We start from the raw sequence: 72089 nt of genomic DNA, 5'->3' as shown, positions 1-72089 counted from the left end.
TGAACACTAATGACCTTTAAAGAAAGTTTAAAATAGTTCACAATAAAGGACACTTGTAATAAGACCACAATGGACAGATCTGGCTATCAGGGGATTTTATATTTGGGAGCTACATGTGGGTAATTGAAACCCTGAACCCTAGAGGTCAGACCTGGACCCTAAGTATTTAAGGCCCCGATGAAGAAATGTTTGTGTTACCAAACCAGAGGCCCAGCAGGCTGGGCGGTGGGGCCATGATGTGGAGGTTGCCATCCAGGATGGTTATTGAAGGTTGTGGCCCCTTGAAGTCTCAGGAAAGGCTAAAGGCCTTCCAGCCTCCTACCCCACCCAGGCTCAGCTCTGGCCAGGTGGCCGCCTTAGGGCCACACTGTGTGACTTCAGAGTCCAATACCTCCTTTACCAGGTTGTCATGGTGCGGTGCCAAGGACACAGGGAGGCCCCCAAAGGAAATCCGGTGCTACCATGAAGCTGTGCAACTTTGCACAAATCCCTTAAGCTCTCTGGGCTTTGCTCTCCTTGCCTATAAAATGAAGATGTTAATACCTTCCTCAATGGGGTTTTGAAAATCAGAGGTGATGGGAGGCAAAAGGCCTGATGTGTAGAAAGAGCTCCTGAGCCTCAGCCTTTGTGACGATGGTGGGAATCGCACCGCCAGGGTCCCATCTCGCCATGCACTGTCCAAGGGCCAGAACGTGGGTTTCCACGGTTGTCACTTTCAGCAGCCTCAATGCGAGTGAGCCGACATTCCAAGCCGTTCCCACAAGCAGGTTTTCATAGCCAAGAAAGTCAGAGACGGATCAGTTGGGCTCCGGGGAGGAGAGGAGGGAGCATCATGGAAAGAGGGGGCCCTGAAGGACGGCTTGGCTGAGTGGATGTTCTGCCCGGGACAGAATGGTGGCGGCCTTAAGAAAACGCGTCTAGGGTTGCAGTTTCCCAGGGTTTGCTGACAAGCTCAAGACAGCCAGGGGGAAGCTGGTGGGTTTAGCCAGAAATAACCTCTGCCTCTCTCTGGACCCTCAACAGTCCCTCAGCAAATCTCAACAGTGTTAAACTTAAAACCAGTTCCTTTTTTTCCTGTGCTTTGTTTTACTCCAGTGCACAGCACCATTAAAAGTTTTTTAAATGAATGAAATAGTTGTTAAGTACTGAGAAGGCAATGTAGCCACTATTTGCCATGAGATGGTCAACAAAGAATTAGCATGTTTCATACAACATACATTATCTATGTTAATACGTAATATGTTTCATATGCATTTTTTTAACGTGGAAGAATGGGTAGATACATCCCAAATTTCCAACTGTGATTCCCCTCCAGAAATGGGATTAAAGATGCTACTTTCTTCTGTTCTTTATACACTTCCAAGTTGCTGATTTTTTTTACATGTAGGAATTTTATAATTAAAAAGATTAATTACAGCTGTCGAGAGTGCTGGTCTTTTTTGTTTCATCACAGAACCAGAGATTGTTAGAGTTGGAAGAGACCCTGGTGATTGCGGTCCATCGGCCTTTGTCATTTCCCCCCTCTACTCGCTGGAAGGGGCCTCTTCTCCCTGTGGGGGTGGCCTGGCTTCCCCTGGGTGCAGGAACAGGACGGCCCTGTCCCGGGAAAGATCTCTTACAGTGGGAGATGTCATGTCTGAGGGTCACATATCCCAGGTTAAGAATCTTGGGTGCTCTGTCTTGGGGTACCTGCAGACTAAAGTGCCCTCTGTCTGTGTGTCCCTCTTCATTCAAACCATAGGGGGCATTGCTCTGACCCCACTGGAGGGCGCCCCTTCCCATGCTGCCTGAACCCCTCCGTTTTAGTTGCCACTTGGGCTTGCTTGTGGATAAAGGACAGTTGGAAAGTCCCAACTGTGGGGAGACTGGTCAGCCTGCATTTCAAATAGCAGTCTCCGGTGTGATGGGGTGAGGGCGGCAGGCTGGGCCAGGACAAGCCTGTGACGAGAGTGACCCACTATCCCTTCAGGCCGTCCCAGCTTTGAGCTCAGTCCTCCCCTGCCCCCCTGCTCCTCTGACTTACCCGTGGGTCCTGCTGCCCTTTTCTTCCCCAAGCTTCTGTCTGTCTGCTTGTCCCCATTTCCCACTCCCTCACTCTGTACCCCCACTCCCCATAGGGCTTTTCTCTCCCTTCCCCAAACTCCCTGCTAACCAAAATGTGGAATGAAGACACCCGTTGTGGCATATTGGATTAGCAATAATCCTTGAAATTTTTTAACTTATTAAGATTATTTTTCCTAGACGTTATAAGTGATCTTTTTAAAAAATGTCCTAATGGTCCTTGATGGATTTTTTTTAAGTATATCTCCATTGATTTCAGAGAGAGGAAGGGAGAGCAGAGAGACAGAAGCATCAATGATGAGAGAGTCATCGATCGGCCGCCTCCCGCACGCCACTGACTGGGCACCGAGCCCGCAACCCGGGCATGTGCCCTGACCGGGAATCGAACCCCAGTTGCCTGGATCCCAGGTCTACGCTCAACCACTGAGCCACGCCCGGCCGGGCCTTGATGGATTTTAACTGTTGTGATTTGATTGTTCATTTCATTTGTCTCTTTATTTGTAACCCACCTTGTTCCAAAATCTTCAGCAGGTGGTTTTTGAGAATTGTTATTTATGCATTTCAAAAACAGTGCTCCTCACTAGAGGCTTATGGGTTTAGCAGAGCACTGCTGTGTGGCCCCTTTCGCTGGAAATAAGATTAAGAAAGGGGACCTGGAGGCTCCCAAAGCCCAGTCCCACCACACAGGAGTCTTTCCATCTATAGCTCACCTACTTCTAACACCCTGGTTAGCATCCTGTTTCCCCATTTCTCAGGCTGGGGCCCCAGGGAAGATTCACAGTCACCTTGGGGGGCCTTTGAACCCTGTTCCACTTCCTAGATATCAAATTAAGGGAAGGGCACTGGAGACCCTCTAGAACTGGTACAAGCTACTGAGATCACCTTGGAGAAAACACAACCCGTAAAACACCAGAAAAGGCTCAAGATTGTTATAATGATTCTCATCTGAGCATAGCGTCATTGAAGACATGCAACATAGTGTAGGACCAAGACCAGGTCAAATGGGTTGGACCCTATGAAGGATCCATTGAAACTGGACTGAAGCCGACCAAGGACCACCAATTGGAACCTACACCACCAGCAGCAGCCCAGAGCAGAAGGGAGGTGTCTCTGCTGTACTTAGAGTCCTTTTGGGCAACTGTGCCACACAAATGTTAGAGTGAAGAATCGGGTTTACGGAGGGGACCTTAGCATGAACCCAGACACAGAGGTGTGTACCTTGGTGGCACGCAGAAGCACATCTGGAGTGGTCTTCCTCATTTCATCACAGAACCGGAGATTGCGAGAGTTGGAAGAGACCACGTGACTGCAGTGAGTCACTGGCAGAAATAGGAATGAAGAGATGATGCTGAGCCCTAGCCAGTTTGCTCAGTGGTTAGAGCCTTGGCCTACAGACTGAAGGGTCCCGGGTTCAATTCCGACCAAGGGCATGCACCTCAGTTGCAGGCTCGATCCCCAGCCCCTCTTGGGATACATGCAGGAGGCAACCAATTGATGTGTCTCTCTCACATCGATGTTTCTCTCTCTCTCTGTCCCTCCACTCTCTCTGAAAAGCAATGGAAAAAATATCCTCAAGTAGGATTAACAAAAAGAGAGAGAGAATGCAGGGCCCTCATGTCCCAATGTCACTGCACTTGCTGATGGCAGGCTCCTCGCCTGTCCGGTATGGTTGTCAGCCCACCTGACCGACCAGGGCCAGTGTAGCAACCGCGGACCACGGCTCCTCAACAGAGCTGCTTCTATTATTTCTAGTTCTCGGGGATTGGTAGGTGTCAGAGTCACTGACCAGAGGAAATGAATCACTTCCTGTGGTCATTCCTCTGCCCACAGTTTTGCTATTTTTAACCATCTGTATAAAAATCACAACTCCAACCCTGGGTGTGTGTATTATTTGTTTAACAAGTGCCCAAAATTGAGGTGGAGGTGGAAGCAAAATGGGCAGCGTTGAGCCAGTGGGAGGAGACGGCTGAAAGACTCCCCTGGACAAAGACAATCTTTTTGTAACTTCTTGTGGAAAACCTGTCCCCAGAACAAGGCTCATCTTTTTGGAGTAATTTTCCACTGCCCATGGAGGAGGCTAGTGCCGAGCGCGAAGCGGCTGCTCGCCTTTCGGGTGCCCGTGGTAAACGACTCTGAATAGTCCAGCGACCCGCCGGGTGACGCGTGAAAATCCTTCTGTCCTTTATCACTGCCGTTCTCCCGGGTCAAATATGGGGTCATCGTTTATGCAAAGCCTGTGAGTAATCAGACCAGGAATGTGAAACGAGGCCGTGAAACGAGGCCGGAAGACGCGTTTGCCTGCTCAGCACCGTTTCGCTCCACCTTTGCCGGAGGTGGCGCATCGGTGTCGCGGCTGGCTTAGCAAAGGCCCACAGACTGGGCGGCTTGAAACAATGGAGACTTGTTTTCTCTCACAGTCCGGAGCCCAGAAGGCCGAGGTGGAGGCGTGGGCAGAGTTGGTTCCTCCTGAGGCTGGAGGGAGACTGTTCCAGGCCTCTGTCCTTAGTTTGTAGACGGTCATCTTCTCCCTGTGTCCTCAATGGTCCTGTGTGTCTGTGTCCTCATCACCTCTTTCAATAAGGACACCAATTCTATTGGGTCCGAGCTACCCAGTGACCTCATTTTAACTTACCTCTGTAAAGACCCACCTCCAAATAAGGTCAAGTTCTGAGTGGCTGGAGGTCAGGGCTTCGACATATGAATTGGGGGGACACAATTCAGCCCATAACATGTAGAAAGTCAAGTAAGAGCTAAATGTCTCTGTGATGTTGTCATTTCATCACATCATTAACTATCTCTCCAACGCCTCCAGGCTGTCTTCTTCCAGGTTCACGCCCCATGTGGATGGAGCCCACCCAGCGAGGGGGAGCCTGACACAGACTTCAAGGGGCTGCTGCTCTCTGGTCCTGCCCACTGTGGGCACCACTATTCAGTGACCCCCGATCAGTGCTTCCTGATAATACTGCAGAGGTCCTAACACTGGACTATGGAAAGATCGCAGACCACACCCTGAGGACTGTTTATCACTTAATATCCACAACGTACTCCAAAAGCACTGGACTAGGGGTGTCCGCTGCTCTCTTCTGGGACGTCCTGGAACAGGAGTCAGCAAACTTCTGCAAAGGGACAGAGAGGAGGTATTTTAGGCTCTGTGGGCCATTTGGTCTCTTCCCAGCTTTGGTGTGAAAACAGCCATAAGTACATGAATGGGTGGGCCGTGTTTCAGTAAAACATTTTTTGTAAGCACTGAAATTTGACTTTTACATATTTTGCACTTGTCACAAAATATTCTTCATCTGACTCTTTTGCAGCCATTTAACAATATGAAATTATTCTTAGCTCATAGACCATTCAAAACGCAGTGAGTCCAATGCGGCCAACAGTCCCAGTGGGCTGACCCCAGCCCCTCTTGCTCCTGGAACCATAGTCATCTTCACCCCATGTTCATTACTTCCTTTACGGTCCTGATCTGTCCCTCTTAGTCCCTATTGACCAGCTTGTCACAGCACAGCCCTGAGTCCTTTCCATGTTGAGTGCCCAGGTACTAAGCTTGACCTCATCTAAGGGAAGGGCGTTGACCCTGAGGTTCCAGCCCTGATACCACGGCCCTCTGCCCGACGCATCAGCTCTACTGTTAGGAGAGGAGTTTCTCATGGTTTACTGATCAAATGAACTGAATTATCTGACTATTCTCACTGTGGGCTAACCAGCCACCTGATCAGGGCCAAGGTTAACTGACTCTGGAGCCCACATTCCAGCTGAATACCAGGCTATGTACTAGTCTGTTGAGGCTGCCATAGCAAAATTCCATAGACGGGGTGGCTTAGACAACAGAAATATACTTTCTCACAGTTCTGAAGACTGGCAAGTCCTAGATCAAAGCTCGGGCAGGGTTGGGAACCTGGTGAGGGCTCTCTTCCTGGCTTGCAGACAGTCGCCTTCTTGCTGTGTCCCCACATGGTCTCTCCCCAATGTTTGCCCAGGGAGAGACAGGGAGCCAGCTCTCTGATGTCTCTTCTTACAAGGTCACTCACCCTATCATATCACGGCCCACCCTTTTGACCTCATTTAACCTTAATTACTTCTTTCAAGGACCCATTGCCCAGTATATTAAAAAAAGGACTTTTTTAGCCACTTTTACTCTTCATTCGTTCCTGTCACTTATTTGATACCTGTTCACTGATGTTTCCATGCCCCAGGTGCTGGGTTCACAGTGGGGAGCAAGAAGCTGCCTCCCAGGGAGCTGCCCTCCTGGGGGAGGGCTCAGACCAATAAACCTTAAAGAAACAACAAAACATCATGTGATACGTCCCACAATGAAAATATGTGACTTTTCATTTGTGCCCACTTTATACTGCGTTGTGTGTTTTTTTAATCTGGATTATTGTCTCTGATAGAAAGCCTATCCCTACCCTTTATTTAAACTTTGCCAAACAGGACAAATACCTTTCAATTTTTGGAAAAGTGATGTCAAAATTTTTAGACTACACGTGTGTCCTCTGCAGAATTTAAACGGTATCCTTGCTGCTCTTTGTTGTTCGCAGTAAGTCCTAACAGCCACGGCCACAAGAGCTGGAACTGAGCAAAAGGAGGGGGTGGTTTTAAAATAACAGAGGATGAAAGTAGTTTCTTCTCTGAGGAAGTGTGAAGTAGCACAAAGAGGCCATTGTTTCTTCCTTTGCTAATATCATTTTAATATGTGATCTCTACTTTTCTCCCCAGATTTGTTGCTTGGGGCACGGGGGGAGTGCCCTGAGGAGGAAGAGCCACGGGTGGGTGTAGTCATTACAAACCTGGCATTTCTAAGCTGGGCCTGACAGTGGAACTTTGAAAATATTTATCTATCAGAAAATAGTTGCAGCCGTGGGCAATTTGGTGAAAAGGTTGAGTTGATGGAAAAACCATAACTCAGTGTGACTGGCTTTCATGTAAGATGTTCTTGAAGGCCACAGGATCACCAGCTTTTCCAACAACCTGGAAAATTTAGACCAGCTTGGAAAAATAACAGGGGTTCGGGGTGGTAGCCAGAGTGCTGCGCAGGATCCGATAAATTTATGTGCTTTAGAGATTTGGGTTTAATATTAGATTATAAACGAATGCAACTCCAGGGCTAAGTGTTTCAGCAGATCTCTCTGCCTATGCCTGATCCTCCCTCCCCTCCAAGAGATCGGGACAGGTTTCCAAAATAAGGTGTCTACTGCGTCTATGTGTAATGCTTTCCCATTTGCATTTCTGGACAAAGCTGTGTATTTCTGTGTCTCCTTTATGTAGTTAAGAAGAACGCTTGTCGTGGAAGTGCTGGCTGTGTCTTGGTATTTTTGTGTGGCTTCCAGGCCAAGATAATGACTTGCCGTCCTAGTGATTCTCGGAGCTTCAGCCACCTGCCCCGGTGGCCCCGCTGCTCCGGCAGCTGCCCCGAGAGGCAGCACTGCCCGCCCGAGGCCCCCGCCCGCCCGGCTGCGCTGCTGCTCGGCCGCCGCACACGCAATGGCTGGGTCGCTTGAAGCTCTGAGGCCATTTCTCCTGCCTTTTCACCTGCAACTGCCCTGACCCAGCTCTCTGCTTCTTTTTTTTTTAACAAATATACTTTTAAAAATATGTCTTTATTTCAGAGAGAGGAAGGGAGAGATTGAAGGAGGGAGAGGGAAACATAGTAATGAAAGAGTCATTGACCGGCTGCCTCCTGCAGGCCCCCTGCTGGGGATCGAGCCGGCAACCCGGGCATGTGCCCTGACCGGGAATCGAACTGCGATCTCCCGGATCCTAGGTCGATGCTCAACCGCTGAGCCACACCGGCCGGGCCAGCTCTCTTCCTGAACTAACTGTCTTATGAGCACAATCAGATTTCCTTTGCCTTTTTTTTTTTTTTTTGCTTTCACACCAAAATTAAAGGAAGCAACTCTCCCAAGACCAAACAATCGGCGGAACAAAGGAAAAGCAACCCAGGCCTCCATCCCACTGGTCCCCCCGGCACACCTCTTGTCGCTCCTTCCGTCCCCCAAGCCGTGTGCAGAGTGGTGTTAACCAGGCCTCAGTGTTGAGCCCTCCTCGCTGTTGCCCTTGGAACAGTTTCCAAAAGCACAGCCTGGTTCACAAGCCCCGACTCATCTTCATCTTCACGGCCTCTGAGCTCCCCACGCCCCCAGTACGCTCCCCATTTCCACCCTAGCCAAGCACTGCTGTTCCCCTCTGCCACCCCAGGCCTTGGGACACTCTACAACTGCATGTTGTTCTCACACCTCCTGTTCCCCGTTCCGCTGGCCAACAACTGCCACTCACTCTGCCAGGGTCACCACTCCCCCTAACGGTCACCCAGCACTGGCTTCAGCGCCCACCTGGCGCCTGGGCACCCTGTCACAGTGCTGTCTTGCCTCTCCCCTGGCAGCCTTGGGGGGCAAGGCAGTGTCGTAATCCCCGTGTGTCTCCACAGACTAGCGCTGTGTCGGGCACATGACACATATGTGATAAGTGGCTGAACACAACCACAAGAGCCAGTGTCTGGAGTAAGCCACACGAAACTGCAGATACCTGCAAAAATGACAATTTCACGATTCTATCTAATAAACAAACTGTCTTTGGAATACTGTCCACTGTCCCCAGCACTAAAAAGTATTAAAAGTTGCTTCCAAAAGGCAGGGGTCTAGACTCCATGAAGAAATGCTTTGGAGAACATAGAAAAAGATGAAGGTGGAAGGGAAAAACAGGATTTTGCCGAGAGAGAGAGAGAGAGAGGGAGGGAGGGAGAGAGACTGAACAGGCATTTCTAATCGATTATATGCTGGGAATTTTTCCTGGTCTCCCAGTATTGCCCCTCAGACTTCCAAATCATCTGGAAAATTCTGTCTTCTAGACGAAGTATAATCACGCCAACTGGGAGCTCTGCCCCCTCCGACATTCTCGAGGAAGGCTGCCAAATCATGCAGCACTATAGGGAAAAAATTCTCTAAATCAGAAAATGATTCCGCCTCGTTTGGTCTTCAGGGAGCTTGGGCACCGTGGGATCAACGTGCCAACTTATCGTGGGTTTATAAAAGCTAATGCGCAGAGAACCTGGGCTCTAGGAGAAAAATAAGCTCAAAACAAGAAATGAGAAAACACGAGATGGTGTGATTTGGGTGGGAGCTGAGAACTTGTCACTCGCATCATGACTCATCGAGAGTCTGACAACTAAGAAGGAAAAGGTCCCGACAGGCTCCCCCTCCCAGGAGGAAAGCGCTCGAGGGCGGCCGTCCAGCCCCGACTGCGGTCCAGGGCGGCCGCGGGTCCGAGGAGCGATTACAGCTCTCCGTGGGGCAAGGCCTTCTGTCAATCAAATGAGGCCGTTTTTGAAAACACACATACGAAACCAAGCGCAGAGCCGAGCTGCTGTGTTTGTGCGGTGCCTGGACTCGTAAGAGTAACGTGCCTCCGGGTTGCCCAGACTGTTTTAGAAGGATGCTTCTAGAAGGCGGTACGCGTCCAACGGTATCCACAGCACAGACGCCCAGGGAGCAGCACTTAAAAGCCAACCGGGAAAACCAGCCAAAGAGCCATTCACCGAGCGTCCATCAAGAACTTGGCTGGGGGGGTCAAGGGCCACACAGTGAAAATAGTGACTCCAGGGGGTTGCCTTCTCGCGCAGGAGCTGAGCTGACAGAAGCCCCTGGTGCCACTGGCCATGGTTAATGGCGGGGTGTGAGGATGGGCCCGTGTGCTGGAAGTCAAGGGAAGGATGGCAGGGGGGAGGACTGGGAAGCTGGGGAGACGTGGTGCAGGACACAGAAGTGGATCCATGTTCGAAGGTGGTGACCGATGCGAAGCCACGTCTCTGATTTGCCTTTTAAAGGAGCGCCCTCAAAAGCAAAAGGGGGTCGGGGTGCTCTATGCTGTGGGCCTAATCAGAGACGAGAATTTAACTGGGGTTGTGGACTCTAACACCCTTTGGGTTGGTATGAAGTCCCTAAGAAAGTGCAGCTCTGTCTGACAAGCACACGATCATCTGTGTTGCTTTTCTTTTAAGAGTGCTTTCTTTTTATGGATAAATTTACCTCATTTACTTTTATTAGTATATTTAGAATTAGCTCTAGTATTTATTGCTTTTTATGCTTTCTGGGTGTGTGTTTTTTAACCTTTAATCAAAGTGTAACATTATATACAAAATTAAAGAACAGATCAAAAATGTACATTTGAAGGATTTTCATGGCGTCAAAGCACCTGAGGAACCAGCACCCACATCAAGAAAAGGAACATGCCCATCATTTAAGAGGCTCCCCTTGTGACCCTCTCTCCATTAACTCTCCCCGAAGGTCACCACTAGCCTGACTTCTAATGCCATAGATTCATTTTGCCTGATTTTGAACTTCATATAAATGGAATCATATAGATGTACTTCGCCCAGTATCATGTTTGATTCTACTGTATGGTTGCCTATGGCTGTATTTAATTCATCCTTAATGCTGTATAGTATTCCCTTTTTTTAATATACCACAACCAATTTACCCAGGCGGGTAGGTTCCTGTTTGGGGCATTTTGGCCAGAACTACTATGAATATCCTTGTACTTGTCTTTTTGTGAGCACAGGTATGCATTCCTGTTTGGCACACACCGAGGAATGGAATCACTAGGTCTTCGGGTGTGCAAATTGTCAGATCTGGTAGGTTCTGTAGAGCAGCTTTGCAAAGCAGATGCACAAATTTATATTCCCACCAGCAGTCAGAAAGTCAGTAAGGTTTGCTTCACACAAAAACTCAAGGGCTCCCTCAGGCAATAAATATACACTGAAGAAACCCTTCTCTACCCAGTCAGCACAGCCCAAGAGCTTAAAGTATTAAGTATTTTTGTTGCTTCTTTAGAACAAAAGTAAGACTAAGCTGTGTGGCTCTTAAAAGCAAAGAGACCAGGAAGAAGTTTGTTCTGGTAAGCATTAAGGACTGCTTTCCAACATGAATGAACAGTGTAAAATAAATAAAGGTTGGTAAAATGGCACAAAATAACAGTTAAGAGTTACCAAGATCATGCCGGATGGTGCTTAGAGAGCCAGATGTTTCCAGAGAAAATGAGGGTCCCTGTCGCTCAGCGCGATCTGGCAACAATGCTTAGCCCATTTTGCAAAGTAGGATTGATTTCCTTGGATGCATCAGGAAGAAAACGCTGATGAGAATTTTAAAACTCACAGGATATATTTTTTTGGAGCTTTTTTTTTTTTTATTGCTCTCGATAGGCAAATTCAAAGAAACTAAAATTGCAGAAGATGTAAATATAATAGGTGTAGAAATACTCAGTCTCTTCCTGAGAGCAAGCAAAACCTGAGATTTTTATCAGGCAACTGATTTTTTTTTAATCCTCACTGGAAGATATGTTTTTATTGATTTTTTAAAATTTTCTTTTAGAGAGAGAGAGAGGAAGGGAGGAGAGAGAGAGAGAAACATCGATCGTCTTCTCCCGTACCTGCCCCAACTGGGAATCTAACCCGCAATGTGTTGGTGCACAGGACAATGCTCCAACCAACTGAGCCACCCGGCCAGGGCCTGATTTTTTAATTTAAATAAAATAAGACTTCACATGTAAGTAATTTTCCCCTCTGAAAAAATTGCCATTTTTTTATCTCAATAAAAAGAGCATTCCAACCCGAGTTCAGCTGAGGCATATATAAAATACCTAAACAGACCAAAGACATATAATTTAACAAATGCTCTGACTCAATTATGTTGCTTCTTTCTAAGATATGCAAAGCATATCCCAAGAAGACACACACTCATTAAATGTGCACAGAGATCACTCATTCATTCACTCATTTGATATAAATTTACTTGTCCTGCACTGTCCATGACCTGGGATGAAGGGGTCAGGACCAACCCTGCCCTCGTGGGAGCCACGGTGAGAGTACAGATGGGACAATTGAGAGTCTGCCTTACTTTATCATGGGGTACGTTTTTTATAGTTGTCTAATTTTTCACATTTATGCATCATTTTCTGGCATCACTTACTCAAAAAAAAAAAAGAAAAGAAAAGTAGAAAGAAATTGAAAGTGAGCCTCCAAGCTGGCTGGAGACTTAGAAAGGTGAACTCTCTCCTAAGCTGCGGGAAAATACAATGAGACCAGTTATGGACACACACTCTGTGCCGACTTCCCATAGGTTTAAACAGGGCGTGAGCCAGGCACACACCTACATACGAGGCAAAAAATATCTCCAGAGCGAGACAGAAATCCCACCACAGTTATTTCCTTCTTTAAAATCCCTCGGTGGCTGCTTCCCTTGGCCTCAAATCCCAGCATTTTGACATGGGATGCAAAGCTCTCGATGAGCTGGCCGTCGCCTCCCCACCTCCGTCCATCACTGCCTGTCACCCTGTCCCCGTCACACCACGTTCCAGCAACAGGAGCCTCCAGTCCGTGCCGTCTGTCCTGCTGTCAGAACGCCTCCTCCACGGAGCCCGCTCGGACCTGGCTCTGGTTCCCAGCATTCGGCTCAGAATGTTCTCACGGAGGTCGCCCGGTCAAGAGGCCCATGTCAGTCCCCTCTTACTCGGTCATGCTCCTTCCGGGGACACGCTCCCCCTGGGGTCTGGGACATCTTACTGCCCAGACTCCTCCTGCCTCGCCGGCCTCTCCGCGCAGCCTCCTTTCTGGGCCCCTCTTTCCCTTCCGACCCCCGGGCGCGGAGGGCCCACGGCCTCTGCGTTTGCGGCTCTTCCCTCTTCCCCACATCACCTCCTGGCTGGTTCTCAGCCACTTCGCGCCTTAAGCACCACGACACACACCACTGATGGCCTCAACTTCGCGTTCCCAGCCACGTCCTTCCTGAGCTCCCCTTCCCGTTCCTCGGTGACAGACGTCACACACTTCCACCAGCCCGGGGACAGACGTCACACACCTCCACCAGCCGGTGTGCCCCTCCCCTGGCGCTGCTGGCTCACAGCGGCACCTTCTCGGGAGCATCGCCTGGGCGGGTGAGAGACACCTCACCCAGAGATGCTGGGGATCCCCTTGAGGGGGTGAGTGAGCACCCTAGCCAGTGACCGACTGGCTATTAGGGGGATACAGAAACCCAGCCTCTGTGCATCAACGAGGGACAGCTCCACGGTGACATTCATGCCCAGGCTTCCCTGTGGATCAGGCTCAGGTGAGACTGGCTGCAGCCGCATCCCTGCCCAGCTCAGCCCCCTGCCCTCTTCCACACCTGGCGTCACCTCCTGAGAGCCAGCCCTCTGTGAATCACTGGCACCAACTCCCCTCTCAGGCTCTGCTTCTAGAAAACCCAGTCGAGGGGATGCACTTCCCCTAACAGCCAAAGCCAAGCCATTGGTGGGTTCCTCCCACATGCCCCCCTGTGATCCATGGACCCTTTCTGCACCTTGGATGGCATCAATGGCCCAGTGCAGAGACCAAGACATTGTCCCCTTTCTTCTTTCCTCCTGCTCCAGATCCAGGGTGTCAGCGAATCCTGTCACCCTCACCTGTAAAACACGCCCTGACTCTGACCCTTCTCTCCGCCCCACCTCCCACCTGCACCCCTCCCTGGTCCCCATCTCTGATTCCTCTCAAACTGTAACTAGAAACAAGGCCCCCCTCTGCTCAGAACCCCCAGTGGCCTCCCTCCACCTAGGACTGGCTTCCTCCCGTTACATATCTTAATACCCCGAGACGCAAGAGGGAAAACGTCATCCCTGTCATCCCTGTCATGTTTTGAAACGCTGTGTGAGGGGCGACTGTGCACAATGCTTTCAAGTGCTTTATAAAGACAGGTTGTTACTTCTGGCACCATTGTCACTAACTGTTCATCGTTTAAAACTCCAAGTGAAAAAATGTTTGAAGAGAAAAAATAAAATGGTACATATCCTATCTAAAAACTATTCATTAACAGCCCTGGCCAGCGTTGCTCAGTGATTAGAGCGTTGGACCGCACACCAAAGGGTCGTGGGTCCGATTCCCGGTCAAGGGCACGCACCCTGATCAAGGCTCATGTGGGAGGCAACCAATCGATGTGTCTCTCCCACACTGATGTTTCTCTCTCTCTCCCCCCCTTCCACTCTCTCTATAAACCAATGGGAAAAATATCCTTAGGTGAAGATTAACAATATATGACGGCTTAAGATTTGGAAGCAGCCCAAGTGCCCAGCAGCAGATGAGCGGATAACAAAGCTCTGGGACATTGACACCGTGGAACACTACTCAGCTGTAAAAAAGCAGGAAATCTTACCCTTTGTGACAGCGCGGAGGGACCTGGAGAGTATTGTGCTGAGTGACATAAGCCAGGCAGAGAGAGACAAGCAGATATGACTTCACTCAGATGTGGAACCTAATGAACAAACCGAACTAAGGAGCGAAGTAGAGACAGACTCATAGGTAGAGAGCAGGCTGACTGCTGGGGGTACAGGTGGGGGGATTGAGCATAAAAGAAAAAAGCAGAGAAAAAGTAAAAGGATCAATAGCTTAAGTGTAGAGCAGGAATCAGAGAGACTAAGGGTGGAGGCGAGGACAGCGAGCGGGCTCTGGAACGGCCCTGGCATGCGTGGTGGTGGCCTGGGGACAGCGACAGAGCTGGACAAGAGGAGGGGCGATGCAGAGGAGATGGTGTGGGCAGGAGGGGGCCACCGGTCAGCACTGACGAGCACAGGGCGTGGGGGCCACCCGAGGGTGGGAAACCTGTGGCAATCATCGGCATGGTGGGAAGAGGCTCAGGAAAACAGATCCATGCTTAGCAAAATAACCAAAAAAAAAATGACTGAAAATTATCTGTTCAATCTAGGGAGTGAGAGCCGGCGAGTGAACAAAAGGTTAACATGTGTGTGACTTTAAGATTTCGCTTCTGCTTGCCTGTGCTTTCTCAAATTTCCCCCGTGAACATAACTCATCTTTTAGAAAAGAAAAATCAATGAAATGCTATTTTTAAGGGGAAAATATGTAGTAGTCAGTGAAAAGGGGGCACGCGACGGGGAGAGCACGGGATGCGGGGGGCGAGAGGCGGTGGGGGCGCAGCAAACCTCTGGGCGGCCACCCGGTCCCTCGGGCCAGGGACGCGGGACCTGTGCACACACAGTGGGACTCTCCGGGGGCCGCTCGGCCCCACCCACGCCACGCCGACGGCACCCACAGCCTGGAGCCCCCCCCCCCCCCCCCCCGGCTCCCTTATCGCTCGGTCCTCTGCCCAGATAAAAGAGACCATCTCTGTCCAGGATGTGTCATTGTTTTGAAAGAACGTCTGTATTTTCCTGTGTTCATTTTGAAATATCCACTCGGCAGTGGAAGGGACAGAGGGATGAGAAAAGTAGAAGCTGGGCCCCCCTTGTCCCCAACCCCGCCTCCCTTGTCCCCCCGTGCAGGCTGGCTCGTCGCGGCACCTGGGCACACAGGGCGCCTCACAGCTGAGGGACACGGTTTGTTTGGCTTAATCGATTCTTTCTTCTCTTTTTCAATCAAGCAGAAGACAAACACGCTATTCAGCCTTCGACTCTCCTTCGTCCGGGCCGCAAGCCCGTGTTTTAATTCGGGAGCTCCCCGCAGGCTACACGCTCACGGCAGGGACAGCAGGAGCTGGTGTTTTCCCTGCGTGTCCCTCGGTTTAAGCCACATCCACTGATGAATTGGGGAGCTCCTCCCACACCGGACGGAAGATGTCCCGAGGCGGGGACAGGGCCTGGGCCTCGCGGTGAGATGGCACTGCGCGCAGAACATGTTTATCGCCCGGCCAGGGGCTCGGGGACCCGGTGCCTGCCAAGCCGGCAGTTACACTTTGCCGTTTCCCGGATTAAAAAGTGCTTAAACATCTGCTACTTAAAGGATATGTAAAAAGTAATAAATTAAAAACGGGGGGAAGGAACTTAAATGGAGAGATTGAGGAGACAACTCAAAGGTCTGTAGAAACAGAGGAGCCATATTTTTCCATTTCCAAAGCGATCCCTTGACGGCTCAGAAACAAGCACTAATTAAGGTGTCAGGGTGTAAAATAAATCTGAATAAGCTTAACGAAAACCGGGCAGTCGACCATAAAGAAGAGTGATCGGCTGACCCTCTTACTTCTGATCCGTCTGAGTGGGCTTTGCGTGGGCTTTCGGAGAGGGGAGGGCTGCCCAGGGCGAGAGCGGGGTCCAGAAGCCCCCCCCCAGGCCCTGTCCACACCAGGCAGGCTGTACATGAAGTGGGCTGGGCGCTGGGTACCCGAGATCATTTTATTGTGCCAGGTTCTTTTCTTTGTTGTTGTTTTTTAAATTTATTGATCTTTAGAGAGAGAAAGGACGGAAGAAAGAAAGAGAAACATTGATGTGAGAGAGAAACACCCATCAGCTACGCCCTACCCCACCCCTATACGTGCCCCGACTGGGGATCAAACCCCAAACCTAGGTATGTTGCCCAGACCAGGAATCGAACCTGCAGCCTTCTGGTGCAAGGGCTGGCATGACGCTCAACCAGCTGAGCCACCAGGCCAGGGCAGGGTCTTCTCTTCCGCACACCTTCAGTGTAAGCTCTGTCCAGTGGTGTGTAAAGTACCAGCCAGCCCTCCGGCGTCCTCAGAAGAACATTGACTACCGTTAAGTAAATCAAACTCTCGATAACCACCTTGGCCCACGCTCCACAGATGGACCAGGTGAGAGGCAGCTGGGTCAGAACCAACGTCTGGCTCTCGAGGTGATCTCCACGTGACCGTGGCTCATGGAAGGAGCCCCACGAGCCTTTTTCAGTCCATGACATCTACATGCGTTTGGCATGTTCCTTCAATGGCACACGCTGCTAACAAGACGGCTGCTGCGCTCACAGCTCTCAGTTCTCATGACCACCATCCAGCGAGGAAAAGAAAGAAGGGTAACCAGGTGGTTCCGGGGGGGCCTGCCCACCTGAGACCGGCAGCTACCTCTCGGTGCCCTACACTCTGCCCAGGGCTTCCTCCGTGCCCAGGGAGCCTGGGGAATGAGATTTCTTTAGGTAGGCACGGGAGGTCTGTCCCTAAGAAAGCAAGCGGGAAACCTGAATGTTGGTTGGGCCACTGGCATCAGCTGCTACAAACATACAACTACACCAGCAAAAATCTATTGATACATTGACGTTTTAGTCTCTGCTTTCAAATTATTTTAGTGCAGGGGGTGAAACGAATAGGAACGCCTAGATAGTGAGTAACTCGTGGCCCACCCCACCCAGTTCTCAGCCCTGTCTTTCTGCATAAGGCTGTCCTTTCTGCAGCCCCCAGATTCCCCTCATCTGTCTCTGAGACAAGCCCACGGAGGCGGAGAGAAGCCCAGGGCCTGCGGGTTCACCACTCAGCCCTTGGCCCCTCCTTAGTGGTAGGAACAACCCCTTCCCACTGCCATTGCCCCCATCTGCTGCCAAGGGAGACAGTTTGTGTCCCCAAAGACTGTCCTCAACAGCTTCTTCGGTGAGCCCTACCCTGCATTGTTCATATGTGTGTGTGTGTGTGTGTGTGTGCGCGCGCACACGCACACACCTCATGACTCCTTAAAGAAGTCCCAAAATGCAGACACGCGGCCGCTTCCCTCGCCCCTGTGACGCTGACTCACCCAGCAGGATCGCTCCGTTTCGAAACGGTTCCTCCACGGTACCTCGAACTCTGCCAAACAGCTCCTAAGCCCTTCCAACTTCCTTCCTCCCTGAGCATTAGAAGGGCATCGAAACCAAGCAAAATATGCACATAATCTTTAAATGAGCTCAACATACTTGCCTCAGAAAAACCTCAGCCTTCCCGAATGCTCCCCCTTCCTCTTCGGGATTATGGATTATAGATGTAGGTGTAGAGAAGGGTTAGTCATGACAGGTATCTGTATTCCCAGCCCGCCAATGACTTCATTTCTCAGTGGTGGTCAAAGTTACAGATGAAAACAGTTGGAGATTGGGGTGTGACAGTTGAACATGGTGGGGGCTGGGGATGTCTGCCCCCCTCACAGTACTGGTCATTCCCATCGCCTCCCAAGGAGCTGCCTTTAAGGGTGTTTTCTGGGCATCACCCCCTCACTAACTAGCAGTCACCTGAGGCAGGAGGCCCTGAAATCCTAAGACAGGGGCCCATGCAGAGAATTCTAAAATGCTGAAGCTGGAAAATGGCCCTAGGGACCCCCTGACCAACTTTTTAACCTTAAAAACTGAAACTCCAAGACCCAAAGAGCTCACGGTCCCCAGACCTCCCTTCCCAATTTTAATTGTTATGTTACATTAAACAGTGCAATTTGTTTGTGCTCTCTGCCTATATAGCACTAGGGTTGGCCAAGAATCAAATAAATACAAAAAAAATATATGATAGGGTATTTCCGTGTCCGACGTTCAACCAATGCAAAGATCATAACACAGAAAGGAAAAAGGTCCACATGAAACATTCCATCTGCTCTCCTCCCCTGCCCCCAAGGTCAAGCCCAAGGTCAGTGCCTATCTCTGCACATCTTCACGTGGCCAGCTCTTAAGGCAAAGCCCTTTCTACCTGTAGTGGTGTTTGTTACCCGCAAGGGGCATTGCAAAAAGTCTATATGCCCATCAATAGAATGAAATCTTACCATTTGCAATGACATGGATGAACCTAGAGAGTATTATGCTGAGTTAAATAAGCCAGTCAGAGAAAGACAAATACCCATATGATTTCACTTATATGTGGAATCTAAAGAACAATATAAACAAACAAACAAAACCGAAACAGACTGACAGAGACAGAGAGCAGACTGCTGGCTGCCAGAGGGCAGGGGGACTGCGACGGGGAAGGGAGTGCGAGCACAGGTTGGCAGTTACAGAACAGTCACGGGATGCACAGTACAGTGCGGGGAACAGTCAGCAATACTGTAATAACTGTGTACGGGGCCAGGTGGGTGCTGCAAATATCGGGGAGACACTTTGTAAAGTATGTGATTCTCTAACCAGTATGCCGTACACCTGAAACTAATACAAAATAATATTAAATGTAAACTGTAATTGAAACATAAAATTTAAAAATATTTAAGTTTATGGAAAATTTAACTTTAAGTCATTACTTGTAACTGTTCCCTGTACAATCACATAGTCAACCAGAAGCATGTGCACCAACACACACTATTCCATACCCCTCCTCCAGGTCCCCAGGGATATTTAGAAAGCCATTTCTGGGTTTTCTTTCTGTTTTTTCTCTTAAGGAAGGCAGCTCAAGGAAGCAATTGGCTAAACTTCTCACCTAAAATTAAGATTGAGAAACACAACAAGGGACCTAAAGGAGCTAACGAAGTGGTGGGGATCCCAGGATCCCAGGGACCACTCCGTCACCCAGTGTGGCCTTTCTCAGGAGGGGGAAAGTCTGCGTGGAAATCAAGCCAGAGAAATACCGAGCTGGTGTGCAGCTGATCTAACTAATGCATTTCAGAGGGAGGAATAACTTGACTCCCAGGGCTATGCCTCGTGATTTGCAATGCACATGATACACGGGGAGGGAGGGAAGAGCGCCGTTTCCGGTGTTAATAATTGGAAAGGAATGTGAACATCTACGGGTTCCAAAGGAATTTCTTCATCTCCACATTAGCATCTAATGCATTGTCATTTCTGAAGTCGAAAGACATTTTTCTTGCTCAGGTCATTGATCATTCATCATCACAATCACCATCACGGTCCTTATAATAAAAGCGGCATTTCTGAGCACCTGCTCTATGCGAAAGCAAACAGGTCTTGCTGGGGCAAAGTCTCCCAGGGCCAAAGCTGTTGGGCTGGCTGCTGCGAACACCCTCCGGCTGAGCTCAGCAGCAGACCACTCAGCTGCTCCACCTGTTCCACCTTCATTAACCAGGGGCCCGAATTGCACGGTATAAATGTGCGAGCCTTTTTAGCTTGGATCAAAGGAGTGATGTGTTTGGAAAGATCTGCTGCAGCATCCATTAAATGGTGCACTAAATTAAGTACAAGAGCAGTCAGTCCCCCACGCACTCCTGTCAATGTCCATCTCATGGATTCACATTTGGACCCAATGGGCCATAAGCAAATTCATTCCAGTGGAACCCAGGAATGCTCTGGGGGTGCCCGTCACACACCAGCGTTACCGAGGGACAAATCCCAGATTTCAACAGGGATCAGAACTCGTAAGTAACTGTAGCTGCCGTGACTGATGTAGTACTTTGCAATCCACATATCAATCAAAGAAATGATTTATCTGTGTTTAGTAGCAACGTCAGTGACCCCCACCTCCTGGTGTTCACAACCAGCCTGAAAAGGGCCAACGGTATAACCAGGAGGCAATTGCAGAAATGGCCATGTGTCCCTTTGGAGTCTAGATCACAAGAGACATGGCAAGTTTTCCCCTCCTCTCCGTTGCCTCCCTCGCTCTGGGGAGAGGCAGCCGCCATGCTGTGAGGGCACTCAAGCAGCTATGGAGAGGCCCGTGAAGGCAGAAACTAGGGCTACTGCCAACAGGCAGGAAGGACTGGCAGGTAGTGTGAGTAAGCAACCTGAGAAGCTGACCCTCCAGCTGCAAATGCTCAGAAGGGTGCAGCCCTGAACAACATGACTGAAATCTCACGAGCGCCCCTGAACCAGGGCTTCCCAGCTAAGCCCCTTCAGAGTGCCTGACCCACAGGGAACTTTCAGACAGCAAACGGGTATAGTTTCAAGCCTTGACGCTTGGGATCATTTGTTAGCACCGGTAAAATAACGTTGTGCCATTTACATCAATGCCAAGTTGGAAAGAACATTCTGGAGGCAGAAAATTTGAACCCCGTTAAGCAAAAAGGCAAAACAGGCCTTATGGACGGATGGACTTGACACTTGGTGGGAATCCCTCCTCTGACCTTGCTTGGTCTGGTCCACCTCTGACAGGAACAAAGGCTGGATAAGTCAACTGGGCCTGGAGTGGCTCAGCACTAATGCAAACACCCACAGAGGGAGTAAATGGCAGAGCTCAGACTCAAACCCAGCTCTGTCTGCCTTCAGATTCCCTGTATAAAGACAGAATTGTCTCCAAAGACGAATGAAATTAGAAATGGCCATTGATTTCTCACTCTTTTCATCCAGGGAAGGTTTCCACGTGTATTGTCAGAAACGCTGTTCTGCTCCACAGGAAGTGTGCAGTCACCTCCACATCACAGGGCACATTGTCCTCGGTGTCCTCTCCTGTGTCACATTTCACTCTGCTTCTATACCGTGTCTCCTTTGTGTGCACCTGCAACAAACATGAGTTTTTGTCAAGAGTAAGGCAAAAACAAAGACACTCAAACAAATGCACATTACTCACGGGGCTAATCCCACTATCATCTCAGATATACCAGTTAGTGCAAAATTTAGCTGAGCTATTCAAGGCCAGGCTGTGGCGAATGGGGCCCAGGGCCCAGGGTCGGGAAAGGGGTTCTCGGGCTGATGCTGGTAACACGGCTGTGCAGCCACAGCAGTTCCTTGCATTGGTTCTGTGATCTCCGAAATGATGGCAATGTGCCCACTGGATGTTCCCTAGGACCCACGCAGGCACCCCGTGTTGTGTAAGCACAGGCACACAGCCCTCACATGCAGCAGGGCTCGCAGGAGAGAGGGAGAAAAGAAAGAAAGACAGTGCGGTTAAGGTTCGTTATCGCCTTCCCTGCGCGCGTGCCTGCCTCTGCCACTCTTAGCCGGGACGCCTGGGCGAGGTGCCACCCTCAGATCCAGGAGTAAGGATGTGACTCAGGTGTGGCCACTGAAAACACTGCGGCCCTCCAGCCTCAACCGTCGGCTCAGGGATAGACACATGGCCTGCAGCTGGCCCATTAGAATGCACCTCAGGCCAGCAGGCCCAGCTGCTCCTTCCCCGGGGAATTGAATCTGGAAGGTTATCGGGCTACTTGGAGACACTTTAGTCCTTTGCCACCCGTGGCAAAAGAAGTTCCACAAGTGAAAGGAAGAGCCAAGAGACAGAGAAACTAAATCACGTTGACTCACTGTGGTTCCACGCAGTAATTTCCTTTTGGGCAGTATCTTTGGTTTGGGTTTCTGCACAAGCAGATTATGAGATAAGACCTCTAGTGCCAGAAGTTTGTTTGGGAAATGATCCCAAGAAAAACCGATAGGAAAGGGGGTAGAGAGGCAGAGACGAAGGGAAGCCGATGAAGGGGGCTGTGGCTAGCAGAACAATGGGCGTCAGCACCCTGGAACCTGTGACCACGTAGGGTTACGAGGCAAAGGGTAAGGCAGCAGATGGAATTAAGGTAGAAGATGGAATTAAGTTTGTTAATCAGCTGACCTTGATATAGGAAGAGTAGCCTGGATTCTCCAACTGAGCCTCATGTAATCTCAAGCGTCTTTAAAAGAAGAGAGGGAGAACCGGAGAGGTGACATGGGGGGGACTCAGCCACTGTTGCTGGCTTCGAAGTGAGAGGAAGGGCCCACAAGCCAAGGAGTGTGGGCAGCCTCTAGAAGACGGAGAGAGCAAGGAAATGGATTCTCCCTCGAGTCTCCAGAAGGCTCTGCACCCTACCGTCACCTTGATCCTTGGCCCATGTCTGACTTCTAACCTCCAAAACTATAAGATAATAAATGTGTTGTTTTAATCACTAAGGAGTGGTCATTTGTCACAGCACCATTAGGAAACTAATACAGGTGTGTTACAAGTCAACCATCATGGGGACAACTGAAGCTCAGCCCCATGGGGGCCTCTGGGAGACAGTGTGGAGCGTGCGTCCACGTTGCAAGGAGCTGGAGTGTTCACCACCAACCGTGTCATCGGGCAAACACTGCAGCACTTCCAGCTGCCTGGGTGTGTCTGAGAGCCACAGCCCCCAGGCAGAAGGTCTCAGGTGTTCACAGGACGTAGCCTTCTGTGCCAAAGATGCATCTAAGGACACCAACAGCATCTGCAACGAGCAACTTTGGAGATGAGTGGTGTGGGGGGTGGATTTTAGTCGTCAGAATAACCAGGGGTTCCTACTCATTTTTACTGGTGGGGGCAATGCTTGGGGTGGTTCTGAATGACTAAAACTTGTCTCACCCAATGTGCCAAAGCGCCCCCTGAAGAAACACTGGCTGCGACCAAGCGGCTTCTACCCCGGGCCATTCCTCAGCCTTGCCAATGGTTTCCTTCCTGCTTAAGGCCATTCACAATGACTGCTTTCACCCAGCCCAGTGCCCCTCGAGGAGCACACATAGATGACAGAAATACTAGAAAGATCTAAGTGTTGCTTTTTGTAAAAATGTCCAACAAGAGCTTTCTGAAGAAAAGGGAAAGACAGCCAATAATTCACAGCAGCTGGGACTCAGTTCCCATCCATTCTTCACACTTTTTGCACAGTGTTGAAAGGAGCATAAAATCGGCCCAGCCCCCTTAGAACATTCTGTCATGAAGCAACAGAGCCGTGTTCCAAAAGGGAGGGAATAGTGATCGCAGCACACTCTCCAGCCCCCTAGGCACAGGACTCGCAGGCACCCAGAGACCTTTCCAAGCTCAAAACGAGGGCCTGAAGCACATGCTTCCTAGTGTCTGTCTAACACACCTGTCAGCAAGTCCCACGCAGGTAGGGAGCAAGACTTTGAGAAAAATCTAGGAAGGAGGAAGGGAAGAAATATTTTCTTTTTTTCTTTCTTTAAAATACCCTGCGGAGTTTTTTCAATACACCTGACCTTGATCGCCCTTGCTTGCCCGCCATCTGCACCCTGGAATGGAGGCGGCCACGTTATTAACTCTGTTTCAGACAGGGGTGATCCTAGAGGAGGGGAGTAGCGAGAAGAATCTAGAAGCTGAGGGCCAGGCCTCAGTTCTTTCAGACAACCACGTTTGCTAGCTTTTCAAGATACCTCCCTTATCAGTGTCCTGGGGCTGCCAGAACAAATTATCACAAACCGGGGGGGCTTCAAACAACAAGCATGTATTCCCTCACGGTCTGAGATGGAGGGGTCAGCAGGACCCCGCTCCCTCTGAAGGCTCTGGGGGAATCCTTCCTGCCTCTTCCGTGTCTGGTGGTGGCCGGCAGTCCTTGGTGTCCCTCTGTGGGTGGACACCTCACTTCAGTCTGCCTCTGTGGTCACAAGGTCTCTCCTTGTGTCTGTATCTCTGTGTTCAAGTCTCCACTTCATATAAGGACACCAGTCATTGCATTAGATCCCACCATAATCTCGTATAACCTCACTTTAGCATGATTATATCTGCAGAAACCCTATTTCCAAATAAGGTCGCATTCACAGGTCCCGGGTTAGGACTTCAGCGTATCCTTTTGGTGGATCCAATTCAACCCATAACGCCAACCCACAACGCCTCCTCAAACCACGTTGTATAAACAGCCACCCAGTCACACAGCTCAGACATAGAAATACTTAAAATTATATTTGTGATGTCAAGTGGCCAAGGGGCAGGGAAGGAATAACAGAGGTTAACCCCGGAATGATGTCCACTCGGCACCGCGCTCAGCAGGTCCTGTGGCCCCAGGGTGCAGGCTCCTCCAGTCCACCCAGCCACCAGGGTTTGGAAGAATGACCGAGATGACACTTTGCCCAGGTTGTGGCCCCGGCTTTTGGGGAAGCTCTTCTTGTCAAGGCTTAGCCTGTCTTCATCTGGCTGTGACGCCCTGGACATGCCTTCTAAGCTCCCTGCCTCTGAGCAGACCCTCGGCGGGCCCGGGAGAGCTCCCCTCTCCCCAGCTCTGCCGCGGGGCACCCCTGTCAGCTGCCTTCCAGCGGGGGTGGCTTGGTGAGACACGGGCAGGAAACTGGTGCAAATATTAGGTTAACCAAATATTTGAAATCACCAACATCTGGCCCTTCTGCGCCTGCAGAGGCCGTTTCATATCAGCCCCGAGTCTTTCCTGCTTTGCTGACTCGACTCCCACTGGCATCCTGAGTGAGCTTCGCTCCGATAACCAGCCTGGCCGGGGAGATGGGCCTGCAAAGCTGTAAGTCACTTCCCAAGTGGAAGAAAGAAGCCACCCGCTTTTAGTGCAGGCGAGCTAATTGTTGCTCGTGTCCCTAATTCCCTCCAGGGCAGACCAGCCTGTTTAAGCTCCGCCAGGAAAGGAGCCAGCAACTGTTCAGAGCAGCGCGTGTTTCCCAAGTGGAGGAAGCATCCCTCTGAGCCGTAAACATTTCCAATCACGGTTCTTCATCGATAGTATCCACTCAGAAAAATACAACAGAGGTCGTAGGCTTGCGGAAACCTGAACTGTTATTATTTTATTTTAAATACCAGGGTTTAACCTCTAAATTAATGGACCCCCCTCAAAGCCACCTCTTTGAAAGGCCGTGACCTTTTTCCAGGGAGCAAAACATCTCTCAAAGAAAACCTCATTGACACGGCTTTTTGGAGCCACCTTTTTGTTTATATAATAGTTTCATTCACTGGGACAACTCACTTCATTCATGGGATTAATCGCTAACGAACTGGTGGTTTTGAAAGAGGGGGCTCACCCGTCCAGGGGGTGCGCTGCTATGTTCCAGAGGAAGCCTGAGCAGGTACTGGGGCTTGTGAAGTCCGCCTGCGAGTAAGTGTGCAAACTCACAAGATAGCGCTTGGAAAAATCCATTTTTATTGAGAAATTTAAGCTCGAATACAAGTATTTTTTTTTTTAAAGCTCCTGGATTTTATAATCCCACCTATCTGTGACAAAAACCTCCCCATTTTTCAAAGTAAAAGCAAAAGTCATTTAGGCAACGAAGCGTGAGAGTGAGCGCAATCCTGGTCCAGCCCAGCCTCAGAGGAACCGAAAGCCACTTGGACCACAGGGGACTCTGCAAGGCCCTACCCGCTCCCCTAACGGCTCTAGTGACTGTCACAGAGCCTGAGGCGCATGGTTAGAGTGACTGCTCTAGGTTGTCACTGTATCCAGAGGTCCTGCTGGAATGAATGAACTATCCTGATGAAATGACCGTTAGGAACCCACTTCTCTGTACTATCTTGGTTAAATAAACCGTAGTAAGCAGAGAGCAAGAGCTTAAATTTAAGGGACAGGGGACAAGGTTCTCTCAGGAAAGGGAGAAACATTAAAGAGTCAGGTCTTGAGCTGCAGGGCAGTTAAGAGGCAGAGTAAGGACCCAAGGTGACAGAGGAAGCACGAAAATGGACAGCTTGGGGACTGCTTCAGTCAGGCGGGGCTTGGACAGGAATCAAGGTCACCGTGAGTGCTGGGGACTAAGTTTTATAGTAGGAATCTCCTAGGAGCACTGTTCACACGTGGTTGTTTTGATCCCAGATTTATTTTCATGCAAATGCATGTCTCCAATATTTGATGCGAAATCAGTATCATGCAATTCAACATTTTTGTCTTACTTTTTACAGTGTTAATCTCATATCATGAATATCCGTTGTGCCGATATTCTTTGAAAACATAATTTGTGAGGTCTCCACAATGTGCCATTGAACAAATTACCCTAATTTATTCAGAAATGCCCTTACTCTTAAACACGTAGTTTGTCAAAAAAAATTTTGGAGTAAATGGGCATGAGCATAAATCTGTCTCCACCAGTGGACCAAGTCCTGGGGCAGAGCTGCTGGGTCAGGGAGCAGGCGTGTGGCGAACAAGGCCCATGATTCCTGCTTCCAGTGGTGCCCCCAACAGGACTGACAACTGTTCGCTCCCACTAGGGTCGATACAGCCCAGAGCTCCATGCCAGAGGTTCCTGGGCTCAGTCCTGCCGCCCTCCCAGTGCACCCAAACCCTGATTTTACAGATGAGAAAAAAGGCCTGGATCTGCTGGGTCTTGGCCCAAGACTCGTGGCAAAACCAGGCGGGAATAACAGATAACATTTCCTCGGAAACAGGAGAAGGTAGAGCAAGAAACAGGTGACACCCGCTTAGCACAGATACCCCAGCCTGGGCCGCCACCTCTCCACCCTACCCCCACCCCTGGCCACCCACAGACTGTCTTTCGGAGCCAACGCAGCATATTATGTCCTCAGTGATTCCAGAAACTGCACCTCTTGGAACCTGCCAGAACATTTCTAAATCATGGTCAAATTATGGTTTTTCTCACCCACACAGTCACCAAATGACCCATGTGATGAGGAATCTGCTAGTCACTGCAGACGAGATCCAACACCAACAAAACGTTCCTGCCTCGAGCTGTTCAAAGGAGGGCCTCTGCTTTTCAATCTAAAATAAAAATAATGATAAATTTGACAGCTGTCAGCAAGTCATAGGTAAACCTAAAGCACAGGTCCTTGTCTTTTGTCTTCCTCTTAGCACCAGGCAAGATTTCTCTCCTCTGCAGTGATTTGCGTCACATCAGTGGGACTATGACTGGTTTTAGATTTTAATCAAAGCTGTCACTCCAATAGCAATTTATATCACCATTCTTAAGCCGGGGCTGCATTTTAAAATATTCCCACTTTTTTTTTTTTAAAGTTGGAGCCTCTAGTTTCTTTTTCCAAAGACATATCAAAATGATCTTTTAAAAAATAGCAATTTAGCCCTTGAATCATTAATTCTGCCTTCTCCATCCACTTCGAAATATACATGTAATCGAAGATAGATACACATTAATTCGGTTTTTTCCATCCACTTTGAAAAAAGATCTATTCAAAGGTCGATATAATACAGATTTTTTTACACAAGTTTCTAATTAATAAGGATGATCTACCGAAAGGCACCAACCTTCTGTAAGCAAATGCAGGGTCTTCAAGGGGCTCAGGGGTCTCTTTTAGGCATTTTAGATCTTTCCCTTTTAATCTTGTTTATATTTTTATTTTGAACGTTCTTATAATCTTTCAGTTCAAATGAAAGTAAACACCTTAAGGTGAGCTTAATCTCCTGTTTACCTAGTATCCCCAACAAGCCCACCCCACCTGGTGTCCAACACTCAGCTCATTCTCCTTCCACATTTGCTCAGAAAAGGAGAACACCTCACAGATGTGAAATTATTTCCCCAGGTTTCAGCCCAGAACCCTTTCCGAGTCTAACCTCCTTCTGGTCTTCCCACCCAGCAGCGAGGCAGGCTGACCCCCTGCAGGCCAGGCCCTGCTCAGCCCCCTGAGCCCCTGTTACGTGGCCTGCCAATGGCAGCCAGGACTGCAGAGAACAGTCTTCAGTTTAATGCATTTGTAGACTGGTCGGTTTGGTCCAAACTTCTATTGGTAAAACACATCTTAATAGCTTTTAAAGTATTGATTTGTAAATGATATATAACTGTTCTGATTCTCTTCTGTGCATTATAAAAGTGTAAATGTTTAAAATAAATGACTATGAAGAGAATCCCAATATTTTCCTTTAGCACCCGGGAGCTCTGTAGCTCACACAGCACGCGCACGCATGAGCCCTGAGGTGCACACACACTTTTCAGAACCTTCCAGCCCAGTCCCTCCCCGAGCCTGCGTCTACAGAATCAGGGCTGTGAACTGGCCGGCAGGTGGTTTGGGGAGCCCTGGGAGGGGGCGACCATTTCCACTTTAGACCAACTCCACTACAGACAGGATGCTGAGAAAATAGGTAAGAAAAGAGTGTTTCCTGCCTGGTCCTGTTACTGTATTTTTATGTCAGCAAAGCGTCTCCTATCCAGTCGTTTATAGAGAAGACAATTTATGTGATTTTTAGCTGAAGGTACAGGATGGCTCTCATTTCAGTATCTTTGAACCCAAATGATTGCACGACCAACGAGTAGAGTGACTCAGAGGAAAACGTCCGCATCAGTAAGCGGCAATACCCACCCCAGGCGCTTACAGAGAATGGAACGGGTGGGGGCTGTGCAGAGCTGGAGGTGCCTGCACCGGTTTCAAGATCGTCCTCGGCGGCGGGCGTGGGTGTTCCCGTTTCCGCCAGGTGGTGGCGCTCGAGGCAAATGGTGCTGCTGCACCGTCGGGGAAGCGCGGACCCTGAGCTCTCCGGGCGCCGCAGGTCAGAGCGCGGATAGGAGGAAACGGGGGGCGGGGGGAGGGCCAGGGGGCTGCAGATAGCAGGGAAGGGAGCCACGGCCACGGGGGAAAAAACAAATCTCAGCCTCATTAATTTAACATTCAGCCCCATTTCTGCAGATGGCATTCCTTGACAGCCCTTTTCAAGTTACACCCCCCGTTGATGGGTCTTCCCGGAGTCTCATTACTTTACAAAATCATGATTGTCCTTTGCAAGTAAAGAGATCTTATGGCCTTCGGGTCAGAGTTTAAATCCAGGTAGTTATGGTCTCTGTTTAAATAATCCTGAAAAAAATAAAATAGGGCCACGTAAGCAAAAGTTGAATTTACGGAAGGAAGTTGTCCCGAAAGCCAGGCTGGGGACCTTTTGCTTGAGTCTGCGTATTTTTCAAGGGAAGGCTTTTAAAACAGAATGTTCCAGAAACCTGAACATTTAAAGGCAAATACCTGGCCTTTTTCAAGAAACCAAAGCGTATTCTGCGCCCGGCCCTTCGTAAGAACTGAATAGGCTCTAGAGTCGCACACATGCGGATTCATGCCCAGTTTCTCAGTAACCTCTAGTTGGAGTCGTCATTATAAAAACCCTTGTTTGGTTCCTAGAAAACGGGGGGAGGAAAGGATGGTGGCTGGATGCGGTGCTACAAGGAAGAGTAAAAGGGGAAAGCCAGTGTTCTCTGGAGCGAGATCCACTTTGTAGGGGGCCCAGCGTGAAACAAGTTGAGTAGACAAGGCCCTTCCGCTCCCGGCAACGCTCAAGTTCAAGACAAACTTTGCAGAAGAAGGGAACCGGATCCTCCGCCTGTCGTTTCCTATGTTTCTGTTTCATTGTGTACGAGGCCCCAGAAAATTCTGTCTTCGTTTCCTGACACACAAGGGAGCCACACTCTCCGGGAGGAGCCAAGTCCTGTAAATGAAACACTAGGATGTTTTCCCCTAGGAAGCTCCCCTTACATATCTGCGCAGAATTCGCCCCCCGCGCCCAGCTCTCCGCCGGCCCCGCTCTGCTCACCGCGGGGCTTGGAAAGGGCAGGGAGACGGGAAGCTTGACGCTCGCTGTCCTGAGCGGCCGACCGGGAAACACCTGCACAGAAAAATGCCTGTTGGAGAACAATGCGGCCATTCTCTCGGCGCTTACCCCGCAACCCGGTGTGAAGCAGGGTGGGAGGCGGCCGCCGATATTTCCAGCCAGCTCCGAGCGGGAGTGCGGCCGCCAGATGCCTCAACAGTGCATGGTGTGAAAGCCCAGCCAGGCTCTGGCCACTGGAGTCAGACAAAGTATCCGTTTACCAAAACTGCCTTGCTCTTTCTGTCGCCTTCCTAATGAAGGAAAGGAAGGGGAATTGTGGTACAACAGTCCCGGTGTCACACCCGGAATAAACACCCTTCCTTAAAGACGGAGGGTGGAGGAGTGGCCCCGAATACAGTTACTGGAGGTAGAGCTCCTGGGTTCCAGCCCCTTCTCCGCAAACTACCCCGGTGGTGACCGTAGGAAAGGCCTTCATCTTTCTGTGCCTCAGTTTTCTCATCTGTTAAATGGACATAGTAATAGAGCTACCTTTTGAGGTGGCCGTGAGGTCCGAGTTAATGCGCAAAGTAACAGACGGGCTCTGTGCCGAGAGCATACGCGTGCTGGAGGTGTTGTGCTGTTACTATTTCTCATACCTGATCACTGTTTCCCAACACACAGGTAAACACGCTTCATTCTCGTCATGTTTCAGCACTTCTGTGTCTAACGTATCATGTTTTATAAGGTTTCCCAGAACTAGCAGAGAATGGAAAACAGCTCCATGGTTCAAAGATCGCGCCGTGTAATGAGAACACATCAAAGAGTTTTTAAAATGTGTTTTGATGTTTTTGGAAACCACCTAAGTGTCCAAGAACAGGGAATTAGTTAAGAAAGTTATGAAAGGGGCACAGAATGTTTACAAATAATTTAATTAGCATTTTTATAAATAGTGCACTCTCCAACACGTTATACAATGGATAGAGAAAGACAAAGGAAAATGCTGAAGCTCTGGGAGTGGCGTCTGTGAGGGTGGAAGTGGGCGGCTTTTACTTTCTTTGTCATGTCTTTCCAACTCCCCGAATTTCCACAAGATTGATTGAGCGCTTTGTGCAAAGCACAGCTCTAAGTGTTTAATGTGTAGCAATTCATTCACTCCTCACAAAAGTCATTTTACTTAGACGTACAATGTTCCCATTTTACAGATGGAAAAAACAAGGGAGAGTGAAAATAAATAACTTGCTCATGGCTGCACCCCTAGGAAGTGGGGGTGTCGGGGTTCTAACGCGGGCTTCTGACTCCAGAGCACCCTTACCCATCGGGCCACATGGCCTCTTCACATGTGTATCACATTGAAACCAGAAAAAGGATCATTTTTTTTAAATTTAATTTCGTCAAGTAATTTGACAATACGTCTTGTGGTGTTTTAACCTTTATGCAGCCTTAAATAATATCTGCAAAATGCTAAACTTGTATGATTTATTTTGATTTTTCTGCAATACTGTTTCTTTCAAATATTTTGTCGAAAGTGGCTTTTGCAAACACAAATTCAGATTTCCCTTCTAAACCAACAAAAGACATAATTACTATGTTAGTAAAAGAAATGTACTTCTAAAGGCATCTTTGAGTTGGGGATATTTGGGGCTATTTTTCTGCCATTTGGATCTGGAAATGACACACTGAACAGGGAGGGACCTGACTTCCTCTTGTTGAAGACTCATAAAGCTCCACAAAGTTCCAAAACTCATTTCTCTTTGTATCTCCTCCGAGGATCAAGGGTAAGACTTTGCACATAAAGCCCTGGCCAGGTGGCTCAGCTGGTTGGAGGGTGGTTCTGTTTCTCTCTCTCCCCCTGCCTCTCTAAAAATCAATTTAAAAAAATTTTTTTACAGAATTTGAACATAAAATTGAAAAGAAAGACATATCTTCTTCATTTGAAAATATATTCAATATAATGTCTTAAGTGAAGCGCCCTACGTCTTTTTTTTAAAAAAAAAGATTGCTGGTCCAAGGTCCCAGCACATGGCAGGTTGCAGTGACCAAGGGCACTCACCTCCAATAACCGACAATCCAATGTCTTCATTCAACAAATATTTATTGAACTGCTTCCCTGGAGCCAGCCACGGTTCTAACATTCAAAAGCATTTGGCAAATCCTTTTTGAAATGTCTACTCAGTCCAGGAGCCTGAAGTTTTGTTTTTTTTAAAGTCTACAGATGTTTGCATCTCAGAAAACGGGACGTCAGGATATGCTGACCATCAGCATCAACCCTGGACAAAGCTTCCTCTTGAAGAGGTAGACGCAGAACATAAAGAACACTTCTTGAAGGTCTTGGTCAATGAAAAAGGTTGGCAAGGGTGTGGACGGCGATGGGGGGTGGAACCTAGCAACTGAGTTTAGGAAAGATTCTGGGGAAACTTGACCTGTTCAGTGCGCCAGCAGTCAACCTCAAATAAGAGCCTCATTCAAGCAGTGAACTTCGGAGAATTAACACAGGCACAGGTCTTTGAAGGCAGGACACACCCTCATTGGCTCAGACAGGACCCTGGTGTGAAACCAGGTCCTTGATGAGCCCCTCACGGTCCTCTCTCCATTTGCCTGTGTGTTTAATCGAATTGCACCCGGCCTTCCTACAACTTGCAGAATATAGCGATTTCTAAAAGGAAATCATTGGAGTTTATTCCATTTTCATCAATCAAAGCAGCTTTTTTCCCCCCCTTAAAATTGCCTTCCTCATAGCCTTTAAAATTACACCCAGGGGTGGCCTTTGTCTCCCAGCCCTAGGGGAAGTGTAAAAATAGAGCCATTTCCTTCTCTCTGTAAGCAGCCCGCACACAAGCGTCTGCCCATTAAACTGCGGGTTTACTGTAAAATATTCCTGTTCCGCAGATCATAGGGGTCCTGGGGAAATGTAAGGAAATCTTTTCTTTTTCTTTCAGGAGGTAGCATTGAAACGGCCATGATGCAACCATGTTGAGCACAGTTCGTGTCTTTGAAAGAGTGTTTAGGAGATGCCTCTAGGCCCCGAGAAGGGAAGAGGGACGAAGGGCTGCGGGACCTGGAATCTCAGGGCTGGAGGAGGGCCCGGGTCCTGGCAGGTGATGGGGAGGAAGACCCTCCCTCTCAGGCCTTGAATTCTACGTCTGAAAGGGAGCTTCAACCAGAATCTGCCCAAGGCTCCTTGTTCTCAGCCGTGGTCCCAGAACCATGGGACGTCTGGAGCCTAGGGCGGCTGCCTTTCTCCCCAGAGTGTGCCGGGCCCTCCTCCCCCACCCCGTGGTACCAGACCCTCTGGATGCCCCTGCTCAGGGCTTTCCTTGACCCCCCTCTATGCAGCCAAGCACACCCTCCCGGAGCGACGGGGCTCCAGGTCGCCAGCCAGCACCTCTGACCCTCCTCTGGGTTTTCAGCATCTCCTCGGAGCCCCTGATGAAGGGGGGAAGCGTTAATATTAATCCATAAGTAATGAAGACCGGGGAATGAATGAACAGATAGCCCGTAACCCCCTGCTCTATCCCAATCATCTAATCCGCCCAGCAGCCCAGTGCAAGCCGATCGACCGGTCATTCGCCCACCAGGCGGTTCGGAGCCTGTTTCTCACGCAGCTGGCACTGCGGAGCCGGGTTCCCCGGCGGGGACAAAACCAAGCAGGTGTCTGTCTGTAGCAGGAAACGGACAGGAAGGGGGGAGCACATGGATTCACAGATTGCTGTCCCACTCCGATGGTTCCCAGGAGGAAGGGGCAGTGCCCTGAGAGGGAGTGACCGTGCCAGGAGCCCTGCGCTGCAGTCTGGGTGTTCCCCGCAAATATCCAGGCCCGGGCCCCTGTGCCCGCTCCTCCCTAAGCAAAGATCCCTCCGAGTGACTTCTGCCGTCCTTCACCGGCATGTCCTGTGTGCCTCAGTCACCCTCCCAGCCTTATCTGCCACATATTAAGTCTGATCTTTCGTTGGAGCACATAAGAGTTTGGCTCTGCTACATAAATTCAAGTTAGCAGTCATTTGGGGCAGAAAGGGGAAGGAATGGGAAACAGGGTTTTCCCCTGCCACCCTTCCTCATTTATGCAAAGGACGGATGTGGTCCCAAACTCCTTGCACGAGCTTCCTGGCAGTAGCTTTAGGGAGGCAGATGGTCAGCTTCGACTGAATTGTTCGGTTTACCAAAGAGCAGTGTTTCCCCAAGGGTGGACTGTGGGTGCTTGGCAAGAAGTCAGAGCTTGCTGTATGGGAAGGTTTGGCAATGTGGGATTAATAGAGATTAACTGGATTCTTGACCACCAGATGTCTCTGCCCTTATCTTACAGGCCTGGATCTGCACCTGCAGGTGACAGTCCCCATGTCACCATGGTGACGTCAGTGCCACCTCTGCATACTCTGCCTCCCTGTCCACATCGAGAGTATAACGCACCAGGGAGGCAAAGGTTGTGTCTCCTTAAATACCCCGTGTCTTGAATGGTGGTCTCAAGCATGGAAAGATCTCAGTGTTTATTAAATAAATTAATAAAGGAGTCACTCACAGGCGGCCATTTCCCAAACGCGCCTGACCCTAAAATCGTTCTGTTTTCCAGAACACGTCCCGAGACCATTGTTCTGCAGAACAGACCCTTTAGGAAGGTGTCTACAGGTCACTGCTTTAGGAAAACCAACAACCAAACCAGCAACACAGCACCTGCTATGGGAGAGCCCAGAATCCATTGCTGTCCCTTGTACTTTTTTCTTTTAGGGAATTTGTTCTGTCCAAAATGTACCGAAACTAAAACTATCATCACCATCAGTCAAATTAGTAGTCTTGCTGTTGTCTCTCTTCTCTCCCTCTCCCTCTCTCTCTCCCCCTCACACACACACACACACACAATGATGCATGACCATCATCATTAAGAATTATTTTAGAATTAGAAAATGCAGAGAGAAAGAATCATTGGTAATCCCACCGCAGCTAAGATGAGTTTGGCATTTTCTTCTGGCCCTCTTTCTTTGCTATTTATTTTCCAAGCCAAGTTTTTTGATACACACACTGGAAAAGTCATGGAAGGGACCCACCAGCTACTTTCTGCCACCCCAAGGTGCCCAGTGTGCCTGCCCTGCCCACAGACTCCTTCTTGGGCCAACCCCAAGTGGTGCCTTCTGCGTGAGCGTCACAGGCTGCCGCAGGTCGCTAGGGGTCATCGCCTGATGAGGCGCGTTCGGCCAGGGGCTCGAGGGGCCTCCAGATCAAGCTGGCACGAGCTTCCCGCCTGCCTGGGCCCCGGACCCTGTCAGTCACAGGCGGAGAGCACGGGTCTCAGGAGGAGTCGATGGGGCGATGACAGAAGCCGAAGAGGAGGGTGGCTGAGCCGTGAGAAGGTGGCCAGCCCGGCCAGGCGTGGCTCAGCGGTTGAGCCTCGACCTAGGATCCAGGCAATCGGGGTTCGATTCCCGGTCAGGGCACATGCCCGGGTTGAGGGCTGGGCAGCCAATCAATGACTCTCTCATCATTGATGTTTCTATCTCTCTCTCTCTCTCTCTCCTTTCCTCTCTTTGGAATAAAGATATATTAAAAAAAAAAAAAAAAGGCGGCGGCCACTCCATGGGGGAGGTGCCACAGGAACCTCCAGGATACACCCAGAGCTAATGTACCGAATGCCTTACCCTGGTTGGTAAGTGCCCCACCTGCTCCCCAGCCCCCCAGCCCTCCCCAGGGACATCCTCGCCCCTCTTGGTCTCCAGGACCCCACTTCCAGGACGCCCCAGCATCCGCTGTGATGGGGGGAGTGCGGGCGCTGCTGGGAGACTGGGCTGCGGGCCGGGGCGTTCTCCGTGGAGCAGGGTTGTGGGTCTGTTTCTGGGGCGCGGGCTGAGCTGGGCTCCCGGTTCTCCTCACACATCAGCATCCTCAGGAGGGGCCCAGGCACCAAGGTGACGGGACGAGCCCCTGCTCCTGGCAGCATGAAACCACGTCCCCGACACAATTACAGGTCCCAATACACAGCTGGGTCTGGGGTGCTTCAAACAAGTCAAAATAAAAATAAAAGTACAACAAATCTGAAAAACACCACCATTGCTAAGGAAGTGACGAGACAGCACCCATGCCGAGACTTTGTGCAACTGAGGAGATAATTCGGTTCTGCACATGGAGCTAAGTGGTCAGTAATCTCTTCTATAAAGTCAAGCCCTTTGCATTCGGAAAGTGCCCCTTGGGATCCCTGAGTCAGGCATGGGAGACGCTGAAGGGTGATTTAAAAATATCTATGCCCCGTAAACAAAACCTCTCGGTTTTCCTTTTCTGAGATTTGATGACTAAATGGTGCCTAGAAAAAACCAAATGTGCACCATCAGTTTCTCTCTCTTCACCCTATGAACTGAAAGTATTGATTTTTTATTACTAGGCTTGATATTTAATTAGCATACGGTCAATACGTCCTCAGGCTGAGGCAGGAAGCCTTTCGTGGGGAGCTGACGAATAAAGCTAGCAGCTACATCATCATAGCTACTAAATATGGGTGTTCTTGTGTGTCACCTGAACATGTCCCAGGTTCCACCGGGACCCTGTACTGTTTCCCAACACCCTTAAATGAAACGTTATATCTAAAATGCTTAGTGTGATGCCTACGCAAGTAGATGTTCAATAAATGTTAGTTCCTACCTATGTTACATCTATTTTTTATTTTAGAAACATTGTTTTAGGCTCTTTACACATTCTAGACCATTTAAGACTCATGCTGTCCCCATGGGTAGTTATTATTAGTAGCCCATCTTACAACTGAGGAGCCAGGAGCACAGAGAGATGAGTCATTTCTTAGAGCATGGTGGTGCTGAGGTCCTCGGGGCCTCTCCCCATCCACCATCCACCACCCAGCGCTGTGGACCATCTCTGTCTGAAGCACTGTATTAGTCTACTCTAGCTGCTATAACAAAATACCACAGACTGGGGAACTTAAACTATAGACATTTACTCTCACAGTCCTGGAGGCTAGAAGTCCAAGATCAAGGTGCCAGCAAATGCTTCACGTGGTCTTTCCTACACATGTGCAGAGAGAGATCTCTCACATGTCTTCCTCTTTCTATAAGGGCATCAGCCCCATTGGATCAGAGCCCCGCCCTTATGACCTCATTTAACCTTAATAACCTCCTAAAAGTCCCCATCCCAAATGGGGTGTGGGGCCTCAACATGTGAATTTGGGCGCAGACACGAATGAGCCAGTCCATCACAGTCTCCATGGTCCCGTGGAAGGTCGGGGCTTTGGACTCAGAATTTGGTCCAGTTCAGCCCTCAGGTCCATCCTTGGCTCTGCTCTTAAGCCATTAATTACCCAGTTAGACCAGTGCGATTGACTTACTACATATCTAAATAGGCCTTCGTCTTTCCCTCCTCCCAACTTAGCAGATATTTACCAAGAATATGAAGAAGGTATCTGGGTCTAAGACTCCACACTGCTCCTCCAGGAGCCCAAGACCCAAGGGATTGTTGAGGCAGAATCTGTAAAGGGCCTAGTGTCTGTCTCCCCTGCGTGACCCTCCCGCTGTTCCCCTGTCACAGGCATTGTCTGAAGGGCCACCTCTGGCACCCTGGGAAGCACCTGCTTTGACCCCCTAGGTGGTCTAGACCCCTGAACCACTCACGCTGGTTTTGGGCAGCTTCAGAGTTTGTTTCAAACTCATGATCGGTGTGAGGAAGACCCCTCTGGACCCTGCTGCCCTAGAAGGGAGATCAAGCTGGGCAGGGGACACACAGACATGCAAATGCAGAACCAAGTCAGCATCTCACCGCTGGCAGCCTCTCCCCGAGATGAGCGAGGCCCCTGCAGCTACAACCTTGCCCCTGTGAAGGGATGAAGAGCCCCATCCGCCCCCGCCCGCAGCAGAAATGTGCTTCCCTCTCCTTCGGCCTCTCCCTGTGTTTGGCAGGGATCATATCCTTCAAAGCTGTTACAAAAATAACTGTTGGACACGTCACGCCTGGACACTCATTGTTCGGTGGAACACGCGTTTCCTGGATCCGCTGCGGGCTCCAGGCCAGTAGCTCCATCACCTCAGGCAAGCGAGTGGGCTTGGAGGTGGCCGTTTCCTGGCGTGGACAGGGGGTCGCAGCCTGCAGAGGGCAGGTCTGCGCTCCCTCTGGACTGGTCCTGGGCCAGGTGGGGTCTTCCTCGGCTCCCTCGCTTTCCGTGCCTCCCAAAGGCCCGACTGACTGGGGCAGGTGTGAGTTCAGGCATTTTCCTGCTCCCCCCTGAGAAAGCGGAAAAGCAAGCCCCCCCCCCCAACATTTGGAGCCAGCCTTCCCGATGGGCGAGCGAGCTTTGCACAGAAAGAGCATTACAATCTTGTAATTAAATTAGGTGCTCGTGGGAAACAGCACAATTAAAACCAGAAAATAATTTAGAAAGACTAAGCCTATTAGGGTAGGACATTTCTTTTTTAGTGGAGAGGAAATACAATTAGGCGAACTTATTAAAAACACCTACTCAGATATCTGAAAATCTCCCCAATGCACCGCAAAGCCGCGCTCCGCACGCAGCAGAGAGTTCGCTTCCGCTCCCTCCAGATCGAATCAGCCGAACCCAGGGCCCCCGGGGCAGCTACGCCTCCAGCAGATGGGGCGAAACGGGATCGGAAGCCGCCTGGAAATTAATACCGGACTCTGTCATCTCCATCGTTGGGAGGTGGCAAGCAGAAAATTTTGTGATAAGGAAATCTGTTCTATCGTCGAAATTATATAAACCTCGAAGAATTAACCACAGACTAGAAATCTGCTGTTCAGGGCGTGGACAGAACAGTTCTTGTGACTGTGATAGTAACATAAGGACAAGAACAGATATGACCTGACTTCCTGTACAATAAACAGTTTAGGCGTAATGATGATCTAATGTGTGTTTAGCTGTATATATGGAAAAGCTGTTCTCAGAATTTGATCATCGGAGAAGCACAACAAAGTAATTAAGAGCTTCGCTTTTGGAGTCAGGCAGACTTGAGTCCAGCGTGGCTGTGGGAAGGTCAGATAGCTCTTCACACCTCAGTCTCCTTATTTGTAAAATGGGGACCGTAGGACCATCTTTGAGGACTGTTGGGGGGATGAGATAAAGCAATTCTGCAGTTGGTTTAGCATTTAGCACTGCCCAGCACTTAGGAAATGCCCAGTGTTGGTTCTTTTAAAGAGTAAAAAATTCACACATTCGCAGTTCCTACTACGTGCCTGTCTCTGTTGTAGATGTGTTATGTATATTACCTTACTTGACCCTCGTGAGTACCTTGTGAGGAGGTATTAGTAATTCAACCGCCTTGTTCCAAAAAAGGAAACTGAGGCACAGAGGGTTTGGAAAATGGGCCAGAGTCACCCAATGACAAGTGGCCAAGCCCTCACTCAACGCCCTCACTCCAACCACGGATGACAGAAACTGAGGCCACTTTTAGGAGATGGAAAGTTGGTCCTTAGAGCAAGGGAATGGCACTAGGGACCCCTGTTAATTGACACATTTCAAAAAGTAAGGCCCTGCCCTGGCCAGTGTGGCTCAGTTGGTAGGAGCGCCCAGTCCTGTACACTGAAAGGTTGCGGGTTCCATTCCTGGCCAGGGCATGTGCCCAGGTTGTGGGTTCGATTTCCGGTCAGGTCGTGTACAGGAGGCAGCCGACCGATGCATGTAGTTGTGTTGTGGCCTTGTATCCCACTAATAAACCCACGGAGCATTTTTAAAAAATGGAAAATGGAAAGAGGGTGTTAGCCAGTGGGAGATGAGAGCGGGTGTCCCCTGATCCTTCCCACGGGACACTGGCAGCATCCCTCCCAGGGCCTGGCCCCACTCAGAGCAGGACTCAGTGTGCTGGGAGCTGGCATTGCTCCTGGCCTCCGTGGCTTCTCTGTGCTCTGTGTTTTTCGTGGCTGTCTGCTGAGACCTGTTCCCACACTTGAGCAGAATGGCATTTCTCCCTCCAGTTGAACCATCTTTGAAAATGCTTCTTGGGCTGAAAGCCATGATATTTGATACTGACAACCTGCTGAGAATAAAGTTGCCGTGTGGTTTGCATTTCTCTTCCATCTGGAGGGAAGGCTGCCGGATGGAATGGGCGCTACTCCAGAGCCCGTAAGCAGGAGGAGAGGTATTTAGGGATGGCAGGAAGGGCAGGAACTTGTGTTTGCCAGCACCTTCCATGCAGGGCACTGCAGGGGGTCTCTTCCCATAGGAGAGGAGAGAGGGTCCTCACCCAGCACCTGGGACATCAGACCCATAAGGGACTCGGAGACTCTGCACTCACATAATCTCTGCAGGATCCCTTCCCCCATCACCACCCCCCTCCCTGCCAGGTCAGGAAGTCACTCCACCCCAACCCTGAGAGCCTTGGTTTCCTCCCCTATCAGTGCCAGGGTCTCCTGAGATACGCAGATAAACCCTCTGCAAGGGCCACGCGGGGAGCAGTTTACATGTGATGACTCTCCTTACTCCTGGGACTTGCCCCTCTGTGTCCCTGCCATCACCCCAGTAAGGCCTGATTTCCCAGGACAGAAAGGTGCTGACAGGGTAGGTCAGGTCGGGACAAATCCCCACCTCCCCCAGGAGGAGGCGCACTTTCTCAGTGACCCCAGTGACAACTAGGCCTCCTGGGCAAAGGAAGGGAAAACCACACCCAACACTGAACACCCAGTGGGCCACAGAGGAATCCATAATTCATGCAGCAATTCCACTGCTTATGTCTCCGGGAAAAGTAAGTTCATTTTGTTTTCGAAAAAGCTGATGGGCAGTGCAGTTGGACCCATCTTTGCCTTTACCAGAATGGCCAATTTATGAAAACGGGGGGGGGGGGGGGGATCAAGTTGATTTCACTAAATGTAATATCTCATCTTTTTCCTCTCTCCGCTCATCACTTCCTTGTTTTGAGTAGGATTGGTTAAAGACTGGGCTAAATTTGTTTAGACAAACTCTACATTTGAAAAAAAAAAAGAGGAAGGAGCAGTACATAGAGTTTCCAGGTCCCGGGAACATTCTGTTCCCCGCCTTCAGTTTACGGCTCAATGTGCTTTACGTTTGGAAGACAAGCTATAGCTTGTAAATTGAATGTGGAAATCATCCGAAGGATGAGACACCCGTCATTCGTTATGTAATTGGAGAAGATCCTGGGGAGGAGAAATCTTTCGCTGAGAGCAAAGAAGGCCTGTTGTTCTTAAACAAAATTGAAATGGATCTGTTTGGTCGATAACATCTTGGTGGCTGGCAGTTCCTCTAACGCCCACCATGCAAAACTTGCCAACTCGGGTGTCACACAAATAATCATTACAGTGGGGAAAGCGGGAGGGTTTCTTGGGCAAGAAAGTCAAATGTTTCAAGTGCTGACGTTTTAAGTAGGTTTTCTTTCTTAAAGCACACGCGGAGTCTTAAATTTAGAACGATGACCTATTGTCTCCCGTGTCAGCAATCTTTAACACCCCCGAATAATTCTGAGAACCGTCGGTGCCTTAACAGCATTGTGACATTGTCCCGTAAACTGTTCCTGTTCTATTAAGCACGTATCTCAATCTCTTCAACCTATAAAAATTCGAGTTCAATCACAGAAACAAGGGGCTTTGTAATGACCTTTCTTACCGCCTTCCGTGAACAAAACCACATCCCCAGCGACACCTCCCCTCCTGTCATCCAGCGCTGGTGAAGGCCCAACATCTTGAGAATAGATGATGCCTTCTATTTTTATTTTTTACTTTTTAAATATATTTTTATTGATTTCAGAGAGAGGAAGGGAGAGGGAGAGAGAAACATCAGTGATGAGTCATTGATCGGCTGCCCCCTGCACCCCCCCCTCTGGGAATCGAGCCCGCAGCCCAGGCATGTGCCCTGACCGGGAATCGAACCCTGATCGCCTGGATCCTAGGTCGATGCTCAACCGCTGAGCCATGCCAGCCGGGAGGAAACATTTTTAGCTCTAAGCTTTCTTTTCTGTTCAGTGCAAAAAGAAAAAGTGCGTGAGGATGAGGGTCCCGGTGACTGGTTATCCATCCTGCCCCTGACCAGTGCCCCCGGGCCGCCTTTCACCACCCGCCCGCAGCTGCTGGCATCCTGCCGCCTTCTCACGGCAGGCACTACTGCTGGGCAGCGTTCTCGTGGCCGCTTTCTTGATTACACGGTGACATCTCTCTCCATGGACGCCTGACAAGGGCATGAAGGAGTTAAAAGCACGGGTTCCAGGAGCTCGTACAAAATAATAACAGATTCCACAAGCCACGTAAGTCATCCTCTCATTCTTACAGCTGCCACTTCAGCACATTTCTTCAGAGCAGGTAAAGGTGTCGGGAAGTTTCTAGACGTTTACATGCCCACATATTTCTTCAAACCACTTACGTTCACCTGAGTGAGCCGCGGATCGCCTGCCCTGCCTCAGCCCAAACTGGGACTCCTCTAAGGCAGTGACATGTCATGTGTGTGTGCATATGGGCAGGTGTATATAAGACGAAACAATCTCCAAAGGCCAAACAGAGAGAAATACCACCCATAATCCCACCGCCGTGAAGAGACCAACGTTAGTACTTGGGTATCCGTCTTTTCAATATTTCATCTACCTGCCAGTGGGGCAGAAGAGCATGACATTTTTGGTTTTTTTCTACAAATTTCACAGGTAAAAGCTGGGTTTTTCTTAAATTCCCATTTCTTCAATGGCTTGTGGGACTATTTCTCATAAACTAGGTACCAGTTGCGTTCTCTCGTGCAGGCCCCATGCCCATTCGTACAGTATTTTTGTGTATCTGTGTTACTTATTTAATAAAGACTCGGAAAACAATCTTTGGATAAGAAAATATCTTATCTACAATAATGGGAAATAAAGACCCGCGCAGCCCCATTACTTTTGGTGGAAATAGAATCCCCAGTGCCCTCACCCTTCGAGGTGTGGGATGCCCGAAAACATGTCCCCTGCCTTCCAGGACACTTGCCCCCTCCCTCTCCGGCTCTCACACTTGTGCTTGTTCCTCCATTTAGCATTTGTTCGCTCAGCACCTAGTTATGGGGCCTAAGCGTGCGTGCCAGGCGCAGCTCTGAGCGCTGGGAATGAGGGAAAGTTGTGCCATGGTGGACTTTACAGTCTGGAGGGCACACAAGCAATCAGTTCAATAACCAAATGAGTGTGCAATGCAGCGTAACGTCTGAGATGCTCTGGAGAAAACCAAAGCAAGATGAACGGTAAAGACTGACCAAGAAAGGGGGAGGGGAGTGAGGAACATTCTACTGGGCAGGATTATACATTCCTGCCCTGTGTCATAGTGAGAAGAGCCATCGTGACTGTCCTTTCTTCCTGACACTCTATACATACACACACACACACACACACACACACACAGTAACCCTCTGACAACAGTGGCAGTGTTTGTCTCACTTTCGAGGCCTAACACAGCACCTATGTATTACTATATAATTTTGTCGAACCAAAGAAAATCTTTTCAGGATGTCTATTTTTTTAAAAATATATATATATCTTTATTGATTTCAGACACAAGAAAGGAGAGGGAGAGAGAGAGATAGAAACATCAATGATGAGAGAGTCATTGATCGAGCCCACAACCCAGGCATGTGCTCTGACTGGGAATCGAACCCCGATCACTTTGATCCTAGGTCAACGCTCAACCGCTGAGCCACACCCGGCCGGGCTGGGATGTCTCTATTAATTTAAAGCGAGCAACCAGGAATTTCTGGAAGTTTCTTGAATTGTCCAGAGGTGCCCCCTGCCCTTCGGCAGTCTCTGTCTACCGAGTCAGTAGTTTCTGGGGTCTTCACAATAGCCCTTCGTGCTCATCTGATATTTCCTGGATGCTGCTCTGTGAAGTGACATTTCAAGATGGCAAATCACTCTTGGAAGATTTCACTCCATGTGCTTGGTTAGGTTTCAGGTTTGCATGTAAACACAGCTCCCATCCACCATGCCAACAAACTTTGAATCTGTGTCTCATTAGAAGGCAGTCTTGTCCTCCCACACAGTCCCACAAATGCATCTGACTCCAATAACTCATCAGACAGTGTTACACACGGGAGGCCCTGGAGGCTAGGCGGGGAGGCGGCACCTCACTTCTAGAAAAAGGGGGCCTCTTTCATGATCCACAAGAAAATGCCAAGTCTGGCAAAAATAGGATTATGAACCTTTGTTTCAAACCTGCAAAAAAGCTCAAAGTTTTATATGTGCTTCTGCTTATGGTAAATAAAAAGCCCATTTTTCTTCGGATAAAGGTACCACGGTATGGGTAGTGAGAAAAAGGAACTCTAGGAATGAATTTCTGCTTCTTACCCTCTGCTCGGCTGAACGGATCTGGCCAGGTCTTCAGCCAAACAAAAAAGATAAAACTGCTGATCTGAGGGTTCTGTCTGTATCTGATCAAAGCAACAAACCATGAGATGACATTATGGGAAAGCATTTTGAGATAAAGCTAATGTGGTGTCTGATGAAAAGTGGGGTGCAGTTCTAGCAATGAGTTGCTTTAATCAGACCAAGCAACACATGAAAGGGAGGACTGAGATGAAGGTCGGGTCCTAGACCCACAGAAATATACTCAAGGAGTGTTTAGTGCTTTACTGCTGGACAGTGTACTCTCACATACCTTATCCAACTAATTCTCAATACCTCGGAGAGCCTGGCATGGTTGTTTTGTACGTTAGAGGTGAGGAAACTGAGTCTCTGAAGGTTATGTGTCCACTTGTTATGGGCCTAATTGTATGCCCCCAGAATTCATACCTTGACGTCCTGAGTTCCAGGACCTCAGAATATGATCTTATTTGAAGCTAAATATGTGAATAAGTTAAAATGAGGTCACTATGGTGGGTGCTAATCCCACTTGACTGATGTCATAAGAAGAGGAGATTAGGACACAGAGAGGTGCAAAGGGAAGATGGTGTGAGGTCAGAGATAGAAGACAACCATCTGCAAGCCAGAAAGCCTCAGAAGAAACTAAACCACCCAACACCTTGATCTTGGACTTCTAGCCTCTAGCACTTTGAGGATGTAAATTTCTGTTGTTTAAGCCACCCACTCTGTTATACTTCATTGTAGCATCATGCTGACTAAGACACAAACATGAGCTCTCCAGAGCTAGAATGGGGCTTCTGCTATTTTGATGGAAGCTCTTTGGATCCTGCGAGCTGGCGCTCTATACTGAGATGATTTTGGTGAAAGGCACAAAGGTCCCCTTGCCATCTGCCCCTCCTCCTTCCTCCCACCCTCTCACTCTCCCTCACATTTCTATCCTCTCCTCTCTTACTATCTCCCTCCTCCACACCCGGCTTTGTGTTTGTCACCCGCCTGCAGAATGCATATGGTGTTTTGTGTAAGCCCTCATAACTGGTGTTTTGTTTACGTCATTATGTTTCTGACTCTTTTGCTTCAGGACTGTATTGAGCTCAATCCCGGTTGCAGGATGAATATTTAATCTGTTACTTAAAATTGCTTCCCTGAATTTCTGAAAATGTCTTTATTCTGCATTTGCCCTTGCTTGATAGTTTCTGTGGGTATAAAATTCCAGGTTGACAGTCACCTTTCTGAAGAATGCTCCATTATCTTCTAGTTTCCAGGGTTGCTGCTGGGAAAGGTAAAGCCATTCTGAGTCCTGTTTCTTGATATGTTGTCTTTTTTTTTTTCCCTCCTGGAAGCCTTCAGAGCCTTCTTTTTTCCCTGGTTGTTCTGAAATTTCACAGCAACATGCCTTAGTGTGGGTCATTTTTATTCATTGTACTACTGGGCCCTTTTGACCTGCAAGCTAGTATCTTTCATTTCTGAAAACGTTTCTTGAATTGTGTTTTAAAGACTTTTCACCATCTTCTCTGTTCGCCCCTCCTGGAACTCCTATTATCTGGACACTGCACCTCTTGCACCGGGACTCCAGTTTTTTTATTTTTTTCTACCCCTTCCTCTCTTTTCAGCTTTCTTCTCTATTTTCTGATAGAGTTTTTCAAGCACACCTTCTAATCCTTCTGTTGGGTCTTTCATTTATGCTACCATGTCCCAAAGCTTTCTTCGCTATTGTTGTTTTCAAGTTGTTGCTTCTTTATAGTATCCTATTTTTTATTCACAGATGAAAAATCTTGTCATGTCTCTAAAGATGTTCATGGTAGGCATAGACCTTGTTTCCTCCAGATTTTTAAAAAAATTATTAAGATATAATTCATATACATAAAATTCACCCTTTCAAAGCAGACAATTCAGTGGGGTTTTTAAAAAGTATATTCAAAGTGTTGTACGACCATTAATCTGATTTTTGTTTCCATAGATCTGTCTATTTGGGACCTTTTTTTATAATGAGAAGCAAATAATATGTGGTCTTTCGTGACTGGCTTCTTTCACTTAGTGTTATGTTCTAAGGTTCATCCATGTTATAGTATGTGTCAGCATTTTATTCCTTTTTATGACTGAATAATATTCTGTTGTGTGGTTATACCACATTATATTTATCTATTAACCAGCTGATGAACATTTGGATGATTTCTACTTTTAGCTTCATGAACAATGCTATGAATATTCATGTACCAGTTTTCGTGTGGACACATTTTCATTTCTCTTGGGTATACACCTAGTAGTGGAATTGCTGGGTCATGTGGTAGCTATCAGTTTAACCACTTTAGGAGTTGCCGGACTGTTTTCCAAAGCAGCTGTACCATTTTACATTCTCATCAACAGAGTGAGAGGGTCCTGACAGCTCCACATCCTCTCCCACACTTGTTATTATCTGTCCTCATTGCAGCCATCCCAGTGGGTGTGAAGTGGTATCTGAATGAGTTTTTAAAATGGTGGTAAAATATATATATAACATAAAATATATCATTTTAACCAATTTTAAGGGTAAAGTTCAGTGGCATTACATATATTCGCATTATTGTACAACCATCATCACCATCCATCTCCAGAACTCTTTCATCTTCTCAAACTGAAACTCTGTGCCCATTAAACACTCACTCACCATCCTCCCTCCCCAGCCCCTGGCAACCACCATTCTGTTTTTTGTCTCTGTGAATTTGACTATTCTAAGAACCTCCTATAAAAGGAATCATAAAATAGGTGTTATTTTGTGTCTGACTTCCTTCACTTGGCATAATGTGTTCAAGGCTCATCCATGTTGCAGCATGTGTCCAAATTTCATTCCTTTTTGAGGCTGAATAATATTCTATTGTATGTGTCTACCACATTTTGTTTCTCCATCCATCCACTGTTGGACATTTGGGCTGTTTTCTCCTTTCGGATACTGTAAATAGTGCTGCTATGAATGTGGGTGTATAATAAGGTTTTGATTTGCATTTCTGTAATGGTTAAGATAATAAGGCACTGAGCCCAGCTGGACGAGGCTCAGCCATTGAGCATCGACCTAGGATCCAGGAGATCGGGGTTCAATTCCAGGTCAGGGCACACGCCCAGGTCGCGGGCTTGATCCCCAGTCGGGGGCGTGCAGGAGGCAGCAGGTAATGACTCTCATCATTGATGTTTCAACTCTCTTTTTCCCTCTCCCTTCCTCTTTCTGAAATCAATGAAGTGTTGTTGTTTTTTTAAAGACACTGAGCAACTTTTCATGTGCTTATAGGTCCAAGTTAGTTTTTAAAGTTTTAAACGTACTTTTGTCTTTCACATTTGTCACTTTCTGCAGATTAGTAATAGTCAGTCCTTGGCTGCTGTGGGCATCTGCTCATATTTAATCTGGGGAAACTCAAAAGCTGGCTGAAGCCTCTACACACTCATATGGGGGCATTTTGGGGTCCTATCCACTGAGAGCTCTCCTGTAGCATAGTCTAGATGGGCTGTTTGGGTCTTTCTTCTGGATCTTTCTTTTGGACCAGGGAAACTGCTTCAACCTGCTGCCTGGAAGGTAAATGTCTGGTTGCCAGCTCAGGGGGCACAGGCACTTTGCATTCACTGTGTGTGCTCCTGTCCTCAGTGCACCCTGTTTCTGCACAGTTGCACCTGCCACTGTGCCCCAGGTCCTCCATTCCAGCTGCTCCTGCCACAGTTTCTCCAGAGAAGAGACCTCCCAGCTCAGCCAGGGTGGATGGGCATCCAGGAACCCAGTGGCTCAGAAACAACCTTTATCCCATCCTCCTAAGTGGACCATCTACTTCCACGTCCATAGGCACTGAGTCCTAATCATTGATATTTCACAGTGCAAATCTGGCACTTTTTAAAAATCCTCACTCAAGGATACTTTTTCCATTGCTTTTCAGAGAGAGTGGAAGGGAGAGACAAAGAGAGAGAGAGAAACATCATTGTGAGAGAGACACATCAATTGGTTGCCTCCCACACGTGCCCCAACCAGGGCCGGGGATCAAGCCTATGACTGAGGTACGTGCCCTTGGCCGGAATCGAACCGGGACCCTTCAACCGTTCAACCCTTCAGTCCAAAATCCGACGCTCTAACCACTGAGGCAAATCAGCCAGGGCAAATCTGGCGATTTTATACGCCGCAGGTTGGCCAAGCTCAGCACCACCATCCACCTGCGCTCCAGCTCCATACTTAGGTCCAGCCGGGATGAGGCAGTAAAGACCACAGTCAAATAACAAAGCCTGCAGAGGACTGTGCTAAGGACTGATATGTCCCCAAAATGACACACTGAAGTCCTAACCTCTGCCCCCTAGAATGTCACCTTATTTGGATTATTTGCAGTTATAATTAGTTAAGAAGAGGTCATACTGGATTAGGGCAGGCCTTTAATTCAACGTGACTGGTGTCCCCATAAAGAGAGAAAGGAGGCTCAGAGACAGAGACACAGGGAGAAGGCCTGGGGAGAATGGAGGCAGAGACTAGAGTGATGTGTCTATAAGCCAAGGGACGCCAAGAACTGCTGGAAACCTCCAGAAGCTGGAAGAGGCAGGAAGGATCCTCCCGGCAGGTTTCAGAGAGAGCAGGGCCCTGTCAACACCTCAATTCCAGGCTTCCAGCCTCCAGGATTGTGGGGAAATAACTTTCTTTTCTTTAAGCTCCCAGTTTGTAGAACTTTCCTACAGCAGCCATAGGACACTCGGACAACATCCTGGTCCCCAGGGCCAGCCTTGTCCTTCTTCTGATTCATCTTATTAAAGTAACTGCTTCCAGGCCCAGTCGACTGTGTTTGCATGTCTGCGCTCTGTCAGCACGCGTCCCCAGTTTGCTTCTGCCTGATTTTCTAACAGGTCCCTCTGTCTGCCCGTTCTCGGCGGGCCGCCTCACTTAGAGGTCGTCGGGAGGCCTTGCCCATCCTGCGCTGCCCGATGCCCCGGCTGCCACATAGCAGCAGCCTTGCACATGCTACGAAGCAACAACATGCGGTGGCACAGCCCCGTCGGCTGAGGCAGGTGAAACGACTGCCCTGGACCATCTGACACGTTGCCGAAGGCAAGTGAAAAGGCCCTTGTTCAAACTGAAAGTGAAAGGTGACATGTCTGGGAGCAAAAAGAAAGACAAACAGAAAGAAAGGGAAATTAAGTTTTACTTAAGTTATCAAAGCAGTGATTCTGATCAAAAACTTACGGTACAAAAGCGTCTGAAGTCAAAATAGAAGCGCCCCCACCCCCACCTCCACCTGCCACCTTTCTCCATTTCAGACTCCCCAGAGCAACTCTTTTTAACACGCGTGGATACCCTGAGCGGACACTCTCCAGTCCCCGCACAAACAGGCGCCAACACTGTCTTTTGTTTTGTCTTATTTTAAAGCCACGGTCCCACTGGCTTTCTCGCTCACCAGCACGCTCCGGGCCTCTTTCCACACCAGCAGAGGGGAGTGATCTCAGAAAGTGACTGCGCGAGGGTCTCAGGGCCCCGCTGTAGGACGGACAGGCGATTATACACTTACGACGCCCCCTGAGGAAACAGGGTCGCCCGCAGCACCCTGACTTGCACTCCACAAAGTCTGGAGACCAGTAAAGCTAAGGCTCGTCACCGTGAATGTGTGAGGTCTCTGTTCCACGGCCCAGAAACGGGTCACTAGAGAAACCCCGCAAGGGTCAGTAGTTTCAATGGCAGAAACGCTGTCAGTGAGAAAGGACCTGAAGAGCCAGTGGAAATGAGTCAGGTAGAAAATAGACCTCATCTTGAGTCAGGTAGAAAATAGACCTCATCTATAAAATGCAAGGTGGCTAATGGGCAATTTAATTCCTGAATCTTGAAAATTTTGGAGGTAAATCACAAAGGAAAAACAGTGATTAGAAGCGTAGATTTTTACCTTCTTGAAAAGGGTAAACCACCTTGGATTCAGTAATTCCGTGAATGCCTCAGGAAAACAAAATTTGTTCAAGATATTCTGGCATTGAGAGGGGAAGAATTCATTTCCCCACCCTGATTCATCAGGTTACATGGGTTTTCAACGGGGGCGACCTGCTCCCACCCCAGGGGACATCTGGCAACATCTGGAAACATCTTGGATTGTCACAGCCGGTGTGAGGTGCTACTGATGTTCGTGGGTGGAGACCAGCGAGGCCGTTAAACGTCCACCACTGCACAGGACAGCCCACAACCAAACACCGATCCGACGCCGAGTGCCAGCACTGCCGAGGCTGGGAAACCCCACGGGGCGGCTTTCCTAAAGGGGTTTGTTTCGTAATGGGCACGAAATCCTACTTAATCAACTGAAATCCTAATCAACTTTAAAAACACATCAGAAGCAGATTTACATCATTTTCTTGGGCAACTAAACCAACCCTACCTCCCACCCCTCCCCCAAAAAACCCCACGTAGGAGTAAACATTTTGAATGGGATTGACTTCACCTGTGAAACGATGAGGCCTGTACTCGAAACATGGAACATTCTTTCTAGACAGGCAGGACATGACTTCAGACCCTGGCGGGCAGGGCTGCTTCTCCTGCAGCTGAGCCAGGCACCCAATAAACCTCCTCGCAGCCTGGAAACGACGCTCAGGGCCTGGCGCGCAAGCTTCAGAGGAAGGCGTAGAAACTTACCCTCTCACCTGGTTAGTTGCCCCGTGTGACACACACTCGCAAAACATTTATTCTTGATTTCTGTGAAAAAACCCAGCTGAAGCCTGCGGGGGGGAAATCACGGCCAGAAAAGATCTTTTCTTTTCTCACTGGGCATCAGCCTGCAGATATTAGCCTCGGGGGCCCTGCTTGAGTTTAACCTGTCACCTTCCCACCAGGCCCCACTTGACACCAGCTGCATGCGTTGCGGATCCCTGAGGTCAGCTGGGCGCTGTTAGAGCTGGATGCCTGATGCCTGGATGCCTCGCACCTGCTGTGAAAGGCCCCATTGTTCCGCGGGAGAAAGCTCTTTAAGCCCACCAGCGAGGCCAAAGAATGGGGAGCATCTCTGCGCAGCCCTGTACATAAACTGTTTATTTACGGCAAGTAGTAGGAGACTGTGGGTGATCCAGGAGTTTCATCAATAGCTTCCCTGTGGCCTTAGAAAAATCGTGCAGTAACCACAGCACCAGCAGTGACAAAGAATTCATTCCAGGAGGCCTGTCCCAGAACGAGGGCCGTGGGCCACCTGGGGCTTTTCAGGCGGAGTTCCAAGGCCCAGGGGTCTGAGGAGGCTGCCTCCAGCCCCACCCGGTTGCTTGTTCTGCCCGGGGAGGGGGGCTTTCCTCTCACCCCCCACCCAGGGGCACAAACAGGGTTCGCTCTTTGCGCCCTGTTTTTTATTAGAAAGGAGAAAACTGCTGATCCCTATTTGTTTCTTAAGCGATCATAAACTAAATAATCAGTTCCTATTAATGACCTTAATTATCCAGCTCCTATTTTTAAATGCTGGTCTTGCAGCATGCTCTAGGTGGGTGGTTTTAATTAAGCCTAATTGCAGATAGTCACGTCCAAATATACACCCTCCACAAATGAGTAACAGGGCTTGGAATTCGGCGCATTAAACAGGGTTTGCCGTGAGATGGTCGTGCATGGCAAACTCAAAAGCATCACGTAAATTACTTCTGATAACTACAGTGGTGGACAGGCCTGTTTATTAGGTCACTCAGGACGTAGTCTAGCGTGCCTCGTTAGAGCCTCAGAGCAGTCGTCAGACGGTACTGGCCTGGATTTCCTTTTGGATTTGTATGTCCAGATGTTTTCTCCCAAAAATGTGTCTCCTAACATGGCAACGTGATTTTATCGTTAATGAAACATTAATGCGAGAGGGGAGAAAATTCACTTCTGTGCAAAGTTCAATTTTTCATCCGCCCTTCCCTAGAAATCAGCTTTTCACCGCTGACAACACTCACCTATTTTCTCCAGTTAAATTGCCTTGGATTCTCCAACACCTCCTGCGCTTGGCGTTGCTATTTTTTGTGTATTAGAAAAGAGGAAACCAAGCTTGGAAAGATGATCTGGCCAGCATGAGACCGCCAAGGGCTGGGCTTAGGAGGCCCCTGCTTGACAAGTAACCTGCAAGCAAACGACCTGTCCTCGAGACCCAGTTTCCTTGGTCCAAACCTTCCTGTCCCACAGCATCACCGCCGTGGGCGGGCCACCTGGCCCAGCAGCCATCAGGGGCTCCCGTAAGAAACACCCGGGATCTCATCCCTCCCTGGTGCCTCCACCTGCCTGCTCGCGGTCCACATGGTACCCTCGGCGCCCACGAAGGATTTGACATTTTCACAGGCGTTTCCCATGGCACACAGGAAGAGCTGATGGAAACTGGCCTGGCCCGCAGGCCGCCTGATCTGTTGGTTGACATCAGGGAAGCGGCAAATACTAATGGAGGGTTTGTCTGAAGATGCTTATGTCTGGGGGGCTCTCGCAGTGCCTTAGTCACAGATATCAACTCGGTTCTCATCCGGTAGCGAAATACCCGTGACCTAGAGAGACGATCTTTGCCAGGGAGGGTTTCCATGTTCTGGAAAGTTATTCCTTGTGAGAATGTTTCCTATGCTCTGAGGTACCGACTAAGATGCTCCGCGACTGTGATAGGGAACTGGCTCTGGATTGTAACACAGGCACATAGAATCAAAATCCTAACCGAAGCCAGCGCCTGCTCACTGGCCTTACCTTTCAACTGAGTGCAGAGGGGTTCCTTTTGGTCAAGGCCAGAGGTTCGGGGGTTTGGAAAACTGAGGACTGCTTACTGTCTGTGGGTAAATGGGATCTTTAGATATTTAGCCACCCAGCACAGTTGACTTGGACCAGAGGTTAGGGTCACAGGCTTAGAAAGCAGGCACACCTCCATTATCCACTGTGTGGCTTCAGGCATGTTACTTAACCTCTCTGGGCCTCTGATTTCCATATCTATAAAACTGGACAGTCATATTTAAATTAGTGGGTCATCATGAGGTTTAGATGAACTAATGGAGATACAATGTCTTGCCCTTAATAGCTACCAATAGATGTTAAAGAGGAACCTTTTATCAGAGCATCTGTCCTAAAATCAGAATTATGATAACATTGCATAACAAAGCCAAATTAATCACAAATTCTAAAATATTCCCTAATGAATTGACCACTTAGAGAAGTAGTGACACTCAAACCACTCCACGCCCAGCACCAGTCTTGATCGCAGATTACTGGGTCAGTGTCTACACCGGCCTCATTAACAGACAGAGAATGAAACCATCTGAAACACTGCAAAGATGATGCAAGCTAACGACAAAGTGAAACTTCTAATCCTGCCAAGGACATGAGGTCTCCTGGATTTAGAGAAGGAGACTGAGGAACTACTGGACTTGTCCAGGGGGCAATGAGGCCTGGTGTTGCAGTTATAACCTGAAATTTATTAATAAAAAGCCAAAATACTTATTTCCATCATTTTAGTTTTATTTTCCAAGATGACGTTTCAGTTGCCACACTTTCCCCCCACTGGTTCTATGAAGTCGTGTTGCCCCTCTTAAGTGAGTTCACTTGAGGTGACCTTTATTAGGTATAAATTTTCTCCAAGGAAAGAGGTCGCTGTGTATATAAGTTACAGATGTCAGTTCATAGAATAAAGAAGAAATGGCTTCACAAATTGTATTCCATCAAAATGAACTCTGCTTAGGCACAAATAAAGACAGATACGTGTTGTAGGAGTAGATTTCCTGTGTGCCACCGACGAGTGGGATGGACGTAGGGGACAGATAATTCAGTGGAGTGTGGTTTCTCCTCGGTTCCTCCCCTCCAGTTGTCCATGAGGGTCTGACAAGATCTTTGGCATTGCCATGCCCTGTAACATCAACCCCAGTCTTCCCCACCCACTGCCAGCTTGCCTGTGCTCCGTGCTCCACCATCCACGCCAAGGCGGTGGTTGTATAAACATCTGGGCACACGGCTCCTAGCCTCCACTCGGGTCTCTATTTGAATGAGTAATCCCATTACAAGCCTCCTAAGCTGGTTGGCTCCCCTGGCCCGCAGTCCTCCAGACCTCCTAGTACGAACATGACTCACTCGTTCAACCATCACAACAATAACATGAGTCACGTGTTGTGCAAAAGCTAAAAGGATGTATTTTGCGCACACAGAACTATACAGTTTACAAATTCCTGGGATGTAACTTTATTGGGGAAGGAGTGGGATAGAAATAAATGCCACATTTTTTTTCGAAGTGGACTGTATTCATGCAACATCTGTGTGAATCAGTCTCCAGGGATTCAATGTAAACGCTCGTTGATATAAATAGATGTGCTTTTAAGCAAAGACAGATGTCCCGGACCAAAATGTTATGAAAACACATAAAACAGTTAAGTTCAAAGACGTCTTGGCTTTCATTTCTTTCCCAATAGGTGAATCTTCACTGGGCTGTGGCAGCCAGTGGCAGAAGCGGGAACATTCTGTTTCCCAGTAAAAGGCCTGCTGTGCCGTGGGAGGCAGGTGTGCGCACGGCACAGTCAAAAAGAGCATTCTCTTGCCTGTGTTGTGATACCTCCTTGGCTCATACATTCTCATGGTATTCACTGATTTATTGAAGAACATTCCAGAAGACTCCAGTACTCAGACTGCCTCAGAATACTTTTCAGAGAGTACCAAGTGGGAGGCGATGGGAAACAAGTCACTGGAATTTGGGGGTTGGCCAAGCTGACGTCAGTGGGAGAAGTTAGGAGCCGGCGGGATTCTGGAGTGAGAGTGGGCCGTGGGACCGAGGTCCTCAGTGGGAACAGGCCTGCCTCTCACTCTCTCGGTGCAAAGACCCGAGACCAGAAAGATGGTAAGTAAATCTGCATTTCAGTGAGGGGACATCTCAGTGAGATTACCAAGAAAACTAGCACCATGCAGAAAGGTCATTTATAAGTAGAGCAATTCGCTTTTTTTTGCCTGTCAAGCCCTAGGAAGCACTTCACATACATTCCCTTGCTGAGTGCAAGAGTAAGAGTAAGGAATTTCAAACTGAAAAGGAATTAGAGGAGGCAGACAAGTCCATCTTTGACCATACTTCCCTTAATATGGTAAAAAATTCTACCAGACTCTGCCAAAGCAGGTCGTCCCTGCCCTCCAGAGGGAGCAGCAAAGACACTTGTCCTTGGACCGAGTTTTCCCCTGAAGGAGGCTGTAGCTGCTTTGGAGGGGCTGAGGACTGAGCTGGGGGTGCCAGGGCAGGAAGGTGAAATGGGCTGGGAAGCTGGCCTGGGAGTCGTCTTTGGCGATTCCCTCCCCAGCCAGCCAGTGCCCAGCTCCACGACCGGCACAGGGAGAAGAACTGGTGCCCTTGGCCGTCAGGGCACAGTCACCTTGCTGACCACTTGCGAGCGTGGACACACCTGCTTGCTGAGGTCTACGGTACAAAAGCCCACCTTTCCTTTCATTTGAAGCCAAATGATCTGGATCTTGGTTCTTCCTTAAACCATCAGAAAAGAAAGTCAAAACAAAGCCTTGATCCCAAATCGCTTTAGGTTGCATGGCATCGTCTTCCTGAAATCGAGCGTTTTTATTCATAGGAAACTGCCACTCGATTGTGGGCACCAGTTGGGCAAGTTGGCAGAAGCTGAAAAAGCAGTCTCTGACCAAGCCGATATAATACCATCATCGGTCAAGTGACCTGAAGGTTGGTCTCCATGCTGCCAAGACATCTGTGAGTACTAGGATGAAATACTGTATTAATCAAGCATATGGGTGAGGCCACAGGTGATGGTTGGTAGGTCTAGACATGCTCTGGCCGAGGTGGGCAAGGCAAGACATTCACAGCCCCATGTCCTCTGCCTGGGCACCGGGGAGAAAAACTTTCCCAGCCTCCCTTGCATTTAGGCTGGCCATTTCCCTGAGCCCAGAACGGTGGACAGAGGGATGGGAGCTACTCGTGGGCTTGGCCATAACGCTCCCTGCAGGATCTTTGGTGCACTCTCTTCCCCTTCCATCACGACCCTAGAGGTCATATGTGAAGATGGTGGTTTCACTCGATACAAGCAGACTGGATCCCTGAGTTACCACTGGGAGGAGAGCCCAAGGGAGCCACCCAGGCTGCGTTGGACTGTGGAGGAGGGAAGAACAGGTCTTTATTATAAGACACCGAGATTTGAGGATTGTTTGTTAGCATTAGTATCCTGACTATGCATCTAGTTTCTGGGAAGTATAGATAGACACCACCGAGCAGGGTGCTTTGGAATAACTTATCTGGGGGCATTTTCCTGATCTGGTGTATAGTTCAAAATCAGTCCCAAACAGTCGCAGTTGGGAAGAGAAAGAGAAGCAGCAGGAAAGGAACGCAGTGATGCTCACCCGAGACCCAATTCGCTTTAGACTCCTAGAGCAAGAGAAAACTGAAAGGGCCGTTCCGTTCATTCCCCGAATCTAAGCATGGCTGCGTCCTCGAGGGGTAGTCTGTGCCCTGCTTCTAAAGGCAGCTGCATACGAGATTCTACAGCCCACCCTTGTAATTCCATGACTCAAGGCTCGGAGACTAGGGGGGTTCTTCCTCAGTGCCTGTCCAAGCCCATCGGCAGGCCACATCTTGCTCCCATTCATTCCATTCAATGAGAGACCAGACTGCTGCTCACAGTTTCCACTCCATCTGGCTTCATTTATTTGGCTACTGACATCGTATGACTTTCTCATCGCTCTATGCTCTCTAGGTAAAAATAATACGTTGCTCTTAAATTTATTTGATTCAATGAGCAATGGCTGAGGCTCAGTGTCTGCCCTCAAAAAGAGAAGATAGAAACATAAAAAAGCTAGCAGGATCTTGTCATGTTTACAGTGAATGAGAAGGGTCTGGCATGGAGGAAGAAAGGTGGGCTGCAGTCTTCAAGGGGGGGCTTCCCGGAGGAGGTGGGCTTCAAGAGACCTTCAAGGATGGTGAGAATTTGGAAGAGTCAAGAGAAGGGTTAGGATATTATGAGAGAACTCTGGAAGCCAGTATGAGTGTGGGGCAGGATGGTGAGAAAACTAGCTTGGGTGGAGTAGAAACTTCCACTGGGGAACAGAGAGCAAGAGGGGTCAAGGGGAAGAAGGGTGGGACGCAGTCTTGGAGAGAGTGGTGGGTGGAAGAATGGCCCTTCGTGGGTGTCCAAGTCTAAATCCCCCAAACCTGTAAACGCTACCTTACATGGCAAAAAGGACATTGCAGATGTGATTAAGTTAAGGACCTTGAGATGCGGAGGTTATCCTGGATTATCCAGGTGGACCCTAAATATAACCACAAGAATCTTTATAAGAGGGAGGCAGGAGTGTCTGACTCAGAGAAAGAGCTATCATGATGGAAGTTGAGGTCAGAGAGAGATTCCAAGATTCGATGCATGATGCTAGCCTTGAAGACAGAGGAGGCGCCATTAGCCAAGGAGTGCAGGTGGCCCATAGAATCTGGAAGAGGCCAAGAAACAGATCCTTCACTAGACACTCCACTAGGAATGCAGCCCTGCTGACACCTTGATATTAGGACTTGCAACCTCCAGAACTGTGCGAGAACAAGACTGTGTTATTTTCAGCCACTAAGTTTGTGCTCGTTTGTTAGAACAGCCATAGGACACTAATACAGAGGACTTCAAATTGGAGACTGGTGAGACTTTCACCTAAAACAATCAGTGTTGGACTCAGAAGGCTTTTGAGCAGAGGCGTGAAGTCACTCATCCTACATGTATGCATTGGGTGAGCCTTAGCTAAGCATCACACAAACAGGCCCTGGCCTGTACTGGTCCCCAAGCACCCCAGCATGGAGAGCAGGGCCTGCCACTCAGACGAAACCCAGCAGTGTTTTCTGGTGAATGAACACGTGGGTAGTAAACGCTACACTCTCTCTAGTAGAAGTTCTCACCCCCTCTCGCCTGAACTATTTCAATATCCATCTCACCGGCCTCTAGGTCTTTGGTCTGCTGCCACTTTCATGCTCCAAAACAAGCTCTGGTTGTGTCATTTTCCTCCAAATAAAACCCAAATTTCTGCAAATATTTAAATCCTCGGTGACATGGTCTCGGATTACCTTCGGGAGCAGAAACCATCTACACCCCCAGTTTCCTGTCTACGCTGACGTGACTTCACTCTCAAGCCGCCTTCCCTCCCGTGACTGTGCCGTCCCACTGTGCTCATCGATGGCTCTAGTATTCTGAGAAATCCTCGTCCGGGAAAATAGAAGTTCCTGACTTTGTTGCTTACTACAGGATCTTCCCAGAAAAATGCACTTAAATAAACATCCAATGATTCCACTATTCAATAGATAGTACTGAGGACTGTTTATCCTTCATGACTCTTTTGAGAATCTCCTTAAAACCCTCACCTCGCCGTCTGCATTTATCCTGAACTGTTATATCATGACCCTCCCCAATCCTGACCGAGCTTCCTCCCACATTGAAAGATCGGCCAAGCCCTCAAAACCATACTAATATCTCAGCTTGGCCTTACACATAAAAAACCCTGCTTGGACTCCATATTCTGTTGATATTATTTGCAAATAAGAGAACAGAAATCCAAAGGGTGCTTGTTATGGGGCTGATTTATCTATTTGGCATTGTGGGCTACTGCTTTCAGCTAATAACGTTTTGAGTGGGGTATACAAATGTTTGAAAGCCTAGATGAGGAAGGAAAATGGTGATATCAAAATTGTATCATCCAATGTGTACAAACTATAACGCTGTCTCAATTCACTGATTGTTGGATTCTGAATATGTGCAAATTCCACTACATTTGAAACCAATTTGTAAGCTTGATTTTCTCACTTTGCCAGAATTCAGAATTCTCAAGTATGCACAATACATTAAATTAGTACCTGGTAGCCAACTAATTTTGAAAGCAATATTATTTTTAAAAAAATCTTCTCAAGCTATTCTACGTTCAAAAATATTTAAGCTGTGACGTGGGTGCATTTTAATATATGTGATGCAACGCGCGTGAGAAAGCCTTAAACAGCCTGCTAGTAACGGGCAGGAAAGAATGCCAGCGTGGCTGACAGTCCTAAGGACAGGGCAATAGCAGCGGTTGTTAGTCACCGCACACTTATCATGGGCTATGATTCCTTTCATCATTTTTGTAATTGCGGTGAAATTCACATAACATACAATTAGCCATTTTAAAGCATACAGTTCAGCGGCATTTAGCACATTCACAATGTTGTGCAGCCACACCCCTGTCCAGTTTCAAGTCTTTTTCTCACTCCTGAAAAATACCTCGTACCCATCAAATAATAACTGCCCATCCCCCCCCCAACCACCCATCTGCTTCCTGTCTATGGATTTGCCTCTTGAACATATTTCGTACTAATGGAGTCATACAATGTGTGACCTGTGTCTGGCTGCTTTTCTTAGAATATTTTCATCACCTCCAAAGAAACCCTGCTCCCATCAGCTAGCACCCCATTGTCGCTCCAGTCCCCCGAGCCCTAGGCAACCACTAATCTACCTCCTGAATCTATAGACTTGACTATTGTGGAATCTCATGCGTGGAATCACATGTACGTGGTCTTCTGTGGCTGGCCTCTCACCTAGCACAGTGGCTCAAGGTTCACCGGGTTGTAGGACTTCCCGCGGCCGCGTGATGTTCCAGGGATGTGTGCGTCTCAGTTATTCCTTCCACGTGCTGAGGGGCACTGGGGTGGCTCCCGCCGTCCGGCTGTGATGACCGATGCCGCTGGGAGTCTCCGTGTGGACGTGCATTTCCATTTCTCTTGGGTATGTACCTAGGAGTGGAAGGGCCTGTTAGGATGGTAGCCCCACGTCTGACTTTTGGAGGAATGATCCTTTCCACCTTCACAACAGTAAAATGAGAATTGGAAATAGTTAGGGTCACGTGCCCGAGGTGACACCAGGAGGAGGTAGAGCCTCCTCGTTTATTTCCACACATCTAGTTGTTTGGGTTATTTCAACCACCATTTTCAGTTGTTTCTTAACCTGGAATGGGGTCTGGTACTTCTCAATTAATGGTTTTTTTCTCACAAATTTCCACAATAAAGAACTTGCTCCAGACACAGGCTCAGCAATGCTCCGTCTTATCTCCACTGCTCTTACCTCAACTTGACTCCATGCCATCAGGCTTCCTGGTTTCATCCGGCTTCACACAGTGGCCAGAAAGACACTTCTAGAGTGCTATCCGCACACATTGCTACCCGGACCCACCAGGTCCAGCCCAGCCCCCTACCTCTGTCTTCCACTGCCTACTCAGGAGACGGTCGTTGAGACCCCAGCTCATTGTGCTGGGTGCATAATCTCAGGTTAATTCCAAAGGAAAAGCAGGATACTCCTCTATGGTGGAAGGAACAGAATCACAGTGTTGGCCATTCCACGTAACCATTAGAGGTGACCATCTCCAGTCAGGCACCGACAGCTGTGCCAAGTGCTGGGCTTCAGATCTGCCCTCCTGGATCTCAAAACCTGACATTATCTGTGGGCAAAACAGAGGTTCCATGGAAAGTAACCTGACGGGGTGATCCAATCATAAATTCCTAACTGGGCAAGTCATAGTGGGTAGTCCACCCCAGGCATTTAACTTCTTTAGTAAAAGGTTTTGTCTTTGCCTTAAGCATTCTTTCTGTGCATCTAGGTTAACACACCTTTGAAAGGCCTCTTTTCAAACCTTGCTGAAGGGAAACCATCCGAGAGAGCCCGTCTTAACTGTTTTGTAACCTTTTCCCCACCTTGCTTTCTCCCACCTCCAGGTAATCTTCCTTACGTCCCCTCCTTAATTCCAAATGCACCAAAGAAGCCGCAAACCGCCTTCTAGGAAGCATTTTTCCAGCCTGTTGAGACCTTGCCTCCAGGAGTATCTTCTGTTTGGTTCAAGTAAATTTTTGTAAAGTTCTCTATAGGTTTGGATGTTCTTACAGTAACTAGAAGTAAGATGCTGCAGCATAGCAGAGGCCAGGCCTCTGTGGGAAGCTGGCCTGTCGCCTCTGCCTGGGCATCACCCCTGCACCTGGGGAAATAAGGGAGCAGGAGACACACCAGGTGTGCAGAAAGCCTCTGTGGCAGTGACACCGTGGGGGAGGGACCGGCAGGGAGAGTGTGCGGCCGACCTCGAGCTTTGCAAAGTTCCTTTCGGCTGTTGTAAGGTGCCCTGAGCATCTGCCCCATCACACCACCACCCCGAGCCTCCCTGGGTCACTTCGCCAGAATCGAGCCTGGCCTGAGGTCAGGAAGGCCTTCCTCGTAAGATGACATTTAGATTGAGCACTGGAGAAAGGATCCCGGTTAGAAAGAAAACCTCTTGCCCAGAATTTCAGTTTTACTGACTCTGACTGGCTACAGGAATCTGCTCTACCAGTCTACGTCTTCGAAATCGTAGACAGAAACCTTTGAAATGCGAGGGATTAATTTGGCATTCTAGATTTATGTACATTAGTCAAATAGGGTTCTGTTCAAGGAAAGAGCAAACTCTCTCTCAGGACTGTCATGTCGACCAAGTCCTTATCAAACGGGAAGGCTTTCGGGCTATGATTTATTTCCACCCAGTGGTTCACTTTGGGCTTGTTGGAGAATCGCTCATTGTTAACCAAACATCCGGTTCGACTTAAATCCAAAGTTTCTACAGGCGTACCTCCGAGATATTGCGGTTGGCTCCAGACACCACAATAAAGCGAATACTGTAATAAAGCGAGTATCACATGAATATTTTGGTTTCCCAGTGCACATAAGTGTTAGGTTTACACTACACTGTAGTTTAAGTGGGCAATAGCAATATGTCTAAAAAAAAGAAACCAATGTACATACCTTGGTTAAAAATACTTTATTCCTAAAGAATGCTAACCACCATCTGAGCCTTCAGCAAGTCCTAACCTTTTTGCTGGTGGAGGGTCTTCCCTCCAATTTGTAAAAAATGCAATATCTGTGAGCACAGTAAAGCAAAACGTATTAAAAGGAGATCTGCCAGTATTTACATGACTTAAAGAAGGCCTCCTGAGAAGGAAGCAGCAGGCTTTGCTGAAGGCGTTTACTCCAGTCCGGCTCTGAGCAAACATTGCCTCTGATCCCCCCACAGCCCTAAGAGGAGGTTCAGAACCTGAGCCCTTTTCATAGAGTAAGAACCAGGCTGTGTGTTTAATGGCTACAAGCAGAGGGGACGGTGAGCTCCTGCTCGCCAGCGTGGGTTCGTTCAGGCCATCATCTGACGTAATTAAACTGAACTGAAAAGTCATGTACGTTCTATTACAAAGCAGTGGGACAGAGCAAAGACAAGGAAATAATACCTTCCGTTCCCTTTCAGTTTCCCATATTTACTACGTTGCACTAGATTCTCAAACTTTCACATTCTGCCAGTTTCTCAAATTAGAGAAGTAAACAATCCTACTTTATCCAAAAGCATCAAATTCGATTATTTTCAGGTGTGGGGTAGCCAATGCCAGAGCTTATGTTCCCAGTACAGATTGTGCCAACACACCATGTATGTGACCTGGTCTATAGACCGGGAGATCGATAGATGATAGATGATAGATAGATGATAGATGATAGATAGATGATGATAGATAGATAGATAGATAGATAGATAGATAGATAGATAGATAGATGATAGATAGATAGATAGATAGATAGATAGATAGATGATAGATCCATAAATCGTCAGGGTGGCCACTGGCCCTCACAACATCAGGTGGAATATGCTATGATCCCTATGTTACAGCCGAGGCCCAGAGAGGGTCAGTTCCTGGCCCAAGGTCACATAGCTAGTGAACCACGGAGCCAAGGCCGAACCCATGCCAGGACCAAACCCAAGCTGTTTGGCTGCCTTCAAAATCCATCCAAAACAGAGCTCACACTCAGTGTAGTGTGAGCATGTCATCCCACCAGGTTGGTGCTGAATTGACTCACACACTGTATAACACAAACTAAAACATCCAGTTGTCAAAAAATAAAAATAAAACATGTGCCTGCATACCGCATAGTTCTTCAAATGTGGCTGCTATTTGGCCACCTATTCCTTTTAAGGTTGGGGTCCTGCAATTAAGTTTTTGTAGGTTTCTAATCCCAAATTTGGCACCTTAGGCCTGTTAAGTTAATTAAACAAGGAGGTCGTTAGACAGAGGTGACCTTACTGCCACGGTGGCCTACGTCAGCCAACCAAAATCTAAGCCTGTAAATGCCTCCAGGTCAGGAAGTGAGAATGCTAAGGACAGCCAATGACAAACAGCCAACGAGGCTTGAAGTGGCAGCCAGTCAATAGCTTCCTTCCTTTGCTTCCGAACCTTCCCTAAACGGCCTGTTCCCCGCTGCCGGGCCACTCCTACCCACTTCTGGTTGGGCACTGCCAAGTCCAAACGATCTGTGCTCAAATCAGCTCTTAGAAATGTTACAGGCCTCAGTTGACCTGTTAACAGGCCCCAAGGATACTGTTAAAAATGCTTAAAGAAGACAATTTAGATGAAACAAGCAAACTATTTAACAGGTCGCGCAGCAGACAAGGTCCACGCAGGGGGTGGAAGCTTCGGTGGGGCTGGGAGCGAAAACCAGGGAGGCCGCGCGGAGCCGGGACGCGGCCCGGGTTCGGGCCTTGGCTGCCTGCAGAGGCCGTTTCTGGTCAAGCGCGGCACCCGCAGGGCCGTGGAAGTTGTCCGCTCCCGTTCGCTGACGTGGCACCCGGGCAGGCACCGCTCCCTCTTGGGCCTAGCGGTTTGTTTCGACACGATCAGGAGCTGCGGCGTTGGTGGTCACCCTGGCCCTTGAGGCTGGGCGACGAGCTCCCGGGCACGTCTGTGATCCCCTCCTGAGAGGGCCAAGCTGCAGGTCCGTGAGCCCCGCTGCGTCTCAGCCTCTGCGCCTGTGTCCTGATGGCCGGGCTTTCTTAAGCTCCTCCTGAAATTCCTGTGTCCCCTGATAAGTCACAGGCCATCGCAAAGCGACCGCTAAAAAGAAAGTTCTCTATCAAGATGGGGATCTTCTCCTAAAATGTACGGCTTGATGACATCATACTAAATCTTATTTTTCTTCCTGCCACCTGCGTCTGTCCCTGAGCACCTACCTGCTGCGTGGGCTGATGGGGGGAACTAGAAGAGGCACCACTGAGGAGCCTGCGTCCTGTGGCTCCCTGCGCAGCGCGGTGATTAGGGCTGAGGGAGGCCCGTCCTTGGGCGCCTGGGGAGACGCACAAAACCTTGGCCAGTCACAGCAGAAGCAAAGCTCCTCTCACCCGCACGCACAGCACCGACCCGGTGCAGAGCCCAACATTGGTATGTTACATGAACGAATGTCATTCGTCGCAAGCGACACGAGGTGAGTGAGTGTCACTGAGAAGAAAGTCAAAGTCTCCTTGCGAGAGAGAAGGGCATTCAAACGTCCTTTCGGTAGAAAGAAGTCTACGGTTCTTTAAACTATTTCATGCTAGCCATCAATATGGTGCAAAACTCTTCACATAGTCTGACTTGTGTCTGTACACTTTCCTAGATTTTAAAGCAGTGACTTCTAAGTGGGCATTAGTATCGAGCCTTGTCATGAGACAGGATCTACAACCCAGGGTTTTCCACCTCTGCTTAATTATTGTTCTGCTTTAGGGCCAAAATCAATGAAAGAGTCGAAAACTGGAAAAAGAAAACATAAAAATAATTTTTTTTATTTTATAGAATATAGTACATTAAACATCTTAAACTTACTCCAGAGTTTCAAGAAACATGGTAAATACTGAATAATTCAAATTTGCCACGGCCATAAAAGTCTTGTCAACCCAGTTTTTTTATGTTCTCAAAAATGTCTAAAAATCTTAAAACACAGGTTCTTAGTTAAAGCTGTAAGTTGGAAGAATAACGTGAGCCTCTCTGGAGCTGGCCTTCCTGTTTCCAAGCGCCCCCGCACCCCGCTTGCGGCCCCTCCTTCCCCCTCCTCCGGGAGCCCCTCTGCCTCCCCCCCCTCCCCGGGCTGCCTTTACTGTTCACACTCTGCAAGGGGGACCCCCGGGGAGGTTGGCATATGAACAGTGGGCCAAAGTAACAGGCCCGGGGCAGGGCGGCAGGTCCCCACCAATTCCACAGGCCTCATGCCCTGGGTGCAGGGGCCTGGGCCGCCCAGACGCCGCCTTCCTGGAGGGAGGCCTTCGCTCGCTCCGTCCCAGGCGGACCCGCTGAGGGAAGCGAACCATATATGACTTGTCTACTTCCCTTCTGTTTGTCTCATTGGCCTTCAGTGGGGACAAGTGACTCACTCTGCACTCTGTCAGAACTTTCTACATCTTGATATCACTTGGATGACTAATGCCCTGACACCTGGGGAGCTGGGTGAAGGCACTGTTTGTTCGGGCCACACTCGCTCGAAGGGTGTCTGTTCCTTCCAGGAATGGAAACCAAAAGTCGTGGCTGACCCCTGGCAGCTCTGTCCCTCCAGTCCCTGAGCCAGGGGAGTTGCCCCGTTCACACTAGTTGGCTGTAATTAAGCCGACTTGGAGGTCAAGGTGTGTCAAATCTACCTGTTCAGAAAGTGGGATTTTTTTCCAAGCGTGACCGCTGGCCCGGAGCAACTCATTACCCGCCCTCACCAGTCAAGATTCAGGTTCAGTCACCTTTGTGCCATTCATCAAAGGGAATATTTACTGTGATTGTAATGACTCTGTCATTGCAGAGAAAGCTACACCTAAAACACACAGGCTTTTCAGAAAGCACAAAGGGGCATTGTGCAGACCGCACCCCGAGAGACAGACCGATAAACAGGATATTTACAGCCCTGTGCCTGGGCTCCACGCCCCGCTCACCTTTGGCTGTACTAGGCCATCAAGCTTGTACCTTACTTATTTCAGACGGTGAGGTTTCAGTCTGAGCATAATAAACGCCTGGGCATTTGCTTTGTGTTTAAAAATCAAGCAACAAATAAACATTATGCGGGGAGAGAAGCTTGGGCTAAGGGAAGAAGTCCTGGGTGTGTCTGGTCCTCAGCCTGTGCTACCGAGCAGCTGAGACACCTCAGAAATTCACACTGTCCCAGGGGGAACTCTGTTTTCCCATCTGAAAAGTGAGGAGATTGGATGCGTCAGAGCAACGGTTCTCAAAGTATGGGCCAGGAACCCCAGGGGTCTCTGAGCCTCCTGTTGGGGACCTGTGAGGTCAGAATGGCTTTCATGCGTGGTGTTCGCCTCTTTCACGCTTGCTCTCCCGTGAGAGTACAGTGGGGTTTTCCAGAGCCTTCGTGACATGTGAGACAGCAACGGATTGAATTCAAAGGCAGATATGAGGACCCGCTGCTTTCTGTTGAGCCAGACATTAAGAAGATTTTCAAAAATGTAAACCGATGCCATGCTTCATGCTAATATTTTGTTGTTTTAGAAATACGTTGCTCTTCATTCACGAATGTTATTCGTGTGAACATGTGATAGTTTATCATCGTCATTTTTAAATAAATATTTTCAATGCTTGGCAGTTGTGATTTCTAATATGGTAAAAATGGATAGACTTCACATAAGGAAGGCATTTTACGACTGTAAAGGAATCCTGAGACCGAAGTGATTGACACCCACGGCACTAGGTCATTGTCAGGAGTCCTGGGTCATTCTGTGATTTGGATCTCCGTTGCCTGGTTCTCCTTTCCTCTCTTTCCCCCCACTGCACACTTATTGCCATTTTAATTACTACGACTTTACTTATTTGCTACGCTTATTATTTATTGCGTGTACTCCCCCACTCTCATATAAACTCCATGAGTGCTGAGATATTTGCCTATTTTGTTCGTGAATGTATCCCAGGCTGCCTAGAATTGGGTTGGCACACAGCAGGCCCTTGATAAATATTTGCATGTGGGGGTGAGGGGAGGGGAAGGAGACGGGCATAGTTCTTTCAGTATCTATATAACTGACAGGGCAGGTTGCACTGTCTCTGTTTTATGGCGGAAACTGAGGCATCGGAAGTGAAGGGGCCTGTATGACATCACATGGTAGGTGGCAAAGCCAGAAATCCCCTCCTCTGTCACATGACTCTATTATCTGACTTCCAGAAGGCACCCCTTCTCCAGTAGAGCCTGGGGGTATCTGAGTCCCCTGGAATTGGTATTAGCAGAGAGCATGTGTCCAGGTGACCACGAAAGGTGTGGAGACACCATGTCCCCCTATACACAGGTTGCTAGTAAATTACCTCAGAGCCCTTTGGAGGAGCTCAGCAGGAAGGCTAAGATCATACCACTCGGTGGTATGAGAGCTCTGGGTCTGTGGACAGAGGCAGGCTTTGGGATCAGTTGAGAGCCTTGAATGACATCTGGTGACACAGGTCAGGCCCTGCTGCCCACACCTGGAGTGTTTCCAGCTGTTTCAGGTATGCCCTCTGAGGGGCTCCCATTGCTTTTGCTCCTGGTAAGTCCATGATTAGTTGGCCACGATCACAGACCAGGCTTTGCAGCTGTCTGTGGAAATCTCCAGAAATGAAGAGGCAGATCTGCACTCAGACAGCCAGGGCCCTGGCAGCCACTGAGCATGTGGAGCCCGTTTCAATTTCAGCCTCTCCAGCCTGGAAGTAGCCACCTTCCAACTCGTCTAAAAGATCCTGGTGCAATGATGATTGTCTCTGCCTGTCTGGGCTACAATAACAGAATACCATAGACTGGGGGGCTTATAAACAACAGACATTTATTTCACAGTTCTAGAGGCTGGGCGTCTGAGACCAAGGTGCCAGCAGATTCGGTGCCTGGTTAAGACCCAGTCCCTGGTTCATAGACGACCTTCTCGCTGTGTCCTCGTGTGGTGAAGAGGGGCAAGGGAGCTTTCTGGGGCTGCTTTTATAAGGATGCTAATCCCACTCTTGAGGGCTCTGTCCTCATAACCCAATCACTTCACAAAGGCCCCACCTCCGAATACCATCACATTGGGAGTTAGATTTCAACATACGAATTTTGGGGCCACACAAATTTTCAGGCCATAGTATTGATTATTACAAATGGCCCTCAGTAAATTTCTGTTCTCTTTTCTCCCTTCCCTTGGCTGGATCTTGAGCTTCATGGGGTAATTGGTGATGGAGAGTGGGAGATGAGGCTGGCAGTGCAGGTGAAAGTCATGCTAAGCAATTTAGATTTTATTTTAAGAGGCATTGAATGTTTCTGAGCAGGGAAATAATGTAATTAGAGCAACAGATCAGGCAGCATGTCTGGTTGCCTGGTGTAGTATGGACCAAAAGGAAGATATCAGAGGGAGGGCATCTGATTGGAAAACGACTGACAAATGCTATGCTGCCTCTGAGATTAGTGAGGATGGAAAAAAGAAATTGATAAAGAAACTGAGGACCTGGAATCCACAGGCCCCGGTTCCAGATTGATTTGGAGTGGGCAAGAGATAGAAGAGCCTGAGGATTGTCCCTGGTCTGCTGGGAAATAACCCAGAAGAGGCGCATATTTCAGGGACAGGTGTGGCTGAGCCAAGACGACACTTCCCAGCCTCCCTTGCAGCTAGATGAAGTCATGTGACTAAATCCATCCCAGTGGGAATGAGCAAGACTGTCACACGCAGTTCTGAAGAGTGCCCTCACGGGGACATGCCCCCGCTTCTCTCCCATCTCTCCCGGGGAGGCAGGGAGCCTTCTTCAGCCAGGTGGGCGAGCGCAGAGCAAAATGGGAGAAGCTCCGGTCCCAGCATCACTAGTCAAGCCAGCCTCAGACAGCCTTCCTCGAGTGTTGTTTTGACGAAAGATAAACTTCTATCTCATTTCGGCCCTCGTATCTGGGGTGTCCTGTTACTGACATGCTGTGTTCAACCGCCCTTTTCTGTGAAGGGCAGACCCATTTGCTCTTGTTGTATGTCAAGCGACTGGGAGGCTGAGAGACCGAATCTCTGCACCAAGGGCTCTCAGAGCCACCCAGCCTCTGCCCACAGGCTTTGCATCTATTTGTGGTATGAAAAGCACCTGTGAGGCATCTGAGGCTCACACCAGCTCAGGGACAGAAGCCATTTGGGTCAGCAGCACACATCTGGGCAGAAGTGGACACTTCACACCTGCTCTGGCAGGACCGGGTCAGGAAACACACCCGACAGTGAAGGCCTTGGAGTCACCAGGATTTTGTGCAAACAAGTGGTGTCGGTGTGACCTGACAGGCTTACTGGGGAAGCAGATAAGGGAAATGTGACAGATGTTGTTATTTGTCCTTCAGCAGGATATTTCCCATGTCTTATATCTTCAAGGGTAGTTACACAAAAAGAGTTAATCATCCCAGGGATATTGTCCTGGGGACATACCTTGGGCTTTGCCTTAGTCACTATTTGTTCAATGACTTGTTTACCAAGTTCATAGGTGATTAAAGCAGTTAGTAATGGAAGATGCTTTGGATAACAAAACTCAGGAGTCATAAAGACCAGAGAGATGGGGATGATGCACTGAATCTAGCCAAATTCATTCATTCATTCATTCATTCATTCATTCATTCACTGAATGCGTATTTGTCGATACCTAGAACAGGCCAGATGCTGTTGAAGGTGCTGGGTCGCAGCAATAAACAAGGTGGACAAGGCTCTACCCTCACTGAACTTGCGTTTTAGTATACAGGAGAACAAGGCAACAAAATCTAACAAAAGGTAAGTTAACGAGAATATTTTGTAGTGATAAATGCTAGGAAGAGTGTTGTCGCCATGACGTTGAGCCCCCTTCTGATAGGGGGTCCGAAAGCACTGCCCTGAGCAGCCTTGCAGAGACCGGGGAGAGCGTTCCAGAGAACAGCAAGGGCAAAGGCCCCGAGGCGGGAGCAGGTTAGGGTGTTCCTGGAGCCGAGGCGGGGGCACTGCAGTATAATAGGCGGGGCATTGATTGAACAGAGTCGGGATTCCACTTTGCGTGGAGTGAGCAGCTTTCAGAGGATTCTGAGGCGAGAGGTGACATCACAGGATGTGTTTTTTCCAAGACTCTCTTGGCTGCTGAGTGGAGGAGGGATTATAGAAGGGCTGGAGCAGAGGGGTGGCTCGACAGTCAGGAGACTGATGCGTGGTCAAGGTGAGCAAAATGGTGACAAGAGCACAGAAGCCAGAAAAGCAAGAAATGAGCTGATTTGAGATATGCTACGGAAGTAGAGGCCACAGAATTTGCTGATGGCTTATGGGCCGGGGCAAGAAGAGAAACCAAGGGCAACTCCCAGGACCTTGACTTGAGCAACTGGTAAAGGGTGGCGCCGGTGCCTGAGATAGGAAACCCTTTCCTTCATCTCCACCAAAAACTCACTGGTCCGAGCCACCCTCGTCCCCCACCTCTATTCCCACTGCGGTCACCTGGCCGGCCTCCCTGCTGCCACCCGGCCTGTCCCCCATAGTCTAGGAAGGAGTATGTTGAGGGTGGCCCTAAGGGTCCACACTGACACTCGGGCATGCCAACAGATGGGTTGGACAGCAGACAGGCAGACAGGTGGTCACTGTGTGGACGGTCCTGAGATGGCAGAACTTGGACATGTCCCTGACCAGGGAGGGGACTGAGGACACCAGGCAGGGAAGGAGCCTGGATTGAGGAAATGAGACCAAGGCAGCAGCTCCAGCCAGGACAGCAGAGGTGGCAGAAGTGGGGAGGCTCTAGTGCACCACAGAGCGGGGACCATGGGGTTCTCAGGACCCAGCAGAGACCCTGGGCTGGTCAGGAGACAGTCCAATCCCCACCACGCCTCGGAGCTGGCTGCTGGCGTACTGCTGGTCCCGGTCCAGACGTCCACAAGCCCAGCCCGGTTTTCTCACCCACTCAGGAGTGGGGATTGAATCATATCCAAAGTTGAGGGGCCCCAGAGAAACCAACTGGGAAAAACTAGAAATGAGTGGGAACAGGCGAGCCAAAGATGTCCTTCCGGTTCCTTTTAATCTCCTGGTCACTGACCATTTCACACCATTGTCAACATGTAATTGATAATCGAAATGTAATTCTCAAGGTCTTGTTTTTGTATTTTTCTGATATCTTTCACATGAATTACAGATGGCGACTCGCCCCCGAGACAGCACTTAACACTGCAACCCGATTGCCGCCGTGACGCGGCTGCCCCCAAGGCTGGAGAGCTCGCTAAGGCCACTTCATAAGTCCCCTTTTCTCTTTTTCCTCTAGAGAATGTCGAAGGTCCAAGTCACTGCACAATTTAACTTTTTAGTCTTTACCCAATCTTTAAAATTTACTCAAAGCTTTCTTGCTTGTACTAAGAGCCCTCACTCTCTCCGAAGGCCCTAAGGGTCGTGTCTCTTGGCTCCCATCCCTGGGCCCGTACCAACATTGGGCACGTTCGTCATCTACTCAGCAGAGCCTGACTGGGCGCTGTGTGGCGGGAACTCTTCTGAGCCGTGTGCAAAAGCAGACCAATCCCGCCCCCCGGAGCAGAACTCGTGTTGGGGTGACACAGAATGAACAGGGGAAAAACATCAAGTGCAAAGGATGCTAAATAGAACAGGCTTAAGGGGGACACTCACGCTGGGTGAGAGGGGGCGAGGTTGGAATTTTTGACGGGATGGCCAGGGAAGGTCTCAGCAAAGGTGACTATTTTCCTAAAGGTGTGAAGGAAGTGAAGGAAGGAGCCGGGTGGCATCTGGGAGGAACTTCTTCAGGAGAGGGAACAGCATGGGGAAGGACCTGCTTGGTGTTTGGGGATCCAGTGTCCACCAGGGGTGCAGGATCCAGGAAAGAGGAGCAGTCACAGAGATAGTGGGAAGCCAGGTCACCAGGCCTGGTGGGACTTGGGCTTTTCCTCTGAGTCATCCGGGGGCCGTTAAAGGGTTTTTAGCTGAGGAGAGACAGATCTGACTGATATTTTAACAGGACCTCTCTGGCTGCTCTCCTGAGAACAGACGTAATGTCTAGAAGTCTTTCAGAAATGAGTGTGAGTGTTCTAATTCACAAGTTGCACTGACAAATCACTTTTAGAATGTCAGGTAATGTCAATTATATCTCAGTAAAACTGGAATGGAATGCTGGATGAATAATAAATAAAATGTCAGATGGTTGCTTTTTTTCCTGAACTAGAGCAGGTAGTTCTTGCAGGCGAATAATCTACTCGTGTTTCTATACAAACACTAACACATGGGGGGAAATCGAGACCAAAAGGCACAACTCCCTAAGCACAGCCCATCCTCCTTGCTACCAAGAAACGCAGGTGCTCCAGCTCAGAGGGGACAGGCTTCCTTGGTCTCCCTTCCACGACAGCGCGGCCCAACCAAAGGCATGGTCAGGGGTGAAGTTTGGCATTGAGAGGTCAAGA

This window comes from Miniopterus schreibersii (genome assembly GCF_964146895.1).
Source record: "Miniopterus schreibersii genome assembly, chromosome: 5".
In the NCBI taxonomy this organism is placed as follows: domain Eukaryota; kingdom Metazoa; phylum Chordata; class Mammalia; order Chiroptera; family Miniopteridae; genus Miniopterus; species Miniopterus schreibersii.
This window is presented reverse-complemented; position numbering follows the sequence as displayed.